The sequence below is a fragment of the Podarcis raffonei genome, chromosome 7, assembly GCF_027172205.1.
Source record: "Podarcis raffonei isolate rPodRaf1 chromosome 7, rPodRaf1.pri, whole genome shotgun sequence".
Taxonomy (NCBI): Eukaryota; Metazoa; Chordata; class Lepidosauria; order Squamata; family Lacertidae; genus Podarcis; species Podarcis raffonei.
In genome coordinates this window covers 36,694,994-36,767,082 of record NC_070608.1, presented here as the reverse complement: position 1 = coordinate 36,767,082, position 72,089 = coordinate 36,694,994, and the positions used below count along the sequence as shown (strand labels likewise).

The 72,089-nt window shown below is 41.5% G+C and overlaps 1 protein-coding gene and 1 long non-coding RNA gene across 4 annotated transcripts; one reads left to right on the top strand and one right to left on the bottom strand.

Annotated features, from left to right (window-relative positions):
• Nucleotides 1-14,678: 14,678 nt before the first annotated feature.
• On the bottom strand, nucleotides 14,679-57,348 carry CA8 (carbonic anhydrase 8). 3 transcript variants are annotated; one of them, XM_053396069.1, is made up of 9 exons: nucleotides 57,101-57,338; nucleotides 54,467-54,658; nucleotides 50,913-51,037; nucleotides 29,697-29,792; nucleotides 25,056-25,118; nucleotides 24,728-24,776; nucleotides 23,960-24,072; nucleotides 19,338-19,505; nucleotides 14,679-15,829 (listed from the first exon to the last, which is right to left on the bottom strand). In XM_053396069.1, the coding sequence occupies exons 1-8, from the start codon at nucleotides 57,174-57,176 to the stop codon at nucleotides 19,371-19,373; spliced, it is 849 nt and encodes a 282-aa protein (XP_053252044.1). In that variant the 5' UTR covers nucleotides 57,177-57,338; the 3' UTR covers nucleotides 14,679-15,829; nucleotides 19,338-19,370. The 3 variants fall into 3 exon arrangements, with proteins under 3 accessions (XP_053252044.1, XP_053252043.1, XP_053252045.1); XM_053396068.1 differs by lacking the exon at nucleotides 14,679-15,829 and adding an exon at nucleotides 17,308-17,406 and having other exon boundaries at nucleotides 57,101-57,335; XM_053396070.1 differs by lacking the exons at nucleotides 14,679-15,829; nucleotides 23,960-24,072; nucleotides 24,728-24,776 and adding an exon at nucleotides 17,308-17,406 and having other exon boundaries at nucleotides 57,101-57,348.
• On the top strand, nucleotides 31,190-56,576 carry LOC128417428 (uncharacterized). The gene is made up of 3 exons (XR_008331465.1): nucleotides 31,190-31,266; nucleotides 32,958-33,098; nucleotides 56,462-56,576. It is a non-coding gene; the product is annotated as an uncharacterized LOC128417428 (long non-coding RNA).
• Nucleotides 57,349-72,089: the final 14,741 nt, after the last annotated feature.

Here is a 72,089-nt window from a genome sequence, read left to right as displayed (position 1 = left end):
CTTGAGTTCTTACACTCTCTAGGTGTCATCCTGCTTCTGCAGCCCTTCGCTGTACAACTAACATCTACTGTGAAGGGTGGAAGGTGGAGTGTAGGGATTGGGGAGGAATTTGGTCCAGTTTGCATTTAAAGGGAAAGCTACCTAAGAACAAAGCACAGCCATCCTTTGAAATTTTCACTTCTCCAAATTCTGCAACACAGTTCTCTGGTCAAATAGTGTCCAAAAATGCATGTACTAGGTTGAGTTGTGTATAAAACATGTATTTATTATTTTGATAATGTACAGTCATACCTCGGGTTACAGATGCTTCGGGTTGCACAGTTTCGGGTTGCGCACCTTGCCGAACCCGGAAGTACTGGAATGGGTTACTTCTGGGTTTTGGTGCTTGCGCATGTGCAGAAGCGCTGAATCACAACCTGCGCGTGCAGGTTGCGAACATGCTTCCCGCATGGATCACGTTCGCAACCCGAGTGTCCACTGTAATATGTTAGGGCAAGTTTCCTGGCAAACTTGGGTATGAATGGGGAAATTGCATAAAAATATGTGTAGAAGACCCTGGAAAAGACCCTGATGTTGGGAAAGATTGAGGGCACAAGGAGAAGGGGATGGATGGACAGTGTTATCAAAGCTACCAACATGAGTCTGACCAAACTGTGGAAGGCAGTGGAAGACAGAAGTGCCTGGCATGCTCTGGTCCATGGGGTCACAAAGAGTTGGACACAACTAAATGACTAAACAACAACAAACGTGTGAAAAAGGTTAACAGCTTCAGTTCCCAGAGTTCTTTGGGAAGAGAAATTGGTTGTTAAACCAATTTGAGAATTGTATCTCTGGGAGTGGAATAGGAGTACCCTAACAACTCTCAGAGCCCTTAAGGAAGTAAAGTTCTCAGGGTTCTTGTGGGGAGGGGAGCCATGGCTGCTTAAAATGACATGGCCCTGGTTGAAGTACTGGTTGAAGTGAAGAAGGGACCTGAAATGCTAACACATTTTGTGAGAAGGTTTTCTTAAAAACAATTATAAAAGAATGTGGACATTTAGAGAACTAAAGAATGGAAAAATGAGGACCTGAGAGAAGCCAGAATTGACAGATTCATCCACCCCTAGCTGAGGAACCCTTTTAGAGCAGGTTTTAGGTGCACACAGGCAGCTGCAGGGGCAAGAAGGGGGAAATCCTGCCCCATTTGCTGGCACAATGTTAGGTATCACCCTAAGTTTCCACACTGGTGTTTCCACAACAAAGGAGCCAATGGAAGGGAGAAAGAAGAGTAACAACCAACAAAAGGAGAAGGAAAGGAATGGAAGAGGAAAATAAATACGTTATCCTGTACATATCTCTTTATTCACATGTCTTCTTAATTTGCTACAGCTTTTTCATCTGTCTTCTGTATTAGAACAATATGACTGCTCTGTTTACCAGGAATATAGTTAAAGGTGGACTGCTTCTGATCTCCATTAGCAGTGTATCTCATCAAAACAGCTTAACTAATACTTATTTACTCTTTGGCTAACAGAAACTGTGGGATAAATGCATTAGTAAATTAACTTAGTAAATATCTCTCCCCAGCATGTTCTTTTTTATGGACTATTTTAGACATTTTTCATCCCTTTAGAAATATAGTACCTCTGGGAGATCAGGCTTAATTTTTGTTTAGATGTTGGTCCAGCAATGTGTGTGCTTTGTGCATCCTCTGGTGGCAACATATGGAAATGCCTGTCTTTCTGTTTGCTGACCTAATGCTCTAAATGCATTTGTGTTACCTTTTCTTTAACATTGGCTTTGCTGTGTGCATGGGAAACAGAGATTTCACAAGCAACCCAAAGCACCAGAATACAGCTGCCCTACAACACATAGGATTGCAGATATGCAAGTGTTTGTTTGCTATGTAGTTTCAGGACAGCTGATGGCACTATCACTCCACAGGTCTGATATTGCATGCTGCTGTTTCATAGAGAGAAACAACATTGGAAAGTTCTTGGGTCAACCTCTATTAGCAACTGAGTAACCAAGAAATCTGCATTCTAAATTGGAAAAGAGTCTCAGATATTTTCTTATATGTAATATTGTCATTGCCAGGTGCAGGTCAGCAGTGAGACTGCTCATGTCAGTAAAAGTATATATATTTGTATATATATTTATATGTTTTAAAGATAATGGGGGGGGCAAAAGTGGCAAGTATATCCTCTTTAAAACATAAGACTTTTATGGGCTTGAATTGTATATATACTTTTACTGACATGAGCAGTCTTATGTCATATGTGAACATAATTTTGAAACGAGTTACATCATCTAAGTAGGTAATTTCTTCAGAGGATGAAGGTGGCACCGTCTTAGGGCCAAATCACATGTTTAGTTAGCTATGTGTCTTTAAATGCACAGGTTGTTTTTCTTTCACAAACAAATGGCAAACGCAAAGGGCCTGATCCAGAGTGAGAAATCAGTGTAGGGAGCTTGTTTCGTAATTTAATTTTTATCGAAGCCAGCTTGGCAAAGTAGTTACAAAATATTTTTAAAGCATTTACCACATCCCTGCAGTGGTTATGATCCAGCTCAACACCCCAATCCAGTCAGTGCATGAGAAAACATCATCATCATCTTGTTTACTTCAGTGGGAGGTATTTTCTCCGTGCAAATTACAGGTGCAGGGTCCCCAATCTGGGTAGGAACCATGGGGAGCAAGATTTTGTGTCCCAATCTGGATCAAGGGGCCTTGCACAAGCAATTTGCATTTTTGAAAAATGCACGCAATTACATTGAATAAATAAATGAAATAATTCATTAATTAATTGGCAGCATCCTTGGTAGCTATAGTCCCCAAACCAGGTGGAAGTGGACCAGAGAAAGTAAGAAATCTGGCCTTCAAGGAAGTAGCCGGTGGTTTCCAGGAATGTTGAGCACCTCCAGGATTGACCACACCATTAGGCAGAGAGAGGCAATCTCCTCAGGTAGCAGGTGCAGGGGGGAAGCAGCAACCACCACTCCAGCCATTTCCTTGAGCTCCCTGGTCATTCCCTCTACTGAAGTATGTCATCTGTCAAGTCTGGCTGACTGCTGTACATGAAACTGAAGGGTGGGAAGTAGGAAACTTGTATTTTGCATCAGGCAGAGAAAGAGTTTGGGGCAGCCTTGCCAGCCTCTATAGCTGGAGTCAGTTGGCAATGGGCCAGACAAAGAGCAGGGTACGAGGGGTGACTGGAAATTCAGAGCTAGGAGAAATAATCCAAAACGATACCAGCAGTACACACTGCAATGAAATAGAACAGATCTCTCTTTTGTATCTAACAGATGGCATTTGGGAGAGTCACGGACATTCTTTTCTAAAATATACGCCTCACACCTGGAACAGTCAAATGCCAAGATAGCAGGCTTGATTCTCCATGCGCCTCTGAGTATCTGTGTACACATTACACGCATTGCCCACCAGCCCCCTGACCCATGGGACACGTCAACAGTCAGTAGTATTATTGTGTTAAGATGAGTTATGGATATGATCTACTAATCAGTTTTGGCACCAACCTTTCAGTTATGCCTGCTCTCTTCTACTGAAGACAACAGACACTATCCAGAGCAAGATAGGCATACTTATATCTCACTGAAACCAACACACGATATAAATGCACAGTTAAGCTTAATGGAGTTGTCCTTGGCAAGAAGAGTCTTTGTGTGTCCTCTCCAACACATTTCATTTTACAGTGCTGTTACAGTAAATGTGGTTTATTCTCTGTGTTTGTAATAGACCCATACTTGTCAAAAATGAGAATAGGTCTTTGGAGTTTGTTTGGTTGACTGTTCATTTGCTACATTTCTATACATCCAGCCAGACAACTTTTTTTGAGTAATTTGCATAAGAAAAGACAATTTGCAACAAACACCAATTTATTCCACCCAAAAATAAGTTGCAAAGCAGAAAGCCCAGTGAAAATGCAACTAATGATTTGCTAAGGAAAGTGTGGGCTCCCTTCCCTCAGGCCAGTTTCATGTATTTTAAGCCGACCAGAAGGTGGACGTTAGTGAAGAGCTCCTTAAGAACAATTTATACATGACCCATTGAATGAGCAAATGGTTCTATTCTGCTACATGTCTTGAGCATAAAAGAAAGCAGCAGGCGGATATTTTTCAGAGGCTGGTTGAGGCTGCCATGGAAGGTCCTTCCCTGCACTCACCTACTCCCATGCCAAGGGCTAAAGCAAGTTCTGGGACAAAGAAGGAGGCTGATGGCTTACTTCTAATGACCAGGACAAGGTGGTGTAAGGTGTACCCATGGCACTTTTACTTCAGACCATGGGGGAAGGTAAACGTTGGGATGGATCTCCAGCAGGTGCCATGGTCAAGCACTGACTAAATAAGCAAGGACTAGCTAGTTCACAAGGCTGCTGCAGGCACATGATGTGGCTGGTCTGCACAGACGACCGGAAGCCTCTTTGCAGGTGCCATATCACATCACCTGCAATGTATGAATTAAACTCTCCCCCTCCCATTTTACATGCATAGCTATGAGATCTAAAATCCCATTTAAGGCTTCAGTTAATCACATTGTGCCTCTAACAATCTTCCACTTTCTCCACACCACTCTCAGGAACAACTTTAATGCTTCCCTGGACATCAGACCAATAAATGGGTAAAGGCTCTATTGTCTGCTGTCTGCAGGTTTAGAAGGAGAATTTAACTCTCACAAGTACAGAAATCTAACTTTAGGTCCTGGTTGTTTTTATTCATCCAAGTGCAGGATCACTCTAATACAAGCTGAGAAAGGTATAACCTTGCTGCTGTCCCTATTTTTAGAGTTCAGAACTCACATTATGCTCACTCTCTTTTCTTGTAGATTAGAGTATTTCATTTAAATAAATGGTGAGTGTGTTAGGCACTCATGATTTCCATGTATTTCTACATGCTGTTCCACATTGGTTGCCACTCCTTTAATAAATGCTTGCTTTCTTGTAATGAAAAATATCACTTTTTAAATAAGCCTTGTATGATTATATGTTTGGGGGACTAAATAAGGGTTAGGTAGGCCCACTTTAGAATAGCACTTGATTGCTTCTCCTGCATATGTTTCCACCTCTTATGAGTGTGTGTCTAAGGTCATGTTTGAAGTCTGTACACCTGCATGCTCCTGCATGCATAGCAAATGTTGATGACAGAAAGTAGAAGCTTGTTTCCAATTCCTCAAATAATCTCAGGAACATATCTCAAGCACTACTGAGCTGAACAGAAGCAGCACATGTTTTTCTGCACATCTATACCCTTTGGTTGCTGTAACCAGGTTTGTGTAGAAAGCTTCCCATTGGATCCTGCTCCCACTGACTTCCATTAATGTCAACAGGAATCGAATGCATTAGCTGTCTGGGTTGTTTGTTCTCAAATAATTGAGTATCACCTTTAAACAGAAGAGGAATCAGTATGTCTTTTCAGCTTCCATTTCTGTGAATCTTAAATCCACTGCTGTGAGTCAAGTATTAGGAAACTTTCTATGTTCTTTTAAAGTCACTCATCCACTCACAGTAATTACAGGGTGTGTGGGTGGGTGGGTGTGGGTATGTGGGTGTAAAGATATCACAGCAAAGGAATGCACTGAAGAAGGCAGGGTTTATGAAACTCTCATAAAATATATTCTCTGCTGGTGATTGGCTTATATATATACCCCGTTTACTGGATATTTAGCTGAAGAAGTGGCTTAATCCAACACAAGCATCCTTTCGGATGCCTTCTTCCATGTGTATGAAAGGCTTAAAAGAACCACAGGATCCAGGAGACATGAAACAGGAATCTGATTTCTTTAACTGTGGAAATAAGTAACATGTTTTTTATTTTCCAGCAGTCATGTTGTGCTCCAAAATTTAAATCTTCCATCATTATAAAAACTGAATCTGCTTGAGAGTGTGCCCTAAATTTGGTTGTAAGAAAGTAAACATGCACCTTGATACATTTGAAGCTATAGAGGGGGTTTTTCCTTTGATGCAGTCCCTTCAGAACCCAGGTATAGAGGGTTTTAATACAGAGGTCTTGTGCAAGCTAAATATAACTGTTGTACAATACCTCTGTAGCTATTTTTTTTAAAGCACCACACCCAACAAAGCACAAGCTTCCATTGTGCCCAATTTGAAACATGATAACTAAGGGCTGTTAATGTTTGCTCTTGCATACTTCCTGTGAAAAAGAAATAGCTTAAATGTCCATGGCTCAGACTCAGAAATATCGGCATGCAGACTCTGAACAGGAAAAGGTAGTGGAGGGTGAAAGAGGAATTATTGAGGTGAGGGGCAAGAACGCTTAGTGGCATGGACAGGACAACAGTAGTATGTTGTTGTTGTTTAGTCGTGTCCAACTCTTCGTGACCCCATGGACCAGAGCACACCAGGCACTCCTGTCTTCCACTGCCTCCCGCAGTTTGGTCAAACTCATGCTGGTAGCTTCGAGAACACTGTCCAACCATCTCATCCTCTGTTGTCCCCTTCTCCTTGTGCCCTCAATGTTTTCCAAAACAGTAGTATAGCTATGTGAAAAACAAATAAATTAAAATTGCACATGTGGGATTCTCACATGCCAGGTTCCTGTTAAAAGACCTACTTATTTACCAACACACTTGCTGTTTATGAATAAAAAGCTCTTAGTCTTTTGTTTTAGATCCTGCCAATATTGTGGTTTTCGTGTATTGATCTTATGGAGATTGGATTACATTGCCTGTAAACTACCCTGGAACTCATTTATTTATTTTAATGGAGGGTAGTATAGAATTGTGTTAAATAATTTAAACAGATATTTATTCCCCAAATAAAACATGCTTCTTATCTAAGACTGCGCTAGAGTATCTTGGCTATGAGATGGAGAATATGTTGCAGAATAAATGACGTAATGTCTCCCCTTTAAAGAAACCATTATTTTCCTTTCCTGTGCTCCTTTCCTGTGTTTATTGTAGTTTCAGTTATTACCTTAACACTGTAATTTCCAATGCTAAAAGTTGCACAGTGAGAAAAGGTAGATGATCAACATGTGTATTTAAAAAACAACAACCCACAATCACTACCCAAGCATTAATTTTGAGCACATTGGCCCAGGTCCAGTGCTAGTCATGCATGATAATGAGAAGCTCCTGGGACAAGGATGCACATCCACATCAAATCAAGTGATATTAACAGGGCCCTGACAGATTGTTTATTTCCAGCCCTTCAGGTAAAAAATATCCTCATAAAAAACAAAAACAAAACCTACCAGTTAAAAGAATTCTTCAAATGTTCCTCCACATGAAAAAACCAAATTCATTTCTAGAATAAAGGCCATGTTTTGCTTACTAAAAATGTGAAGTTAGCATAAAAATGGCTAGTTAAATGTCACCACAGTTCAGCTGGTAAATGGAAGTTCAGCTGGTAAAGAAGCATGCTTGGTCTGTAACTTGGGTTGCCATATTTCAAGTACTGAAAATCCAGAGCTTTTTAAAGAAAATTCCCAAAGCTGAGATTTTTTGGTTATGTTGACGAAAATGTGGACATATGACAACCCTGCAGTGGGTGTGGTTCCCTCCATAGTTAAGAGGGAACTGGTTAGAACCTTAGTCTTCCCTGTAAGTCCAGGCTCCTATGCTGAATATTACTCTGTACTAATAAATATAGTTTTTGATGTTATCTTGATTCATGCTGCTTCCTAGTATTTGGGCAGACTCATTGCAAGGTTTCCTCACACGGTGAGTACCCTTCCCCAACCCCCAGGATGCTACACACATGGTCTGCTATCTGAGATAACTCTTCTCAATGTTTCCTTAAAAAATGCCCCCTTTTAAAGAAAAAAGCCTTGTTCCCTGCCATCTGTCCTGAATCAAGTTACATTTTCCTGAGTCAACAAATGCTGGACCCTTATGAATCTTGTGCTACCCAGATACATATCCAGATAGACATTTGCCTCTGCATCACTTGTAACCCTGGCAGCCTAGCCCTGTCTATGGATCTTCCTTCCTGAATTGAAATGACCAGATTTATATTAAAAGAATAATGTCCTAGCCTATTTAAAAGAATATCCTGAAGGTTTTAGGAGTACAAATTGTCTCTTTTTAAAAAATGAGAAAATAATAATGGGGCATTTGGATGCTTAAAGAGGCCCCTACAGGAGAGGAGCCTGCGAAGAATTAACATGCAGCTGCCTAGGCAGCCATGTCTGAGCTTGATTTATTTGGCTGAGGCCAAAAATCCTGCAACAGAATGGCAGACAGGACATCTAAGGACTGAGATGGGAACTTCTAACATCTTTGCTGCCCCAGAACCCCCTGCATCTGCCCCCAGGTTCAGAGGCTATGGGAGACATCAGCAGCAGCCAGGGAGGGAAACTTTGGCCTATGGAGAGCTATCACCAGGCTGCTTCAACACTCTGTTCCAGGTCCTGAGATTCAGGTGCAGAGTGGCAGCTGGAACATCTAAAGCCTAAGGTGGAACTTATAGAGACCTTTGCCCAACTCCAGTGACTATTGTATCATTGCTGGTTATATTGCGTTTAAACTACATTATAAGCTACCTCAAGAACTTCAGTTAGTAGGCAGCATAAATACTCCAAAAACAACAACAGCTCATTGGTCCTGGGTTCAATGCCTGGCAAACCCAGTTGAAAGTATGATGGAGCAAATGATGGTGTTGGCCTAAGATGCCAAAGAGCCTGAGCCTACAATCTTAGGCTTAGCTCAACCCTGGTACAAGGCAAGCTTTCTACGTTTGTGGAAAATGCAACAGAATTTTCTTACATTTGCATGACTTTGTCACTGTGGCCACCTTATTCTGTCTTGATTTATTGCCACAATAAACTTCCTAAACACCTTTTATTGGAATTAACTGAAAAGTCAGAACTCTTTGTCAGGCTTCATGTTAAATGGAAACAAACCAAAGGGATAGGGTCAGGGACAGAGAAAGATGTTGCTGGATAAAAGCCCCAGTCTTCAATTTTTGTAATAGGTTTTAAGATTAAATGGAAGTGGTGTCACGAAAACTTGATTAGGTAAGATTACTCCAAATGTAAAAAACCTCTGGTTGCCCAAAGCATAGCTGGGGGGTGGGGTGCTTTGGATCTTTCTTCAGAACTACATTTCAAAGAACACAGCAGAAATAAAGAAAAATGCTGCCATCCTTATACTGTTACATGTTTCTACATAAATATAAATGTAAAAGTGTATACAGCAGATGGAAGAGTCCTTATTTTCATGTAAATTTTCCTTCCATTCATAGAATGGGTTCTATCCAGTATAGACTACCATGAGTGGAAGAGGAGGGGCTGTTTTAGTTTATTCCCCTATCATCCTGTAAAAGCACACCCACACATACACATCACCTAACATGCTTTTCTCCAATAGGGCATGTGCAAATTTTCAAACAGTGCAAGGGAATCAGCAGAAATTATTTTCCTCCTTCCATTTGCGGGAGCTGAGAGCACCCATTCCGGAAGAGGAACTGTTCACAGATCTCTGGACCTGACCCCATGTGTGTGTGTTTACTGGTCAGTGCTAGAATCCAAATAACTGCTAGATATATAGTTGCATTTGCTGCAACTCTGTTTCATCTGGACTCTGATGTTTACATTTACACTATTATACCAAGCAGCTCTGCTGCATTAAATAAATAGGACTGTTTGCACAGGAAGAGAGCTTGATGTGTGTTACTGAATGCACATGTCATACTTGCAGGTCATATGATGTTTAGCATCAATGACTATTGCAAAGGTGGGAGATATATAACAATTACAGATGTCTTAATGAATGGTGAGCCTCAGGATATTTTTATTATTTTTGCGTTTCATTATAACTTGGTCTTACCAGCTTTCCCTTTGTTTCGCAATCACAAAAATATGATTTATATGGTTTCCAATCTCAATAATATAATCTTAATATTCCCTGTGATGAAGGGGATATCTCTGGCCAACTCCTATAATGTTTTTGGCTACAATCTTATATGCTCTTGCCTGGGAGTTAAGTCCCATTGAACCCATTGAACTCAGTACAGTTGTATCTTGCTTCTTGAATGGAATCCAACTTCCGAAAACGTTCAAAAACCAAGACACAGTTTCTGATTATCTGCAGGAGCTTCCTGCAATCAATCGGAAGCTGCAGAAGCACATCAGATGCTTGACTTCCAAAAATAGTTCACAAACCAGAACAGTCACTTCTGGGTTTGTGATGTTCAGAAGCCAAAACATTCAAGAACTAAGCTGTTCGAAAACCAAGGTACGACTGTAGTCTTGTGTCTGTGTAAATATGTAGAGGATTGCATTGTTGTTGCTGAAACAGCTTTGGCCACTATATCCAGGCCTTTGACTTCATCCCCTACCCAATAGCCTAGCTGCTTCAAAAGAGGAGGTGTAAGTTCTGCACTAATATTTTGCAGTTGTACAGTCAAATCTGTGCAGTGTGGTAAAGAATAGCAGTGAACTGAACTATGTACCCAGATATATAAGTCAAGATCTAAACTGTAAATAAATTTTGTTCTCATTTGAGAAAGGACCCTAGTTCAGTGATTCAGCTGCAGAAGTTTCCAGGTTCAATTCCTGGTATCTCTGGTTAAAAGGAATAGGCTACAGATGCTGGGAAAGATTTTAGTCTGAGACTCAGGAAAGCCACTGCCAGGCAGAGTAGACTAATGATAGCCACTATGGTGCTCACCAGATACTGTTGAACTACAACTCCCATCAGTCCCAGCTATGGTCTGGGATGTTGAAAGTTGAAGACCAGCTTCTAAAAGGCACACCATTGGCGCTCTCTGCGGGGGACAAATCTGGGCAAAAGTATGGCCTGCTATAAGCTTTGCCTAGCCAGCATTTTCAATCTCTTTGTGGTGGTTAGAGCTTCCTTTTTTGCAGCATCACTTTTCACTGGATATAAAAGCAGTCAGTGGTTTGGATCTGTCACTTTTGCTCTGTTTGCAGAAGGGACTTCCATTTAGATCACGTCAATGAGTACAAGTTGCTTTCCATTAATGGGGGTCCTGTCAGGAGAAAAGGTGGGCTGATGATGATGATGATGATGATGATGATGATGATGGAGCATCTGCGCCTTTTATACTAGAATGATGCAAGAGAGGAGAGTACTAAAAAAAGATGTTGAGAGCTGCCATTATTTATACAATCCCTTTGAGGTGTGTTGTGTACACTCATCATTTTCCCACCAAACATGCTGGGAGTTGCAGACTACTATAGAGTAGTGCAGTGCAAAACCTGGATGTCATGAGCAATAAAAAGTTAAGACTAGCTAGTTGGGAGTTTTAATGTGTTTTCTCCTTGTAATATAAAGCTCATTCCCAGAATCTCACTGGACCGTGTGGACAGGGCAACTGTCATAGCTGTCTATCAAGGCTGAATTAGATGAAGGCAGACAAAGCAGGCTTTGTGGCGAGACTGAAGCTGAAGCCTCAAACGTTTCCATTTCTCATCCAAAGGCACTGTGGGGGCATTGTCTTCCCCCTCTCTGAAAAGAGAATGGAACAATTATGTTACTGAAATTCCACAGTGAGCCTGAAAGACTGTTTATGTCCAGCCAGGGAGACAGTGAAAACTGAAAGGAGTTTCATGACAGCAGGGGTGGAGGTTTCTCGATATATTCTTCAGTAGTATGGTGGGCCTGACTCTTCTCTCTCTCAGCAGTGTAAATCAGGAGAAAATCCACTAATGCTAATGGAGTGGAACTAGTTAGAACAAGTCTCACTTATCCCTGACATTTTCATCGAGTTGCCCCACTCTGTGCACAGTGGATTTTATTACTTTCAATCAGTTACGTACCTTCTTTCCAAATGTAACCTAAAAGCCTTATGTTTTGTACAGAAACAGAAAACAGCAATGTCTTGAATGGTGCACAGAACTTTGGAAATTCCCAGTTTTTGCTTTGAACAAATCCTCTGTATACAACTATAATACCAAGTTTCCCTTTCTGAACTAAAAAGGAAAAAGCTAATAGGAGTCCAGTTGTTTAAAGTTCCCATTGAATATGATACATTTAGTTCATTTTGATGTGCACATAGAGGGCAATGAGATCCCCACAGCTCCGAAAGCAAATGATCTATCACTCCTGGGGTGAGTCAGGAATAGCCACCCATAATTCCTTGGCAACTTCCCAGCTGCAACTATAGATTATATCAGTCTGTTTAATAGTGTTCTTTACTGATATTAATTTTGCGCCAAGAATACTATAAGCATGTAAGAGCAAATGCACAGAGATTATCTTAAGCAGCATGCTCTCCTTCCACAAGAAGTTACACTTGGGAGTAAGTCCCAAAATGAAGTGGGACTTCGCTGCCTCCAACACTGCTGTTCCACACATGAAGCAGACTTCCATTTACACAGTAGAACTTCCCCTTCCCCTCCTCTCCTTTGCAGGGCTCCATGCTTCTTGAATCTCTCTGCTCCAGCAGCACCCTCAAAACAGCAGTGGGGTAGAGGTGGGGTGGACTGAATAGCTGGGGGGGGGGGAGTCAGCCTTTCATGGCACACATAGTCTACATAGTCGAACTGGTATAAGGCTTTGATTTGACATGTTAACTTTACTTTTGAATTATTTGGAAGCCGAAGCTATTGTTGCAGATTTTCTTACTTGCTGCACACACACACAAAACCATCCTAGCTTATAATTGGAAAGCTGCACCAAACTCTAATGATTATGGAATGGTTAATTAGCATTATGGAGAAAGCAGCCTTGCATTTTGCGCATGTAGTCAGATTTCCACAGATGTCTTGTCAACTGATGTCTTTTATTTTCAGTCTTGCACAGAGTTTTTGCTAATTGCTATTTTTTATCATCAGAACTGTGAAGATGTTTGTTGTTCACTGACTTTTACTGCAGCTCTCGCTTTTACTGAATAGATGTTTCACACTTGCTTGCACTGCCTTCAAGGTCACCTGTGAGCTCGCTGATTGCCTAAACTCTTTTTCCTGAGCATCTCACAAGTATTAATTTGAGTATGTCTGATGGTTGTTGCCCCACCTTTGGAGTGTGAGCTGTCCCCAGTTCTTCTCTATACCTTACAGGATCTCTTCAGTAGCTCACATTCTAGAAGTTCGTGATTGCTTCCATGATGAGAAGTCTGGTTTTGCTTTTTTCTGCTAGCCTCTAATTATAACCTCCAGTGTCCTGTGTTATATCCAAACCTACAGAATGATCCATCACTAACCAATTACTTCCCACTCGTGCTTGTAGCTTTTCCATGTGCGATATTCCCCTACTGTTGATTTCTTCCTCCCTACACCTGTAGGACATGGACTGGATCAAGCTCTTAGGTTTATAAATTATTCTTCTATATCAAACTTACATTGTATTTTCCATATTACTATCGCAGTCTTTTCCATGCTCTGAATAATCAGCTGTTAGTACTTTTGCCAGGCCCTGAGCTAGAATATTGAGAATATATCCGTTTTGGCATAGTTTACATACTGGCTTCAGACTTTCCTAGCAGCCCTTCAGCTATAATAATAATAATAATAATAATAATAATAATAATAATAATAATTATTTTATTATTTATACCCCGCCCATCTGGCTGGGTTTCCCCAGCTAAGTGACTCATGTATCAGTTTTCCATTACAATGTCTAAAACAAGTATATACTATAATATTTTGACAAGGTACAACTGGGTGCAACTGCACCTATGTAGCCACTCAACAGATGATTGGCAAAATTTGCTTTGAAAGTGCAAACCACCTTTCAGTGTGAGCAATTTTTTCCCTCTACCCATGTAGCCAAATAGGTGATTGCATCACAGGCCATTGCTAGGCACTTGACTAAGTCAAGCAGAATCACACCTGCGGTCCTCGAAGAATTACCAGTCAAACAATGAGATAAAGAACCATTTAACCACTTCCCAGGCCTTTGAGGGACTAAGCTGGTATTGTTCTGCTGTTAGCTTCCAAAGCTTCGTGTGACTGTTATAGGGGGTAGATATGTGGTGTTTGTGAATGAATTGTTGGTGTTGCATGAAAATGTTGATATTATATATTATTCCCCCTCGCCATGGTATATTACAAGTTGCTTTGAAACCTTTTAGATAACAGGCAGCTAATAAGTCTAATAAATAATAAGAATGTACTGTATTAAGGGTCATATTAATAGAAGTTAAAATTCTGAGCTGTGTTGGATCTCAGTTGCATAAATCACAAGTCACCTTCAGTGAATCAGGCTCATCTCTTGTAAATAATAGAATGATACAATTACAGGAATCTTTGGCTCATTGTTTGGCTATTGACTAAATGAGAAAATTAGTACAGTACTGATTTAAGTGAGCACAGTTTACACACACACACACACACACACACACACACACCAAGCAAGCACTCCTCAGAGAAGATGAAAACACATAGTTTAATTTGGGCTGTGGCTTACTGTGAAAGTTCCATGTTACAATATGCAGAAATAAACTGAAGCACTGTTGTTATGACAGCTTTTGCTAAAATCTATCTCATGGCAGTCACATACTTTCTCAGCTTCAATTAGCACTAAACTAATTAACACACTGCTCTCCCATATACTTGTGAACAGTGGCTTTTTTCTTTCTTAGCCAGTCCCAAGTGTGATGTAAGAGTGATTGAGTAGCTAATTACTCTTTAATTGAATTTACACATTATACCCTTTTCACTTGTTCAAGCAGAATATTCGTTCAGAAATGAAATTAAGCTGTACCAGCATGTGAAATATACCCACTGTATTAAAGAAATGAAACATAACTATAAGGAACCACGTGAAAGCGTGTTTTATTGCATTTATTATAGCTGTGTTGAACAGGAGGCGACACCAACAGCTTTTCGTGTTAATTATAAATTAGGTTAATTGAAAAGAAATGTGTGACCTATAGTTTTCCTTAAAGGTAAAAGTCTCGATATAAAAACAAATCTTAATATGAAAATTAGAAATGCTTTAGGAAAAAGTTTTATTGGAAATTATCAAATGAACACATCCCGACAATAGGTGTTGATTTTGGATATGGATTTATATCCCTTTTTCATATATTCATGTTATTTATTTTTGTTGGTTTGTTTATTTATGTTCCACCTATATTATAGCACATGTTATATTTGATGAGAACCAGTGTGGTGCAATGATTAGAGTGTTGGACTAGGACAGAGAAGACCCGGGTTCAAATTCCCACTCCTGGGTGATATTAGGCCTGCTCTGTTCTTTCTTTGTAAATACCTCAAAAGGTTGTTGTGAGAATATAACAGAAGGGGAAGAAAACTGTGTATGTATGCACCTTTAGAGAAAAGGTAACATATACATACAATAAATAAATATTAAAGGCCTGTGTGATGTCCTGACTTGAATGACATTCATTGAATTAGACATTAGCATAACCCTATCAGAAAAAGCTTACAGAATATTGGAAGCTCAGGTTTCCATCAATACATTACATATATTGTCTGTTTTACTTTTAACTGGAGATTATTCTACAGCTTCCAAAAATGTAATTGTGAAACTATTGGCTGAAAACCCAGGAATTTTCTGGAAAACCAATGAAATGTATCATTTGTTATTAATAAGTTTAATCGAGGGAAAGACAGTCCTCATCATTTGCAATGCTGTTTAAATGTAATTATGATTTGGTTGACATAGAGATGCATACTCTTCTTGCTATAGTGCATGCTGATCAGTAAACAATATTTCAAATAATTAGTACTAATACATATTGTGGACAGATTACACTGAAGCAAGTTCAAAGGGGCTCATGTTTTTTCAATATTCTGAGAGTGAGATTTGTTACTTCCTAAGTCCCATTTTTCTCTTCTTCGTGTTAGAGAATCCTTTATTCTCTGTCTCTTATCTTTCCCGTCAGACCTCTTCATATTGGCAGGAGCACATCTGATCCCTTTGGTAGAGACTGTCTGATCTCTAGATTCCAAAAATAAAGAAATACTGACTTTCCCTCATTGTTATTTCTTCATTACTTTCAATAAATTAATATTCATATTTTCAAATAGGCTTATGTTTACATTATTAAATAAAAAACAGGAAAGAGAGAAGAATGACTTATGGAAGACCATTCCAGCTACTGAGTTTACATACTGGAAAAGGACAGAATTCTAAAACGTTATATTTCTCTCCCTCAGGCCACTCCTTAGTATGGCTCAGAAATCCACAAAGGCTTTCTAGTAATCAGGATAGAATAAATACATAACGACTCGAAACATCAAGGACTCTTAGAAAACATCAAGCCAGCAGAAATCAACTTATTTAATTCAATCTTATTTCACAGGGATATACTGTATCATGTATAATTGTTTATCAAAGCATATGAATCGTAAATCACTTCAAAATGTGTAGGATACAGAGGGAGTCATATATTTACCAGCATTACACAGGTTTTACTATGCACTTTTCAACTCTTATTTTCAAGAGGATGTTAGGGTCCCATATGCAAAATACTTTAAAAGATGTATTATACCACCTAAACAGTCATGGCTGTAGTTTATTACGGATGGTGAGAGTTGTTGGAGATTCCCATTCCCCACAAAGAGCTGAAATTTCAGAGTGGTTTACTGTATTTTTCCATGTATAAGACAACCTTTTTTCTTAAAATTTTTAGTAATAGATTGGGGTTCATCTTATATTCAATAACTTCCTTAATTTTTAATTTTTTAAATTTTGGGCTCCCAAAAATAGTCTTATACATGGGGTTGTGTTATACATGGAAAAATACAGTAACAATGAACCCCTCTTCCCCAGGGACTTCTGGGGATTGTTGCTCTCTGAGGGGAATAGGGGTTTCCTAGCAACTCTTAGAACCCTTAGCAACCTTACAGTTTCGAGGAGTCTTTGGGGAAAGCCATAAAGTGGTACAGTACTGCTTTAAATGTATAGTGCAGATGGGCCCTAGAATGGGTTAGCTATGTGTGACAAAAAAATGGCAAATGTTTTTCTGGGGTGTAGTGACGCCTTGTAGATGCCTCAAATTACCTTCAGGTCTATTCTTCCATTCTTTGATTGCAGACGTAAAACAGACAGTAACATAAATGAAACAACACTTGAGAAGGATACAATAACTACTTGGACTTTTCCTATATGGAACAGATTCCAAGATACATTTTCCTTCAGCTCTCCTCCAGTAATAATCATGTATTCAACCAGGCACAAGATGTCCTATTCCAGATGCAGTGGACAACTTCTAGATCCTGCGCTAGGCCATGGACGACTGACTCAGGTGCTTGAGATTACCAGCAGCTGGTGGAAATTTGTAATTGGAACTGAGCAGGTAGTGTAGAAGGGTACCAAAGGTCTGCCAAACTTAGAACAGCTTCACAAGTAACAGATGTTACTCCGATAAAGGATAAAATTCATCAGAGTTCAGTGCAATCTGAAGGCTGTCTAAGCTGAGGTTGAAAGGAACAGTGTGTTCCAGATTGCATCCTAGCTCTGTGACATTGATGAATGGCCTAATGTTCCACATCCAGTCATCTTTACTGGAGAGCCTACAGGGGAACAAACAGTAATAGGTGAGTCGGTGTGTTGATTCAGAATCCTTGTTGGAAAGATCTGGTTGACTGCTCTTGAGAACAGAGTGCAGCAGCATGTCCTCCTCGAAAGTGCTGCCTTTGGGGTGTACTGCCCACTGATCTGTTTAGGTAAGTCTAGGGGACACAGGATCCCCAGGGCAGGATCCCCTAACTCAAGATCACTATGAAGAGCTCAGCCATGACACAACATGAATACTTTAATATTGTATTGATTACTATTGGTGCACACTTTTTACCAGTTTCTCAGCATTGTGACACAGCCATGGCCAGGGGAAGGACCAATACTCCCTGGGATCTTGTGGGGCTTCCTCCTCTTGCATGGCCCAGCGAGATCTTGGGGCCATTCTAGTCCTCTCTCACCTTGTGGCTGGAGGTGGGTTTTCCTAGCCCCCCCCACACACACACTGGCCTTCGGTTTTAAGTCTTCCATTGAGGCATTGAGTGGCTGGTACTTTGCAGAGCTGAAAAGTAATCTTACTCTTCAACCATAATTAGCCTTCAGTTAAGAGGTTTTCCCCTTTCTTTCAGTGGATAGCAGATGACTGTTAGGCATCGTCTACATAGCTGTTAGTCATAATTTGGGCTTAAATGGCATTGAGTAGGATCTCAAGGCCCTCTTAAGTGGTCTTGAGTTGAGCACACCAGCTCCCCACCTGAGCTCTGTGTAGGCTAAAGCCAGTGCCATTCATCTCAGGTTACCAGCAGGATTCCAGTCACTTGATGTGCACCACATTGGGCCCCTGTATGCTAGTCAACTCGCACAGCATTCCCCAGCTTCAGATCTTAGGGGGTTAATGAATCCGGACCCAGTGCCATGCCAACCCCCATTTACCTCACTTTGGTCAATAAATATTGTGGCCTGTTTTCACCCACACCTGTGTCCTGTATTATTTAATCTCTACCTGGTTTGGGAAGCTGGTTTAGGAAGCCACAATGCGCCTGTCAATGTGGTGCTTATTGTGGTCAGTCTGGGATGAAGGGAACCAAGGATTAACAGGATCTGAAGGATACTAAATTGCTGCGTGGGATAAAATAATGTGTGGCAAAACATATTCTTTTGATTCTAAATTCCTAAATTATTTAATTGGCTCAACCTTCCAGTGAATACCCACTTATATTGTTTTGGATCTAAGTATTACCTTATAAGTTAGGGGCAGGTTGACAAAGCTGTTCCCAAGAATTATTTTTAGATGTTGTTAAGTGTATTGAAAGAGCTTTGACATTTCAGATCAATATTTTTTTAGAAGTAACTCTTGCATGCTTAAAATTCAAAGTCATCTTCTCAAATAACTTTGGTGCTACTGATATTTGAATTACCGGCAGTGGCCTTAGGACATTATTCATTCTCTCACAAATAAAATTTACATGAGTATGTCTGTGACTTCCCCCTCAAGTAATCTCTGTGCAGGAATCCAGATGCATTTGAAATCACTCCTTCCAAAAACAAAGTAATTATATTGTGGAACTGCAGAAGAGTACTATATAATTGAAATTCCAATATGGTGAAGGGCAGGCACACAACGGGAGAACAAGCAAAAATTCAGGAAGAGAGGGCAGTGGTTCCTTGGCTTATGCAGTCATCTGCAAAGTTTTCAGATGTGGGACTCACATTTAACTGAGTGCCAATGCAAGAAACACTGCTATTTCTATGACATGCATGACTCTTATCATCTCTGCTCATGATAAGGGAGACAGCACTCCTCTATCTGTAGGCCTTCAACAGTTGTGTGGAAGAGTGAATTTTGACAGGTGCAGCTTGTCCTGTAAGGATGGAAGCAAACTACACCTGCCCAAAATCTAAGTTGGACACAAACCTTAAAGAGTTCTGCCCCCTTTGCATTTGGTCTCCACTCCCACATGTCCCTTTCTATTTTGTTTTTACTTACCTACATTATGATTATTTTCATTATTTGTCTTTGCTACTGGAAGGCAGCCCTTATGACTCTGTCACTTAGTGGCTGTGTGGGTCTAAAGTTATCTCCTAGTGTTCCATCGCTGCCTTCTAGCAGTTCTGCCCCTTTAACATGTGTCCTCAGTCGTCGAAACTCTTCTATCTAATAAAAACAAGAAAACAGTTGTTGTTTTATACATCTGCTCCATTGTAAGGAAATGTTAATACTGTTTATTTTTCTCTCTCTCTAAACTATATCCCACCATTCTACTATTTGTGCTATGGCCTTTTTTTTTTTTTTAGAAAACCTTATAAAATCAGGAATTTTATTATAATCCCTACACATTCCTACTCCAAATCCCACAGAAAACAGGGTTTTGTTTACAAGTGAGTTTTAATATGGAAGGACTGTGACACCAGTTCAGTGCTGGTACAAATTCCTAGGCCCAGAATTCTTTAAGTGCCTTGTGTCTTTTGCACCAGACTGTGGTTGGCAGATCTCAGGGTTCTAAAAAAACACCAAAGTAGATCCCACAAGTTGCCTTTCCGCATTTTGACAGGGCATTCTTTGTGATAATGCCCAGCTTGTGGAACTCCCTCCCTGGGAAGGTACGTCTGTCTCCATACAGACTTTTAAACACAAATGAAAAGCATATCAGTTCTCCTGGGCCTTTGAGACATGAGTGTTGACTGCAATTTCAGCTGGTGGTATTCTTTTAGCATATGGGTTGTTGTTGTTTTTTTGTGGTATTGTAACACATTTTCATGGATTGTTTTTATGATGTTCACTGCCCTGGGTTCCTATGGGAAGCCAGGTTGTATAGAAGCAACAACAACAACAACTTCTTTACATTGATGAGCAGCAGCTTGCCAGGGCTTCAGAAGTGCTTCCCTTCCACACTTTGCTTGGAAAGCCAGGAAATGAACCTGGCACTTTTGGCATACAAAGCATGTGATTTGCTACTAAGCTCTTCCTTAAGCTTCTTTCTCCCAAAGCTCCCACTACATAATGAGCCATTTGCTTTGGGATCCACACAATAGCTGAGATGTTAAATATATATTGCTTAGACAAACCTCTGCAATATGAATTTTCTCTTTTTAACCACTTGGTTCTTATTAATGTTTTCAATTATATTTTAATGTAGTTTTTTCTGATTTTATTCTTATTAGGTTTACACCTTCTTGATATATTTTTATGAAAATGTGGGTTATATGCTAAGCAAGTACAGGCGTACCTTGGATCTCGAACGCCTTGCAACTCGAACATTTTGGCTCCTGAACGCTGCAAACCCGGAAGCGAGTGTTCCAGTCTGTGAACGTTCTTTGGAACCCGAATGTCTAATGCAGCTTCTGCAGCTTCTGATTGAATACATGAAGCTCCTGCCCCAATCGGAAACTGCGCCTTGGTTGTCAAACGTTTTCGGAAGTCGAATGGACTTCCGGAATGGATTCTGTTTGATAACCAAGGTACGACTGTACCGTATTTTTCCATGTATAAGAAGTCCCCACATATAAGACAACCCCTATTTTTCTGAACCCAAAGTTAAGGGGGGAAATCACCCCTAAAATAGATAGCATTTGCATTAGGTGTATCATATATTCCACAGGAGGTACGTTCACACCCCCATGCTTTAAAAACAACAACAACAACAACAATCTATTCTTGCCCTTACCCAGATGACAAATTTTACTCCTCATAGAAAATATTGCCAAGGTTTAAGAATGGGGACAGGAGGCTTCTCTGTGTGCAAGTCAGTGTAGGATCAGATTCAACTCAAGATTTATCTTCACATCGGTACAGTGCAAGGACAATGACATTTCAGAAGATAACTATAATTATGGTTGCCATCTACTTCAAAACTGACTTCTTTCAATACGCTTGTTTATTTGATGAACAGCTTGGGTTGCTAAGATTATTGTTCCTCAGACTAGTGCTTTTGAAATCCATATTGTTTCTTTTTAGCTTTGAAAGGCAGAATGGAGCAGCTTTCATAGAAGAGATGAAAGGAAGGAAGATGATGGAGGTTCTTGGGAGATACTTAAAAGGAAAAGTTCAGATTGTGAAGATGTTCATTGATTTTATGTCTATTTAAGTGGATTAAGAAAAAAAATAAGTTTCCCTGAAAACGTAAGTATCTTATAGAAGAACTGTAAGATCTTGAGTATCTTACAGAGAGGTAACATGCTTCAAATGAAACCTGAACTGAAACTTCACTAAGATAGTTTGATGTCATTGCAGTTTAGGAAAAAGTGATTTCTCCAACACACTTCAAAAGTTTCAATCTTTGGAGTCTTGGGGAGGTAAAGCAAACAAAAATGAGATGAGAAAAAAGCCCCATCACAGTTGCAGTACTTCTGAGTAGTACTAGGAGACCTTCAAATAAATGTATGTTGAATAGAGTGCCTCACACTTGTAACAAAAGCTTTATTTTAATGATGTTTTTGATAAGGGAGAGAGTCAACATCATTCAGTGGGAAGCACTTCTCAGTCCTTACTTCAGTCAGAGAAGTGAATAACAGATATACTTAACAACTGTTTACTCTGGACAACCATAACAGAACATAAATGGGCAGAGAAATCCTAAGGTGGTTAGCAGGGAGAGGATCTGGCAGAGGTGCCCCTTCACTGGGTTCTTCTGATGAGGTGACTCCACCACCAGTGGCATGCGGTGAAATTTTTCATAGGGGAACAGTTAGGACCAGAGGTGCCAGCTTGCAAGGGGCATGGGGGGTCAGTGTCATGTGTGGGATGTTGTGACGTCCTGACGTCGTGCACGTGAGCATCGTGCCTCCCTCCCTAAGCCAGGCAGAAGCTTCCCAGGCTTTGTGAAGGAGCTGCCAGGGCTCTGACAGGATGACTGAACCCCCCTGCCTCCTTCCAAAAGCCAGATGGGCTTTGGGAAGATGGCAGGACAGCTCTTGGACCTATCAGAGACTTGTGCCTGCCTCCCTAAGCCGGGCAGAAGCTTCCCGGGCTTTGGGAAGGAGACACCAGAGGAACATTTGTGGATCGAGGGCCCGACCCCCGCTATGTGAAATAAACACACAAGGACACGTGATATAAGGTTAATGGGCAAGAAAAGGCCACAACTTTATTGATTACAGCAGTGAAAAGGTATTGGCTTAGGCATTGGATGACTATAGGAGGTGGGTTTATTCAACAGTAGGTGGAGCCTGTTGATGCTAATCCAACTATAGGCTCACCCCTGATGTCACCGAGGGTCGTGCCATGGCCTCCTGCCAAGCAGGCATCAGACGGAATACACGACCGCCAGATTCCTTTAACGGAATAACCCACGGTAGATAGCATAGGCGATGGCCACACCTACCCCTTGACACACATGAATCCAATGCCTAACCTACCCACCAATACCACAAAAGTTGTGACGATTGCTACGAGGTAGGCGAAAAAACCAAAAGCCTAATGCCAAATGGAAAAATTCCTACCAGGCCCCCCAGACAACCGGGGCGACCAACCTAAGGTCCATAGCAAGGCCAAAAACCTAGACCCTGAGCTAAATGGGAGTGGAGGGTGGGTGACTCGCTGCGGGACGACGACGACTGAGGAGGAGGCGGAGCTGGCCCCGCAGCATTAGCTGCTAAACACGCCCCCCGGAGACACCTGGATGGCTGCCTCCGGTGGGCGTGGGCGCCAGCCAGGTGAGGAGGGGCGGGGGCTAAGGCCCCCGGCCAGGGGCGGAGCTCGGGCTCCCGCCCACAACCACTCCCCTCTCTTCCAGGGAGGAGAGTCTTTAGGGGACTAGCCTAGTCCCCTTAGTCCAGTGACCACACTGGCCACCCCGTGGGGGCCTCTGCTGCATCCACCCAAAGTGCAGCAGGTTGCAGGATACCCTTGGAAGTTAAATGCTTAATGTAGAAGCACTCTCACACACACACACATGCCAGCAAAGATTTTGGGGTGGTTACATTGCTTTGTTTCACATTAGCACATCTCTTGTAGCACCCTGCTGAAATCCCATAGCTTTTTATACCACAAATATCCTGGTTTAATTTTGGTTTTGTTGCGCTACAGCCCCTCTGGATACCATTAACGTGGTAGCATTGCGGAAGTGTTGAAGAACAAAGTAAAGCTGAAGGAATCTACCACTAATGCACTGTTATTTTGTCAATACTATGTTGCATAATGCATCCCCAATAGAACAGGAGCCCTGTGTCTGCGGGGGGGCGGTCAGACATAAGCAGGCGGGCATGTTCAGTACCCACAGGAACCCTCACTGCACAAACAGAGCTATTGTGTGCCTTTGTTCAAACAACTAGCAGTAATTATTTAAAGGCAGACAATAACAAGGGACTACATTTCTTTTTTACTCTGTGATCTTTTTTTGTCTTTTCCATATATATATATATATATATATATATATATATATATATATATGGCGCATAGGATAAAAGTCAACAGAGTTCTTTTTTCCATTTCTGACCTTTCTATTGCTTTCAGTGACACAAAAGATTTAACCTTTATTTTAAAAGCCATGCTCCAACTGATCTAATGAGATCTTCAAGATGAAGCAGGTATCCTGCCCTGCAATATATTTTGCACGCTATAACCTTTCGCTGGGAATTACATTCTAAGGTCATTATAAGCACAGCCATTACCTGAAGTTGGGATACAGTTAAAGGATATCTAAATAAGATCCATGTAACACCTTCGCTGCAGGGGGGAACCGTGAGAGAGCCTTCGTACACCCAGTAATCTCGTAGCAGGGGGTCTGAAATTAAATGGAGGAGATTGGTTTGAAAACCTGCCATTATGCTCCATCTTTCTTTTTAAGATCGAGGGCACGATCCTATCTTCAGTCTAGAGCTGTGCCAGGTGCAGCCGGCGGGGAGCATGTTGGAAAACAAGTCTTAGCTGCAGGCACTTCATCCCCAAACTACATCCCTGCAAAGAGATGTTGAATGGAACGTCAGACTGCAGCAAACTGCATCTGAATGCTTTTCCCAAGAAGGGTCTAAGATGGGCTGCAATCCCCTCTGGCATGGGATACTCTCCTCTCGTCATGGGCTACCAGCAAGGGCTTTCACTAGCATGCCCCTTCTCAGTTTATGTGTCTCTCTGCACAACACCATAATGAGGGCTTTCCTCAGTAAAGCCCAGATTTCCCCAAATCCAGGCAGACTGAGCAGGTCAAATATGAGGGTCAGCCTGTGCTCCTCACTTGCTGCCATCATTGTGCAAGGTGCATTCCATGGCCAGGTAACTACCTTCTAAAGAGGAAACATGACTAGAGCAGCCATGGTACAGCCATGGGTTTGCCTCTATCAAAGCTTTCAGGGTCCGGCTGCAGGCACTGGCAGCACCACTCTTGGCCTCTATAGTCTTTTGTGCATGCATGGTTTTGTGGCATACAAATAAGCACTTACCTGGTAATAATGTGTTGGGATTAAAACACGGTATTGTCTTGGACTTTCCCTGAAAATTTAACAGAAATCAGTCTTGTCTCTCTAGTTTTTAAGAGAGAGCAGATTTTGAAACAATTGACTATCTAATAAAAATACCAAATTATAAGATAAATTATTTATCAAACCCTCTCTCTCTCTCTTTTAAAGTGTTTATATTTTTACAAAATGATGCCACCTATGTTGGATATAGCTAAGCTACTTAATAAATCAGAGAACTCAAAGGGAGCCTGCAGCTATCATACTTAGTTCATTTCAAAACATTTTTAGAAAGCAGAATTAACAGCTTTACCTTATATTGGATGTCTTGCAGAATTTCAGTAACAGCCTTCAGACCTGAATGCTCTTTTCCTATCTGAAACATAATGTACAATAAATAAAGATAAACACACAGTATTCCCTCCTCTGATGAAACACAGGTTTCAAAGTTCTCAACAAGTGAAGTCAGTTCCTTATTCATTTCTACCAAATTGGATGACCTTTTGCATGAAGTTCAAGCAAAGATGCAGAATGAAGTAATTGACAGAAAGGTAAATAGAGCAGACAAGATAAAAACAAAAATACCAAGGTATTCAAACTTCAGGATAAGCCAACTTGCCTATTTTTGCCGTAATCTTTCAGTAATTATCATATGTCATGTCATAATCAAGCATCATTGTGTGACATAGAGAGCAAGGTTATCGTTTGCTCAGCTCTGAAAAGTGCACAGATAAAGTTCAGATCTTTGGCTCCTCTTGTTCTGAGTGGATCTGCACATTACAAAGAGGGCAAGAGTAAATTATTTTACTCCTGGCACTGTATCCTGCCCTTCCTGAGAAGTTCAAAGTGGCATATATATATATATATATATATATATATATATACTCTCCCCACCCCCCATCTTATCCTCACAACCACCTTAGGTGACTAGCCCAAGGTCACCTTAGGGAGCCTCATTGCAGAATTTGAGCCCCAATTCAAATCTGATATAACCTACTACACAACTAGCGTAACTAACTACTACAGAGGTAGCTGAAGACCATATGCTATGAACCGTGAGGATAATGTGCATGCCAACACCATACACCTCACTCGGGTTTTTGAGAGCTAGAAGTCTATACAGAGAGCTGGTTCATTGTGACTGAAGAAGTCAACATGCTTTCACTGAAAGCTGCCTTATACCATATATCCAGAGAAGGCCAGGAAGCCAGCCCTTCAGTCACCTCAATCATGGGGGGGGGTCCTGTATACATATGGGGCTTCCATAACTCATGAGTAGGGTTGGAGGAGAACTTCAATCAGTTCACATTTAAAACTGAATTTGTCCAATTTGCACTTTCCAAAAAATAAATAAATACGAGAACCATATCAAAGACATTCGTCAGCAGTTGCACTTATCAGAATTTTGCAGTGTAATTCTCCAACCCAACAACACTTATGAACATGTGTAAATCAAGGAGAAATGTAAATAAAAATGAATGCATTGGTGAAAATAACTTACAGAAATGCATTATGTTAGGGAAAATTGCTTGCAAAAATGTGTATGTTGGTCAAAACTGCATCCAGAACTGTGGTTATTAGGAGAAATCCTTCAGGATTTTTAAAAAAGAAAAAATCACAACTTGCTGGACAAATGTGGAGAACTGAATTTAAGATTGATAAAAATTAGAAACTAAGAAAACTCAAATGTACCAAGCCATCCCTCACCCCTCATGAGGATGAAGGGATCCATTCACATGGAAAGTAAATGGAGGACACTCCCATCTCAACATTGCAGGGTACACGGGACTCTTGTCAGGCCAAGAGAAGATTTCTGTTACTTTAGATAAATTTGTTTCAGATGCCAAATTCAAACAACATGTTTAGAAGCATTTCAAGTGTCAAAACATCCACCCCAACCCAGCAAGAGGGATCCGTGTGGTTAAACAACCTTATACATGTGTTGCCAGTGCAGACGTACCAATGCAGATTGCCATCTGTTCAGCTTAGCATCAGATTTGTTTTAAGCCATAGGCCATAACAAGAAAAATGTCAGACGAAAGTAACCACTTAAGCAATAAATAAATCTCAGCTATCAGGGAACAGAGACACAAACAGCAACTTTGAAACGTACACAGAAAGTTCTTTAAAAGCTTGCTTCTTGATTACAATCCATTTACGAGAATTGTAATGGATCTGTCATTGTTTTGTGGCTGTCAAGGCAAAAGTAGCCGTGGTGCCAGGAATGCCTTTGTTTTCATTGGCCAGAAGAAATTCTAATTTTGTGCAGTGTTGACCAATATTCCTCATTTTTCAACTGCTTGATAAGAAAGCTATTCCTTGAATATTTCAATGTAATGTAGGAAACTGTCTCATACTGAGTGACACCACTGCTTCATCTTGCTCAGTTCTGTCTAGCACTGACTGACAGCAGCAGCTCCCCAGGATTTCAGGCAAAGATGTCTCCTAGCCCTGCCTGGAGATGCTGGGGACTGAAACAGGACAACTACAGCTGGATGAAATCCACTGAGTGAAGTTGGCTTTCTTCTAGTAGGCCATTAAGCAAAGGGCACCCAACTCCCCATCAAGTTTAAGGATGCAGTGCAGAAACATTTTCAATTAAAATAAAAATACTGAGCAACGCAAAAAAGAAAAAAGGGGTGGGTGGGAGCCCCTTGATTAAATTGAATTGAAAAAGTGGAGAGAGATTATTAAGCTAAAGAGTTTTATTTAACAATTTTACATAACTTTCTGAGTAACTCCAAGGTTAGTCCTGCTGAAATTGGAAGGCTGCTTCAGAAGCAATTATGGAAGAGTCCTCTAGGATACAAAACCGAGTGAACTGAGAGCTGCTTCCATTATTTTTAACGGCCCTATTTCTGCATCAAGACCATAATCAATACACTTTTACATTCAAACAGTCTTGGAGGCATTTATAATCATATTATAAAACATGACAAATTAATAGAAGCAAAAAAAAAAAACCCTAACCCAGAATCAATTTGAAACATAAAGGACAACTTTCCCCACCCCATTCATACAATATTGAAACGGCACAACTAGTTATGAAAAGGCAGCCTTCACCAACCTGGTGCCCCCTGGATATTTGAGACTACAACTCCCATCAACCAGCATCAACGTGTTCTTGCTGGCTTGGGCTGATGGGAATTGAAGCTCAAAATATGTGAAGGGCAGATGGGTAGCCCAACCACCTGTTTGGGCTGCATAGAAGTCTTAGAACAAGATTTGTGCAGTCTTCTTTGGCAACTCTGCTTCCACAGCGTACAAGGTAATTTGTTCTGGCTAAAACTGCAATCCTCAGCATACTTACTTGGAAGTAAATTGAAATCAGTAGGGCTTACTTCCACATAAACATAGTTAGGGTCATGGTGCACAAATATGGTTCATAAAGGAGCATTTGCCTAGTACTTAAAGCAATAAACACTCGTGAATTCTTCTGGAATGAAGTTGTTTTTCACAGAAACCTCAGACAACCACTACACTCATATCCAGTGCTTTTTTCTAGGGGGACACAGGGGACGCATACCCCTAAACATTTTCTGAATCTAAGTTTGGCCTCATTGAGGGGCATTATTTCAATATGAGTAGGAAAATGAGAGTACCCCTAAACATTTTTTTAGGGGGGAAAGCACTGCCCACATCCCTTTCACTTTGACATAATCAAACCATTCTTTCTCTGTATATATTCCAAGCATTTAAATAGATAAGCAGCATGTTTTGTGTAAAGTTGGATTTAGATTGGCAATTTATATCTTAATATAAAACGCCATTCTCACTTAGGAATGTTGGAGAATTCTGGGGGGGAATGGAAAGAGGAAGGGAAATTGGCATCAGTTTGCATGTTTGTCTGTGGTCAGGAACAGAAGTCTCTTCAGCGATTGGTAGTAGTTCACATCATCCTTGTTAGTACACATACAATACGTAATTAATGACTTAAAAAACATTTTGGCATTTCCTTTACGTGGAAATGAAAGGAAGTTACATGAATAGTTACACAAATCATCCAACTTACATTAAATAGCAGACAGCAAGATGATTAACACAGTATTTGGCAGAAACCAAAGTGCAGTGGAATGGAAACAGTGCTGATGGAGATGAAAACAGATCAGAATGGGAATTGCTGCCTTCATTCATTCATTCATTCATTCATTCATTGCATTATTCCTGTTCTGATTGCTGTATGTCATCTACAAACTCAAATAAGCCACAAAGCTGAACTTTGAAAACCATATTCATGCTCTTCTGCAAAGAGATAAGCTCTGCCATATCATAAAAAATAAGTCCATTTGCAGCTGTCCTTATTTGAAATATTATCACTGCAAATCCTAAGTTTCTTTAACCAAGTTATTAAATCTGATCCATTTTGATCTTTCTAAAGTGTAGAATTGTTCTAATGCCCACTACAAAATAAAAAATAATGTTATTTTCTCACCAGCCCACTAATAACCCCCACACAATCATTTTCATTTCCAGGGACAATTTATAACCTAAGTTTGACTATGTTCAGAATGCCCTTCTCTTTCTTCTCTTAAACCTAGTATTTCATAATATTCTACTGCACACATTATGACATTTTTTTGAACACACCGTTTAAAAGAAATAGTCATGATAAATGGTCATGAGCTGCCTGTGGCAAAAAAGCAACTAATAGATTTAATGATGATTATGATTATGATTATTGTTATGTACTGAAGTTCTCACCCTGGGCCAGCAGGGGGATACTGTAGATAGTTTTCACTCAGGTCCACGTCAGTTATTTTAGGCGGGAAACCCTGGGTTGTTGTTGCTACAATGTTAACAGCTGGCTGCCTATAAAAGCAGGCCGGCTGAGCTGTTTGCTGTTCAGCTTTCTGTTCCAGCTTACAAAATAAAGAGCTGCTTTGGAGAAATCGTTGTGTTGTCTGCCATGTCTACCCACTATTCAACAATTATGACAAAGACAGCAGAAAGTTACCTGCACAAATAAAGCAATAATGGCTATGCCGTTCTTCTTCCCCAGTGCTTCATCAATGTTGTGGTACATTGTGGAGTTCCAGTGAACTAGATGGAGCTAGAAAGAGAAACAGAGAGGGAGTTGCAATATTTTTGTCCTATCTTAGCAGAGGAATTTCCAAAATGATTCACAAAACAAATTTTAAAACTATTACACAGGAACAGTAATATAGCACCATCAAATATACTAAAAAAAAACCAAGCAAACACTGTAAAACCCATAATAAATCAGCACGCTCCTTACGGGAAAATATTTTTTCCCCGCTCCACCTGAAAAAACCGAGATTGCGCCTGATTACTCTTTTGGAATTTGGGATGCTGCATCAGAAAAGTCCTTGTCTAGTAGCCACCCACCTAAGCACAAAAGGGAACGGGAAGCTATAGCAGGCCTTCTAATAATATCAGTAAATTTGGCCAACTTTACATAGAAAAAGGCCACCCTTCAGATACCCTAGCCCTGGGACTCCTCTACACTCGCGGTTTTTAACGCTAAAACTGAGTTTTGAAGGGTTATGATATAGCCCGTGGGTAGGCAAACTAAGGCCCCAGGGCTGGATCCGGCCCAAGCACCTTCTAAATCCAGCCCACGGATGGTCTGGGAATCAGCGTGTTTTTACATGAGTAGAATGTGTCCTTTTATTTAAAATGCATCTCTGGGTTATTTGTGGGGCCTGCCTGGTATTTTTACATGAGTAGAATGTGTGCTTTTATTTAAAATGCATCTCTGGGTTATTTGTGGGGCATAGGAATTCATTCATATATTTTTTTCAAAATATATTCCAGCCCCCCACAAGGTCTGAGGGACAGTGGACCGGCCCCCTGCTGAAAAAGTTTGCTGGCCCCTGATATAGCCATATACAGTGGTACCTCAGGTTAAGTACTTAACTCGTTCTGGAAGTCCGTTCTTAACCTGAAACTGTTCTTAACCTGAAGCACCACTTTAGCTAATGGGGCCTCCCGCTGCCGCCACGACGCCACCGTGCGATTTCTGTTCTTATCCTGAAGCAAAGTTCTTAACCCGAGGTACTATTTCTGGGTTAGTGGAGTCTGTAACCTGAAGTGTATGTAACCTGAAGTGTATGTAACCTGAGGTACCACTGTAATGTTCTTTAAAATGTTAATGATGTGTTATCAGAATGTGACACCAGAGGGTACTGCAGAGCTTGCCCCGTCAAATAAGTGGGTAGACCTTATGTTTTAAAGTGATATAAAAAAAAAATTGTTCTAAGAACATTTAAAGAGTGAGCATAGATCCAGCCCTGGAGTATTTAGGGCTTTCTCAGTTGTAGTCCCACGAACAGTAGCTGGCAGCTAACGTGCAGATTTTATCTGCCCCATTCCTCCTTGAGCTTTGCCCAGGGTGAAGGGCAAGCGTCCATACGCAGGAATGGCTCCCTTGTGCCATTAAGCCATGCTGCTGCCACCTACCAGAGGCTGGAATTGCCCGCTAGGTGTGAAGGAAGAGTATATCACTGCATCCACTCTCAGAATTTGCAATAATCTTTTGCAAGTCTTGTTAACATGTGATAAAGGTGTGTAAGTGTCTTAATCAAGTATATGTTACAAGATGAAAAATGAATAGTGAAACCCAAGCTTCCAAAATTTAAGTGCCTAATTCTAAAGTACTCGCCACCAGGGCCAATAAAGGCAAGGTGAGGCAACTGCCTCAGGCAACCACCTTAGGCAGCAGGGGCCACAGATCCCAATACAGTGGTACCTCGGGTTAAGAACTTAATTCGTTCTGGAGGTCTGTTCTTAACCTGAAACTGTTCTTAACCTGAAACTGTTCTTAACCTGAAGCACCACTTTAGCTAATGGGGCCTCCCGCTGCCACCGCGCCGCCGGAGCACGATTTCTGTTCTCATCCTGAGGTAAAGTTCTTAACCCGAGGTACTATTTCTGGGTCAGCGGAGTCTGAATCGTATGTAACCTGAGGTACCACTGTATAGATCATTATTCCCCCCCTCCCCCCCCATTCCTGATGTATTTCTTCACTTGCCCCTACTTTCCTGGCAGAGAGAGGGACGCCATTTTGTGGTTCACCTCAGGCACCAAAATGTCTTGGGCTGGCCCTACTCGCCACCAGCTAGTTAAGTGCTGGACATTGACAAATCTTCACCTGTAATCATAGTATGCTTTCCTTTTGTTATATATATATATCTTCAGATTAAACAATATACAATTAAACATCAGGTACTTATTACCCAGCTTGGTATTCAGAAAGTGTGGCATGTTGAATGAATATGAAGAAGCAAATTATGCTGTTATACTTTCTCTTTTCAATTGTTTGTCCATTTTACAAGCATGCTTAATTCTACCTTTGACTAATGTTAAATTATCCATTTAAATACCAGATCCTATGTTGACATTTCAGCCCCAGTCTCTTCTACAGGAAAAGCAATAGAAATGAAACCACATTATTCAGACGGGATATTGAAGTCTATGTGTAATGGGTGCCCCAAGACAAAATGGCAAATTTAGGTTGCACAATTACGGTTGATTTGGTCTCTTGCAGAACAAACCCAGTTTCTCCTCTGCTCCCAAATCAGACAAGGAAAGTAATGGGGAAATGAACTTGAAAGTGTAGGATATGCAGTGTCAGTCACATCTGCACTACACATTTAAAGAACGATTATCCTGCTTTCAGTGTCATAGGGAATCCTACAAACTGCAGTTTAAAGGTGCTGATCACACAAAGCTACAATTCCCATCCCAGAGCAATGTGCAGAGCAATTTAACTCTCTTCACAGAGAATTCCCAGTATAATTTGGTGGAAGCCATGACTCTTTAAAGTGGTATCATAGTGCTTTAATTGTATGATGTGCATGTGCCCTAAGAGGTGGGAGTGACCGTCATCTGACCTCTCTGCAAATGATTCGGAAGGAATGCTTATTAAATAGTCAAAAAGAAATCAGGATGCATGCTTAATAAGCAGGTCCATCTGGAAGCAACCTGCATCTAATCTCCTGGAAAACTTTGTGCAAAGAAATCAAGATTAATGCTGAATGAATGGATTGTCTAGGATTGTGCCTTTTATCGATTGCTTTTGCTCTTGATCGCCACAAGAGGGCACTCATGCCGCCTGATGAGCATAATATATACAGCGCGAAAAAGAAACTCCGTGTATGGAAAGAAACTCATTGAATTAAAGAGTTAACGTTTTAGCTACTGACCCTATTGGGAAAACAATGCTCAGTTCCACTCCTATTGTTATCTTGTTAAGGTCAACATATACCTTGCCACCAGCGGCTGTAACAATGCTCCAATGGACAATAACCAAGTTTAGAGTGACCACTTTCCTGAGTCTCATTGCCACCTATTGGATGGAGCTACCACGACTTTCTTGACGGGTCACATTTGAGAGGTAAGGATCTGAAACAGACTCCCTCCCCACTCCCGAACCGAAGTCCCCAAAACTAAGTTATTTTAGGATTCTTAAAAGAAAAGTATGTTTGTTTGTGTGCTCCATAAATGAGAGAAAATATTGTACTCCCCATTTAAAAAGAGCCTAACTATTTTGTGCAGGGCAATCACATTTTATCTTTTAACCTGAAACACAATACTCCCCAAAAACTTGAGAGTAAGGCTCTGTATACACTGTCCTGTTTAATCTGCATCCGGGGCACTCCTGCTGCTGGTTTGGGAAGCGCTAGTCACCATATCGATCCTGTTGTTTCTTAGCTTTGCTTTAAGCAGGTAACGTTCTACTGAGATGGGCACTGGTTGTCGCTTTGATTTTAATTTACAGTTTTAACTGTTTTGCTTTGCTTTGGGACACACCCAGAGAATTCCTGTTTAGGGAAGTGATATAAATGTAGTTAATACATGAACAGACCCAATGTAACTGGCTTGTCCATGTTGCTACCCTCCCATGGCCAGAAATTCAACATTGAACCAACTAAAAACAAGCAAGTCTGGTTTCCTTTCATGCACATAAAGTTCTGTTGGGTGGGTGTGTGCATACCCAATCATACTTAGAACATTTGGTCCTCTTCCTACTGATATTAATTCTGCTACATCTTTCTTGTCATCTGTGGCCTTGAGAGGTCTTCTGCTACCTCCAGCAGAGCACTTGGCCCCTTCCTAATTCCTCATTTTGCCAGTAAGGCAATGTTTTTTGAGGACATATGTTCTCCAATTAAACTATTTCATTTCTGTCCTACAAGGAACTTACGTTGCATTCATGACTCTCCTCTTCCACATTTTACTCTTGCAACCCTGAGACCTAGGCTGACAGGGAATAGCCCAAGGTCACCCAGGGAGATTTCATAAATGAGTGGTGATTTTAACCCTGTCCTCCTGCACTCTAATCCATTTACTATTACCCCACATTCTGGAAAGAAGGCATAGAAGTGAGTAAGTTGGTGGCAGGAGGAATAAAAGTTTAGAGGGGACTTTGTTAATAGTTCTGTGTGGCAGCTTTAAGACTAACCAGTTCAGGCTCTAGTCCTATCTGGGAGCTATCCCCATGGAATTTAATGGGGCTTACTTCTGAGTAATATATGGTTATTGCAACATTATCCCATTATCCCATACTAGACATTGTGACAGCAGAGACCACTTCTAACCCAAGGTTGGACACACACAAACACACACACACACACAGAGAGAGAGAGAGAGAGAGAGAGAGAGAGAGAGAGATCATTTTATATATCTTCCATTCCTGCATATTTTACTATAACTATTCAAGTCAGTTTTGCATTTTTACACCATTCAAACATTAATTACACTGTTGAATTTATCTTAATGCAACCAGCATTTTCAATTGTGTACAATTATTTTCCATATATTCAATAAGTGTTTTCCACTCTTCTTTAAATATAAGTTCTTATTGTTCTCTTATTCTATGTGTTAAACCTGCAAGTTGTGCATATTCTAACATCTTAAGTTGCCAATCCTCTTTGTCTGGGACCTCACTTATTTTACATTTGGGGGCTAACAAAACACAGACCACTGTTATTACATACATAAATAAGCTTTTCTGACACCTAGGAATTTCTGTCTGGGTTATTCCTAATAAAAAGGACTCTGGTTTTTTTGGGAAGGTAATTGTAAACATTTTTTCCAACTCATTATAAATCATTTCCCAATATTCTTTAACTTTTTTACATGTCCACCACATATGAAAAAAGGCCCCCTCCTTTTCTTTACATGTCCAACACATATCTGGTTGTACTTTATATATCATAGCCAACCTACTTGGAGTTAGGTACCATCTATGAATCATTTTCAAATAGTTAAGGTTGGACATTTTTCAGGTGAGTTAGGCACTAAGGGCTGTTTTGTCTACACCTTTGCATAGAATGAGAATGGGAAGAAAACCAGAACTTTGGCCTGCCCATGTGACCACATTGGCCCTGCCTACATGGCCACTTTGAGCACATGCCACCCTACCAGCTCTAGGGGTTGTCAGACACTACAGCTTAGCCTAACACCTCTTTTTAGATAGTGGATCTGTTAGATAATTAAGCTGTACAACCCTTCTGAAATTCACAGCAATATTTAACCTGTTGCAGCTGTTCATGAAATCATCCAATTCATCTTTGAATAGATGCGGGGAGCAACATGGATGCATGGAGATATAATACACATATATTATACACATATAATACACACATATACATATTGCACTGATTTGACTATATGGCTAGTAAACATCAATAACTGATGTGAATATGAACATGCATCTTTTCAAATAGCAGACTCAGATTCCAGGAATTTGCCATTATGTTGCACTGGGTCATCCATCATTCACAGTACAAACAAGCCAGAGATACCAGGAAAACAAGTGAAGGTTATGTACAAGTTGCTCAATCGAAGACTTTGATTTACAGTAGCTCCAAAGTTACTAGGGAACAAAAACATACACAAAAAGCCACACAGCTATTGTGCTACTGAATTATTTCAAGTAGAAGTGGATTGGGTTCTGAAAAAAATATTTGGCTGAATCAGCAAACATTTACAGAAAATGGTTACAATATTTGAGAGAGGGTCTTCTATGCCATACAGTGGTTTGTGTTTAAAATACAGGGAAATAAGAAATTTTAAGCGACTAAATATACAAGTTGTGGCTGGTACAAAAGTGGAAATGTAGGGGGGGGAATGTTTCTTCTTTAGAAAAATTACATGCAAATAGCATAGTTCCCTGGGAAGATTATGGACTCTCCCTCCTTGAAGATTTTTAATCCTTCCTTTTAAGGTTGGACGGCCATTTGTCATGGATGCTTTAGTTGCAGGGGGTTGGACTAGATGACCCTTGGGGGCTCTTCCAGCTCTACAGTTCTATGACTTCAGACTTTTATGGGTGCTTCCACATGAGGATTTATTGTAGGATCAGTGCTGCTCATGCATGAAAGGGTTTTTTGTGTGTGTGTATTTTGGCAGAATTTCTGTGGGTGCATTGGCATCAAAATGCCAGCCTGCATTCCCCCCCCCCTCCATTTAATCTGGATTTACCCTCTGAAAAGATGGCAAGTTTAAAAATGCTGCTCCCACTTACCTGCTTGCAATATCCAATGAGCCATTTAGAAGTGCTCTTTATTTTGGAATACCAGAACAATTACCATATTTTCAATATCAAAAGAAAATGGCCTGGGGAAAAGCAGTTCTTTAAATGGACTCTCAGTACTACTGATGAAGTTTCAGGGGAAGTTTTTCTCATTTAAAACAAAGCTTACGGTATTTAGACAGTATTTGCTTTTGAAAAATAAGTTTCATTTTTTTAATGCGGGGCTTGCAAAGGTTGTGAATTCAGAGAACAGAAATATTATATTAAGATCTAAGAGCATGAACTTTAACCCTGTTACCAGAATACACACCAAGAAGCCCAGCCAGGAAATACTATCTCAGGTGCCTGAACTCAGACATCCAGGAATACAAACTGAAGATTGAAATGTAGCTCTCTTGTTCCTCCAAACTGTTCCTAGCTGACCATATCCTCCAAAGAGCAATGAGGTCAATATGAACCCCGCCTCTCTCATTTCCTTCCGTCATTCTTGAAAAGTACATCATTTGTGACAAGCTTCTATGTAGCAATGCCCTATGAAAAAGCCACAGCTTGTTTCCTCTTACTACATCACCCCAAACAAATGTAAGCATATTGCAATTTGCACACTAAGGCAAGAACGTTGATACTTAGCTCTACAATTAGGGATTGTACCCAGGGAAAGATGAGCAACTCATCTCTCACACTGCATTGGACTGGAAGCAAGTGGAAGCATTTCTTCCCTGAATGCAGGAAAAAGCTTGCTTCCTTTCCAGACCAATCTGAATTTGATCTACCACCTCAAAGGACAGCTTCACCAAGCAGGAGATCAAAGTCTCCTAGCAGTGCAAAACAGGCCTGTGCAGAGTGGGACACAACCAGGTACACTTGTCCTGGGCCTCAGAGGGCTAAGCCCACGGGGGTCCTGCCAGGAAACGGCTGCTTTTCTGTTTGAGTTTATAACTGCATTCAAACAAGACTCCTTCCTTGGGCCTCAGACAAGCTTTGCACGGGCCCGGTGCAGAGTAATATGCAGGCAGCCAGAGATCATGGGAGCTTTGGACAAGTTAGTACAGCCGAATAAGGTCTCTCTTTCAAAAGCTTTGACACTGGATTGCTCAGAGTAGTGCACAGAAAGGGACTACCGCAAAGAAAACCACACAGTGTGGGACAAAGGCTCACGATCCCTTTCGCTAGGTGTGGGCATTTGTCCCTGACAATGGTTTTAAGGGGTGCAGATTTTGTTCCATTGATGCAATTCAAATGGAGACAGTTGAATCAAATTTTTCTGCTGGCTGTTGTGTATTGAGTCAAAGGATTTTATATCTGTATTATTATTGTCTGTATTTGCATTAGGGTAAAGTAACTGCCTTTTGGTTCCAGAGGGTACAGCTACTATTGGTTCATTTAAGCTGCTGTATTTGGATCCTCTGTCTTATTGGTTTCCTCCAAAAGGCAGGACTGTGATTGCCTGATATTGTTCCCTCCAAAATGTATCCTTTCTAGCTAGTTCCCTGTCCCTATAAATGTAGCTCTCCCCTCCTCAGTTCTCAGTCTTGTTTGCTTTAATAAAGAAGTGTTACTACAGAACTGTCTCCAGCATATTATGTCAAGAGAGCTGAAATCACAAACCCCACGTCACAACACTGGCAAAAACACAAAAGGAAAGAAAAACCACAGGTAGAAGACACAAAGCCCACCACCACCACCAAGGAGCCCCTGGCCAAAAAAAGAGAGACCTGGGTAGACATTTGCTTCTCATTAGTTTGCTTCTTCCTTTTCCTTTCCTGGAATTTGAAGGGAATGGAGGAAAGAGACACTGCGTGGAAGCAATGAGTATTGGAGGAAAGGCAAGTAGGAGACAAGAAGCTGGGGGTGCTTCTCCAGGGGGTCCTGGTGCCTACCTCTTCTTTAAGAATCCCAGAGGTATACATATTCAGGCCCAAGCTCAAGGAGTTTTCATCACATTTTTGGTATATGAGCAGGACATGAAACAGAAACTATGGTAGGAAGCTGACTCAATAAGTTCAGCTGTTTCTCTCCCACCCCCTTTGAAAGGTTGGTTCACATCATTTGCTAGAAGTATAAGAAACTGGTAGGGACACACTGACCCTGGATCTGGGCACCAGACGCCAGCACATCACAGGAAGTCTGTGGCAATTCCACGCCATTAGTCCAGATGGACTGAAGAGGCTTAGTGCAGCGGTTTCAGCACCCATTGCACTAAACCAAGACTAGTAGAGGGATTCAGATCATAGGTCCTTCCTCTTCCTAGAAGCACATTTCCTTCAGCATTCATTTTAAAGCACATGACTCCCCCCCCCCCAAGTCCTGGAAGCAGTAGTTTGTTAAGGGTGTTTGGAACTATGGTTCCCAGGGTTCTTTGGGGGAAGTGATGTGCTTTAAACGTATGGTGTATACACTTAAACCAGGCATAGGCAAACTCGACCCTCCAGATGTTTTGAGACTACAATTCCCATCATCCCTGACCACTGCTCCTGTTAGCTAGGGATGATGGGAGTTGTAGTCCCAAGACATCTGGAGGGCCGAGTTTGCGTATGCCTACTTACACCTATAGCCTTGGTGCTATAGGTGTAGGAAGAAGAAGCTATTGAGAAATACACCATTGTGAAGTAGGATGACAAAATTCTGGATGCTCCAAAACATTTTTCTGCCTTTTGCATCATATGGTTAAATGATGGGTAGATCCACAACAAAAATTCAAAGATCATCCAATGCACTTTTAAAACACATGACATTCCTCAAAGAATCCTGGGAACTGTAGTTTTGTCCTTATAGAAATACATTTGCCAGCACCCTTAACGAACTTAAAGAACTACAGTCCCCAGGATTCTTGGATGTGCTTTAATGTATAGGGAGGATCTGAAACACACCTGGACAAATATGTTTGTAAATTTATTCTGTGGTAGATATCATTACACCAGGGATAGACACACTGTGGCTCTTCAGATGTTGTTCTGACAACTCCCATCAGCCCCAGCCAGCTTTGTTTATTAGAATCGGAGTCCAACAACAGCTGGAGGGCCACAGGTTCACCATTCCTGCCTTACACTCTGTTTTCTAACTTCTTTATTTAAAATTCTGTGCTGTCAACATTAAGGGGGGGGGGAATTGTGGCAGTGAACAGCATAAAATCAATTGCATTCATAAAACAAATACAAGACATGTAAACACTAGATCAGATTAATACAGCAACATAACTAGATCACCCCTCAGGGAAAGCTTATGTGAACAGATAAATTTTAAGTAGATGCATAAATGCTAATACTATAGGCATTATTATTTGAGCTAATAAGGCTGGGTTTCTTGCAAGTTAAGGTGTTGAATTGGGAATACATTGCAAACAAGTGACTTTAATGGTGTGCTAATATGAACCTACCTAAACCCTTAGATTGTCATCGGAGGTCCCACCTCAGCTGTAGCTCCCTGTCTGTGGAATGCTCTCCCCAGTGAGATTTGCAGGGCACTAACAGCATGTATGGGTGGCTCCATAGCTCAGTGGTTAGAGCACCGGTCTTGTAAACGAGGGGTTGTGAGTTCGATCCTCACAGGGGATGCGGGTGGCGCCATGGTCTAAACCACAGAGCCTAGGGCTTGCCGATCAGAAGGTCGGCAGTTTGAATCCCCATGATGGGGTGAGCTCCTGTTGCTCAGTCCCTGCTCCTGCCAACCTAGCAGTTCGAAAGCACGTCAAAGTGCAAGTAGATAAATAGGTACCACTCCGGCGGGAAGGTAAACGGCATTTCTGTGTGCTGCTCTGGTTCACCAGAAGCGGCTTAGTCATGCTAGCCACATGACCCGGAAAAACTGTCTGCGGACAAGTGCCGGCTGCCTCAGCCTATAAAGCGAGATGAGCGCCGCAACCCCAGAGTCGTCTGCAACTGGACTTAGCTGTCAGGGGTCCTTTACCTTAAACAGTTTTTTGGTGCCAAATAAAATCTTACCTTTTCCCCAGGACTTTGAAATGCTGTCGTTTTTGTTTTATTGTTAGTGTGCTGTCAGAGCTTCTCATTGCTTGTGGGGGGGGGTTGTATTGTTTGTTGTATGAACTGTTAGTGTTTTCTATTACAGTATTTTTTCTATGGTATGTTTTTAATTGTAAGTAAATCTCTTGGAGACCTTTGGGGCTTATTGAGCTAAATATAGGAGTTGACTTCAGCATAGTAGTAATACCTAGATGACCTCTTGAACCTACAAGTGCTACAGTCATTTTAAAAGCCTTTGCTATTTAGCCTAATAGAAGCAATGGTGGGAAGCTATATCTGTTGATCAATAGCTATTATAAACTACTTAACATTTTAGCAAAATGTAAAGTTGGAAAACCAGCTTCTATAAATAAAAATAACATCTAGTAATTTACAAGAATCTACATCAGTACCAAGTTGAAAACTTATCTAGATCAATTGAGAAAGCCACTAAGGATCCTGATATGATAACTGAGCTCCATATCTTCACGGGAGTTCATTCTGACTTGGTGATACTAGAGCATTCAATTTCAATAAAGGTGATTTAAAACAATATATGTTAGCCATTAACCGCCTGGAGGACGAAAGGAACAGAATTAAAATTCATAGAATCAGTATGTGGGCTGCTTAAGAAAACAGCGTAGTGGTATATTGGCATTGCCCAAAACAAAACAAAAGCATTTTGCATCAAAGAGCGAATGGAGAGTGGCAAGGGGCAAGAGTTCAGCAGAACTAAAGATGCATGTTTTAAAAGTGAAATTTAGCCAAAGAGAAATAAAACTGAACAAATGCAAATCTGGGGAAATGTAGGCTGTTTTTCCTGTTCTCCTTTCTCTATGGCAGCAGATATTTTACAGGCTGTGGGAGCAACACTGATTCTGTTGCATTAGAGGGGGCTGTGACTGAAGCCCACATGGCCTATGAATTGCGGAAAGAATAACCATTGGGCAACCTGACCCTTTGTTTTGGTGAACTACAGAATCCAGTATTATCAGCAAAGCTCCTAAGCTGTGGTGGACTCATAGCTTAATTGTAGACCATGTGCTTTGTATTCATAAGTTCAGTCCATTATCTCCCCAGCTGAAATGCAGCAAAATTGGGAAAATTCTCTGTGGGACACTAGGTAGATAATAGTAGGTCTTATAGCTGGCATCTGTCTGTCTCGGAAGAAAATGGAGGAGTGCACCTTTGGGGATGAAGTCAAATCGTTGGAGAGTTCCAGTGCCCACTTTGGGTAGAGACCAATACAGAAGAGACATGTTTTGTTGAAGCTGGGGCAGATGCTTGTTTTCTCTGCACTCCTCCCAGTGGTCATTTCTCCTCTGGTCACTGCTGTGGATACACAATCTGACGGTCTGTCTCCAAGCACTGTACAGTGGTACCTCGGGTTAAGAACTTAATTCGTTATGGAGGTCCGTTCTTAACCTGAAACTGCTCTTAACCTGAGGTACCACTTTAGCTAAGGGGGCCTCCCGCTGTGTGATTTCTGTTCTCATCCTGAAGTGCAGAGTGTTTGAGGACCGGAACATTTGCAGGGAAACAAAAATGCTTGTTTACAAAGTTATTGTACTACCAACCTAACTGCATGCTTGTGAAACATGGACCACTTATAAATGTCATCTCCAACTTCTCGAAATATTCCATCAATGGTGTTTCTGAAAAATTTTGCACATCACCTGGGAAGACAGGCGAACTAATGCCAGTGTACTGAAAGAAGCAAAGATCACCAGTGCTGAAGCAATGATTCTTCAACATCAACTTCGTTGGACTGGCCATGTTGTGTGGATGCCTGATTATCAACTTCCAAAGCAACTACTCTACTCCCAACTTAAAATTGGTAAGCGTAATGCTGGTAGTCAACATAAGAGGTTCAAAGACTCTCTCAAGGCAAATCTTTAAAAATGTAGTATAAACACCAACAACTGGGAAACACTGGCCTGCGAGCGCTCCAGTTGGAGAACAGCCTTTATTAAAGATGTCATGGGATTTGAAGATGCTCAAACTCAGGACAAAAGGGAGAAGGCATGCTTGGCAAACCCTCACCATGATCAACTCCCACCTGGAAACCTATGCCTCCACAGTGGAAGGACGTGTGGATCCAGAATTGGCCTCCACAGTCACTTACGGACTCACTGTTAAAACTGTGTTTATGGAAGACAATCTTACTTGACTATGAGTGATCGCCAAAGAAGAAGACTGGTGTAGCTGTAGCCACAAGCATTACTATAGCAGCAGTCCATCTAAGTAACTACATGGCACAGATGAGCATGGAAATGGGACAAGGAAGGAAACTGCAGTGCCAACAACAGTTCCTTACAGCTTTCCAAAAGCCACCGGAGCACCCCTGCCTCCATGCATGATGCATCTGATTATAGACTCTACAAAAGTTCAAGCTGCAATAAATTAGTTAGTTTTCCCAGCTGGCCACGGGAATCTTTGTTCTGTTAGCTGCAATAGATAATTACATGGCAACTTTCCCAGAACTTGCCTGCACTGTGCCAGTGAAAAGGCATCGCAGCAAAGCATTTTCAACAAGCAAGTGGAGAAAAACTGTAGGGTTCTGCCCGCTGTATGTAACTTGCAACTGGGCAAAGTTCCTCCCTGAAGTGTTGCAGCTGAACTGGGAGCATAACATCACACTGCCAGTCTGTAAAACCATTGGAAATTTCTTACATATTATATGGATCTTAGTGAATCATGGTTCAACACCTGATTAAGTATTCTTATATAGTCATCTCAAAGTAGCAGAATTTGAATTGTTTTTGCTTGATTGGACAATGGAGATTCCAGCCCTTGTCATCCTAAGGAATTAAGTGGAACTAAATCATCTTATTTAAACTCTGGACAATTTGTTCCATTCTGAACCTCAAGGCACTTTATGAAAACAAAATCCTATGCAATCCAAATCTTCGATCTGACCATTTCAGTGTTCTGGGTAGTAGGCTGACTGACTCCATCCCACCTTACAGCTGGATTCCTGGCAAAGTGTCTCTTTGATTCCATATAATTGCCATTTATTGAGTCTATGGGAAATTTTTCAAAAGATATTATGGCACCATGTCTTCCATTTATTTCAAGCTTCTGCTCAAATTCTGAATGAGTACAGGTGCTCATTGTCATGGCCATTGACCAGGACTCCTTGGAGGCAATGTCCTTCAACAGCTGCAGCTCTGAGGAGAAAATGGATCCACCCCCTGGTTTGTACAATGTGGGTCTGCAGGCACCAGAGCCTGCCTCCATTCCTCTGAGCCATGAGGAGACATTGGTGCCACCAGACTCTGATGGGCTGGTCCACAGACTCCTTAGGGGCTCCAGAGAGCCCAGAGATGGGAACTGCACAGCTCCCCACCTCAAAGGAATGACAAAAGAAGGTTCCAGCCCTTTAAATGTCAAGCGGTGAGGCCTCCAGTCAAAGACTATGTATTCCTGCCAATAAATTCAACCAGTTGCTCCCAGACCTCACTAAAACAACTTGAATGTTTGACCCCAGCTTCAGGGGCACAGCTGGTAGTCCTGAACCAACACCTTGACTCCATCTCCAAAGCTTTGCCTTGCCAGTCAGGAACTAATGACCTACTCTGTTGCACCATCACTTCTCTCCGAAGTGGTGAGCATCCCTGTGGATTCTAGGCAATCCTATTTTCAATACTTTTTCTGGCTCACAGAAGTTTCAGGGTAGACATGCTGCTTTGTTCCCAATTGTTGCTGAAACTCTGCGACTTTTCATACCACAAATATTTTTGGGGTGTGCTTTTGTCCCACTTTCATTGTGCTGTAGCACAATGGTGCTCCTCCTCCAGGCAGCAATAATGCTGTCTCATTGGGGAAGCATTGCAGAACAATTTAACGGAACGATTTGTAGACAGTCCAGTATAATCTCACATTTATGCACATCAAAGCACATGTACATCAATGACATGTTGCCAAATTCACACACACACACCCAAAAAAGCCCACCAGCATGGAAGAGCCCTTTGAAGAGTTGTTATGTATGAACAAAAAATTGTTCACACCTTAAAAAAATAGATTTTTTTAAAAAAGGATATACAAATCTTCTCCCAAACTGTCATGAGGAATACACATGAACAAAGCCTTCCCAAAAGAACAGACTATTATAAACAGTTAAAAATATTGATGCAGAAGAAAGGCGGTCTGCTTCACTTTCTCCCCCTATCCTTAGAGATGGATCAAGTAACTCTGATAAAACTCTACTGCTCATGTAGATGGCTAGCTTACTGTGCAATCAGTCCTGCCAGCCTACAGCACTTTGGGGCTCATCCTCAGAACTATGCATTTTATTCAGTTTATTTATACTTTGTCTCCCAGGACAGCTCACAAAAAGTTAAACATTACAATAAAGCAGATGCATACAGTGTCTCGCCAGCTTGGAGCTGACTGAGCAGCCTGCTTCACAGCCAGTTGCTCTCTGGCATGGCAGCATCGAGCTTCAGTGCCAACTATGCAGTAAGGAGAGGGGGTGGCCCCTAGGTTGCCGCCATCCCCTCTCACAAAAACTCTTTCCAATAATTGCCTTAAAGAACCACAAGTTCTCAGCCTCCTGACTCACTGAAAGCTTTGCAGGAAAAGGATCCCCATTGAATATAAAAGCTATCCGTTTTCAAAGGACTTATAACGAAATCCTGCTAAAGATCACTCTGTTTAGGCTGCAATTCTATTGTTGTTGTTGTTGTTGTTGTTGTTGTTGTTGTTTAGTCGTTTAGTCATGTCCGACTCTTCATGACCCCATGGACCAGAGCACACCAGGCACTCCTGTCTTCTGCAATTCTATACACCCAGGTAAAGGTAAAGGTACCCCTGACCATTAGGTCCAGTCGCGGATGACTCTGGCGTTGCACACTCATCTTACTCTATAGGTCAAGGGAGCCAGCGTTTGTCCACAGACAGCTTCCGGGTCATGTGGCCAGCATGACTAAGCCACTTCTGGCGAACCAGAGCAGTGCACGGAAACGCCGTTTACCTTCCCACAGGAACAGTACCTATTTATCTACTTACACTTTGATGTGCTTTCGAACTGCTAGTTTGGCAGGAGCAGGGACCGAAGAACGGGAGCTCACTCCACTGCGGGGATTTGAACCGCCGACCTTCTGATCGGCAAGCCCTAGGCTCTGTGGTTTAGACCACAGCGCCACCTGCGTCCCACTTACCTGGGAGTAAATTCCCTTGAAAAGTGAGCCCAGCCGTGTATAATGATCTAAGCCCATGACATGCCAAATTATGAAAGATAGCAGCGCACACCCAGAAATGCCAGGCATGAGTGAGCTTACAACTTGAAATGAGAGATAGCAAGCAAATACAATAGACAAGCCTCAAACTAACAGTGAAATGTTATTGCAGTAAACATAGCAGCAACTAGGTGAGATGAAGCTGATTATATGTCTGGAATGATAAAGTGGGCAAAAGCAGGAAAGCTCTGAATAGGAAAAATGGCCAGTTTGAGAGAATGGATTTGTTGATGGGATAGTGCCAAATCAGTGTTTGTTCAGAACATTGGTTTTGGGGAAACGATGAATAGTTAATGATATGGAAATCTCAGAGACCACTGGAATTATTTTGTGCTTAATTGAATGGGGCATTAAGCACCACACAGAGCACAGAATTTACACCATTCCTATCCACAGAGCAGCTGCAACAGTTTTACAGGCAATGAAGTTAAGATTTGTTGTAGATTTGGAGCAAATGGTCAGACAGAATGCTTGCCTGAAATTCAAAAGATTTCAAGAAATAAACTGACCTCATCCATTCGCTCTTCTTAACACTTCAGGAAAAGTTCTATGTACAATGTTAACAACTGCAACAGCAACAACAAAAGTTCTAGTGCAGGGAAACAATTGTGGAAGATAAAGTAGACGTGGGATATCTTTACTTTAATCAAAGAGTGTACATGTTAGTAACCTCATCTCAAACCAAACAGAATAAATATATTTTTTTAAGTAGTATGGCATTATCAGAAGAACTTCCCACAAGGGCAGAGATTTAATATGGTAAGCTGTTTTATGCTAGTCCAGGCTAGTCCAGGCTAGACACCTTGTCAGGGAACAGGTTTCCACAGTCTCGGTTCTTTGGCACTACCTAAGATCTGTTTCCTTTCCTCAGCTCCCATTTCCTGAGGGTGGATCGGCTTAATTTGTACAGCACACACCTAATGGGACTGCCATGTAATGCTGGAAAGAAGTTTTCAGCCTAGCATACTATGTGGCAGGAGGAAATTTTATTTTTCATGAATATGAGATTAGAGACTATGCTTTTGACTTAGGCAACATGGTCTAATGAATAAAGCACCCTGGGGTAGATCTGTTCCGGCTACTTTTGTAGCACACTGTTAATTTTCAGCAAAGCATGAAACGTCTCATGTCACCTTATCCACTTCTGGAAGGCAATCAGAAGCCGTGTGGCTTCTTATGAGAAGCTACACACCACTGCTTTCTTTATCTTCAGACCCATTGCTGCCTCGGCTAATGTAAGAGGAATAACACTGAGCATGGCGATAGGATACGAAGCCTACTCCTAACAATCAGTCCCTCTGGAAGGGCAGCCAACCACCGAAGGCTTCCTCTTTGAATGTGCAGCACAGAGAGGTTATGCTTTCATGCCAGTCTGCACACTTCACTAGCTGCATTCACATATCCCCGTTGCCCTGCTGCCCTGACTTGGAGGAAGGAAGGATAGATGACTCATTCATCCACAAACCCCTTTTAATCCCTCCACACAAACCCTTTTATTCTGGTTTTGCTTAGAAACCCGAGGTGCCACAAAAAGTTGAGAAGAGGGGAAAGAGGGGCAGTGAGGGTACCACCATAAATCTCTGCTCTGCAATTCCCTGCAATATTTCAGCAGCGTAGCTGTGGCAATATTGCTGTGTTAGATTTAAATTGCATCATTCTCACTCTCTCGTCTTAAATTTTATGTGCAGAACAGATCGAAAGAAAAACACACCACTTCTGATCAAAATTCTAATGTTATTGTTTCAAAAGTAGCCGTAGAGCAGTTAGAAGGATCTGTTGTTTGTTCTGTGTGCCTCTGTAGGTTTGCAGCATCTGTCTTTATCTATGCAAAGAAATAGCTCTGGAAAATATGGAGAACATGGAGCCTTAAAATGATACGTATTTTCACTTTCAACTCTTCTGTGATCTGCTTACTTCCATAGGATTTCTGTACTGCTTTGAGTGGTATGATGCTGCTTTAAATGTATAGTGCAGATGGGTCCCTAATTCATGGCCTTTTTCACTATGCTACTGTATTGCTATTTAAAATATTATTTGAAGTATTTTAAATTAGCATTGATGCATATATATATATATATATATATATATATATATATATATATATACCCATGTTGTACATATCTGTGTACTCCTTGTCCTCTTCTTTGGATGATGACTTAGCTTTTGAGGCCACCCTAGCTTTTCCTGCAACATTTCCCAGGAAAGGAGACCAGTTTTTGAACATGCCCCAGGTCAGCCCCTGACAGCAGTGCAGTGCCAAGTTGTTAAGTGTTCTATCTGCAAGTAATATGTGTCGTTAATATGTCTTAGTTAATTAGCAGCTGCAGTATTCAGTACCCTCATTACTCAATTACCTGAAACCAAAGTCCATCTCAGGCCCTGCGAATGTACCACTTGCATCAAATAAAACCTGATCAAACAAACCCAATATTCTGAAGACCTTATCAACAGATAATAAAATAACTGCTACGCTCTCATGCCTCTTCTTTGTATTTAAAGGTGGTATCAACTGCTTCCCACACACACGCACACACTTTTCATTCTGTGACAGAAGGTTAAGGATAAGACTTCAATTTTATAAAGCATACAAATTTACCATTCTCTACAATCTGCTACTAGGAAAACATTGAATGCATTTAACAACTGTGAACGTAAGACTGTGAAACATCTGCTGTTGCGCTGTTCTCTATGCCTGCTCTAAGGGTCAAATAAGATGGGGTATTAAGTGTGTCATGAGCCCTTACATTAGTGACTTTAAAAATGCCTTTCAACAGGGGTGGAGGGTGGGATGGGAAAGGGACAATGGCCTGGGGAGGAGGGGAGCTTTAACCCTTTGTCCCCCACCCAGTTCTACCGGTAATCTGAATTTGGACACCAAGCTTTTGCTATTTTTCCAGGGGGAGGGGAGCTTTCCCTGAATGGAAGCTTTCATCCTGGAGCAACTGGCAGGTACTGGGGGTCCTAGTTTTGATTGGGACCATGGTGGGGCAAAGGAGTAAAGCATTCTTTGTCAACATGCTAATTTTTGTGGGAGAGGGCTGAGCTTTTTTAGTTGTGGCTATGAGTAAGCAACTGGGAAGCAGATACCCTTGACTATCTACTGCAAGTCACCCAGAGGTCTACCAGGAGATTCCAATCTACCTTCAGCCTACCCCTGGTCTACCATGCCTGGCTGCAGCTGTCCAGAGCATTTTTGTGAAGATTTTACTGAAGGTTAACAAATACAACCAAGAACAACTTCTGAATTTCATAAGGAGAGTTGGTCAATAGACAACGCAATAATTAATTTTGAGCATGTCAGTTTCCAGAGGTCATACTGGAAACCTCTAGTTAGCTAATCTGTTAAGCCATGAACCAAAAAGTCCTAACCTTGAGTACCAGTTTCCCAGATATGCAGGAAGAATGAAATTACATTGTTTCACTTAAAGTTACAGGATGTTGTTTTATTCTCATTTAAAAAATGAAAAATAACATGGAACTTGGCAGTATTGAGCTTCTCCAAGTTTTGGAAAAAATAATAATAACATTCTTCTCAATGTTTCTATATGGATATATTTTTGGTGTTCTGCAGCTTTCTGACAGAAACTAAAATGAAAAAGCAAGTGAATATGCAAAGCTAGAATCTTTTGTCATTTGCTCCATTGGCTTCAGTAGATTTAGATATCTAACATCATTCAGTAGCTAAAGCCTGTGGTTCCCGTCTTAAAGCTGTTCACAGATTTAGCTAAATCTCTTTTTGTACCACATGATTAGCTTTCTCCTTAAAACTTTATCCAGATTATTCATTGTCAATCTTTAAAATATATTCCAGGTTTCAAAGGCCCCCCAAAAAAGTATTTTAGAAATGTATTTTAACATTATGCTATATTAGCTAGGAATTTTAGGGCCTATAATTCTGTAAATTAAGCTAATGTTCTTTTTAATTTTTGTACAACTAGAGGAGACAGAGATACATGAAGACCTGAGGTTCACAAGTTCTGAAATTAGTGAGTACACACCTACATGTATATTATGAGTACAGTCATACCTCAGGATAAATGTGCTTCAAGTTAAGTATTTTCGGGTTGCGCTCCACGGTGACCCAGAAGTAACGAAGCGCGTTACTTCTGGGTTTCACCGTGCACGCATGCGCAGACAGTCAAAATGACGTCACACGCATGCACGGAAGCGGCGAAACACGACCCGTGCATGCACAGACACAGGTTGCGTTCGCTTCAGGATGCGAACAGGGCTCCGGAATGGATCCCGTTCGCATCCCTAGGTACCTAGGTATACACCCAGAGGTGGGGAATGATAACATGCAATTTCATCTGTGTATATAGGTTGCAGAGATCCAAAGCCAATTGTGCTACTCCACCTTCATACATCATACATCAAGGATGTGATCTTAACACCACATACTTGGAAGTAAGCACCACTGAATTCAATAGGACTTACTTCTGAGTAGGCACACTTACCTAGATCTCAATGGGATTTACACCTGAGTAGACCTCTGCACTGTGATTTATGCTCATTTTCAGAACAAATGACGATGAAATTCCTGACGTTCTAAAGGAACAGAACTGGCCCTTCCCACTTTTAATTTGCTCAATTAACTGCCCAAGGTTTTGTGCAGATTTTCAACTGTTTTAATGTTTCCCTTTTAGTGACAGAGCAGAGCTAATGTCTGAAGTGGGCCCAAAATCCTTTTGGCATAGTACTTAAAAACAAGCCTTTATCGCAGCAGCTCAGTGCTTCATAGCAAATCCCACAAAGAATTAAAATGGCAAGGAAATTTGTTTTCAAGCTTCTAAGGGGATTAAGATAAATAGCATGAAAATATTTAAAGCCAAACAAATATGCACTGAAAGAGCTTTTATAATATAAAAAGATTAACTGCATAGCATGAGGAAACACTTGAATATCACCAACTAGCACCGTAAATGCACGCATGGAGTTGGACTACCGTGCATAGCTCACATTGCGGACTGCAGTAACCCTATACCTGTTTTTAAAAGTTGCATTTCACTAAAAACTGGAAACCCACTGTGGATCAGTACCATTCAAGACCTTCCTTTTAAGTAGTGAAAACTGTTTACGAACAAATCCATTGATGATTTTGGCTTGGTTTACGTTTATTTGTCCATAAAAAAACAGGAAGCCAGGTGTGCCTCTGCCCATGTTCCAGCTAGTAGTCAAAGAAATGCTAAGTTTAGCAGAGGTTGTTAGAATATTATTAATGCAGAAGTTAATAGTGCTGAAGGTTAACTTTATGACCGATTAATCATGCAGTAGAATTTGCACCAGAGGCACAATGCTATACATGTTAATTATAAGTTCCCAATGCATACTTAAGATGATAGCCTTTAAAAGTGACTATAAATCAATAAGCTGCAGGGTTAAAATCAAACCAACAGGTTTTTAAGACATTGGTTTCAAATTCAAAGGAAAAGTGTAAGGCTAGATAAGGGCAAGACCACTCTTACCTCCATGGGGAAAGCTTTGAAATTAACGGTGTGTTCAGAGCCACGCTGATTTTCTCTCCCCCAATGAAACCGGACATCGTGCAGTTCAAATTCATGCCCTCGAGGCAAGGGTCCTCCTGCTAACGCTGCAAAAGAACACAAATAATAGCAGGTGACATTCATAGCCTGCCATTTTCTGAAGATTTTCTCAGCCAACAGAACAATAGTTCTTCCATTTAGTGAGAATGAGAGAGAGGTCACATGTGACAAACAGTGCTCCATGGCTGCACACTTCTTGTTGCGCTCTTAATTTGATGAGGCAGAGCAGTTTTCATGAAGAAAAATTTTCTGGTCTGTATTTATCTCTTCTAGGCGTGAATGTGTACATATCCATACATCAGGCCTGCAGCTTTACTAGCTGATGGAGTTCTGTGCATACTCTGTAACTTACGTTTGTTGTGAGGAAGCTGAACATGAAAAAACAAAACAGATTCTCAACCATTTTAGTCATATATGGGCCAAGTCTAGTCAAGTGCTGGCACATCACCTGTATCTATTAAAGAGATTAATGGAGCCCTGTTTTCCCCATCCAGCATGTCAGGAGAAAACGTGTCTGTTGAGCCTGGCAGGGTCCCTCTGAACATGGGTGCTGCATCCATGCTCATCTGAATTGGGCCCATAACGGCCAACAAACTAACAGCTTGTCCTAACTGACAGACATAGATAGATAAGATAAACTTGAATCCTCAGCAATATCATCTTATGCATGAAATAAACTGTCTATTATTCTATGGCCTCGCTTTTAAAAAAGTATAAACTTGCTAATCTTTCACAAACCCAGCATATCCAAATGTCAGAGCCCAGAAGAAGAAAATCAAAATATATATCTGCATATAATTTCTACAAGAACTAGAACACTGAGTGAATGATCTACAGTGATATGGCCTGGATCTACAAGTCACAGCATTATATATTTGGAATATTGCCAAGAACACTGGGTTTTTTTACATGTCTACATAAAAGCACCAAAGTGACCCAGGTTTGACTGACACAGATTGTAATGAGATATGCAGAAGGAAGGGATACGAATGGATGATAATAGAAAAGTAACCATGACGTTCTTCAGAGAGTTGATTCAGTCCTTTCAGAGCAGAGAAAGTAAGGAAGATCTCCCAAGGCTGACTTTTCAAAAGGCATTATTTTGCCACATGCCTGTAGACTCAGTAGGCACAGGGCTTTGAAGAACTACTTTCAATTCTAATGGGTATTTTATGAGTCCCATGCTAGAAGCATTTCTTCCAGGATGGCTTCCGGTAGATTCAGGGCTGAGACTCAGAGGATGGTCTATAGAAAAGCCATTACATGAGCAATTAGTGATCCTGTGTTCCCCTGGTTACGGAAACTGGCAGAGTCTGTGGCAAAACACAAGGCTGTCTTGGATCCTGTATATAAAACTGCTACCTTTAAGGCTGACAGTCAGCTTCCTCTTCATAGTTTTTCTCCCTTTGAAAACTGAATGCAAATTTCCAAACTGGTAAAGGAAGTTCTATAGCACCTCAAAGACTAACTCGTTTATTGCAGCAGGAACTGCTGAATACTGGCTTTCATTGTCAAATACTTACGTTGCAGCAAATCAGATAGTCTTTTAGGTGCTATAAGACTCTTCATCTGCTTCACTGTAATAAGGCTGCTCCTCCAGAACATGAATAGAATATCTAGACAGAATATGCACATTTCCACCTTTAACCATATAACACATCTCTTTTGCTATTAAAAGTTAACTCTACCCATATTATCTATTCATGGTTTGCTCTCTGCTGAAAAAGTAGATATATACTGTACATGAATGATCAGTTCTAGAGGTGCAGTAAGGACATTTTCAGTGGGGAATGTCTGAAATGTTAGGTTTTTTCCCATGAGATACTACAGCAGTGAAAAAGTTAGGGATTTTTATAGCCCTCTTCCTGATATTGAAATACCGTGGACCATTTCAGGCATTTTCCACATAAGGTAAGAGAAGGAGGATCTGCTATGCTTCCAGATAATATTGCTGGGGGGAAATCTATGCACATCCCTGAGGATGTGCATTCTGCCCTGAATTTGAAGATATTTTCCCATACAAGTTAGATGCTTTTCTCCAATTTGGACATGGCCTGCAAGTGCAGGCAGATGAAGCACAAGTCAATTGTACTTCCTTTCCTGTCACTTCTGCAGAATATTTTAAGTGGCTCTAAGAAGAGCAGCAGAAAGGGAGCCTCCCTCAAATACCCCCACCAGCAACTGTGGGATAAAGGGCTCTTGTAACATCAGCACCCTCTGCCTCTCAGGAAGAAAATTGGCAAGGGGAAGAGAGACTGAACTGGCTTTATCCATTGGCCACTGAAGGAGCAGCTGCGCCAAAGGTTTTCCTCCTCCCTCCCATTCCTTTTCTCCTTGGAATCATGTCTATTCAATTGTGAGCCTGCAGGTAGGGACTCAGTAGGTAGAGCTATGCAGAAGGTATTGGGTTCAGTCCTTGAATGCCCCCTGCCTGAAAATCTGGATAACTGCTTCTGGTAAGTGCAGACAATACTGAGCTGGATAGACCAAAGGATTGAGCTGCCTTCCTGTGTTCTTCCCAACCTAAGAGTTGCAAGCATCCGGTCCAGGTCCATTGACAAATATTTCCTGCTGACCAGCCAGCTAGAGACACAGTGAGAACTTTCCTTGTGGTCTCCCAGCTGCTTTGTAGCATTTAGAGACTGCCAAGAATATGATAAATAAAAGGCTTTCTTCCTATTGCTAACTCTTGATGCTGGTGTCGTATGTCAGCATATAGTGGCAAGTTGGAGAATTCTCTTTTTAATAGAAGTAAAAAAAAAAAAAACCATAGAGACAGTTTTAAATTTGGGGATGGGACAGGCACACAAAGACCCATGATTATGGAGAGGGCATCTTAAGTGTTGCCCATTTTTGCCAAGCCAGTTTCCATCACTGTTACAGATTATTACAATTCTGTTGCTTAGAAGCCAATTCTAGCATTATTTCTCCCTATTTTATGTGTCTAAACCAGAGGAAGGCAGCCAGAAAGTGGCTGAAAGCACATATGCTTGAAGTATTGCACTCCTTGCCTGAACGCTTCTGGGACCTTCTTTGCGGTCTTATGACTTGTACCTGACTATTTTTATGTTACAAACAACCATCCACAGAGTTTTCTCTGAGAGTTTTTCAATAAAGAAAAAAGAAGGGTATGTCGGGTGTTTATGACTTGCACAATGAAGGGGGGAAATGAAATGGGAGCCTGTGTCTGAAGTAGCTAAGAGTGTGAAGCATGTCAGTCAGTCCCTTGTTCAATGCTCACCTCAGCCGTAGACTTGCTAGGTGGCCTTAGGCAAGCCATTCTCAGCCTCAGTCTTCACACCTGTAATATGGGGATAATAACACCGACCTTACAGGGTGCTTGTGAGAATATTGAGCTAATGTGTATGAAACTGTCTGCTTTTTGTTGTTGATAAGGATAGGATAATTTAAAAATGTGACAGCAATGATGGTTTGGACATATCCCCAAGCAAACAATAAAGAATAGGAAAGCATACCTGATTTGGACTTTAAGAGGATCTGAACCGAGTGTCCATCATTGATGACCTCACAGTCACGGCACACAACATAGTTTGGTGATAAACATACTTCCAACAGCAAGGGGTCAAATTTTGCTTCTCTTGAATTCAGGTTAATAGGAGACTGGTATTCTCCATTAGCATCAGGAAAGACTAATCCCCACTCAACTCCTAGGACAAAAGAAAACATACTTGTTTGAAATTAAATATTAAAGTATTTCTATATGCTCTTCGAATCATGAGCCCTAAAATATATTCCATCTACATCCTTATGCTGATGCAAGTTTCTCAAAACTCTTAAAAGGATTTGCCCAAATCATCCTGTTCATTCTGGATGTCCAAAGTACAAAACAGGCCAAACTATATGTGATATCAGGAGACGCGGGTGGCACTGTGGTCTAAACCACAGAGCCTAGGGCTTGCTGATCGGAAGGTCAGCGGTTCGAATCCCTGCGATGGGGTGAGCTCCCATTGCTCAGTCCCTGTTCCTGCCAACCTAGCAGTTCGAAAGCATGTAAAAGTGCAAGTAGATAAATAGGTGCTGCTCCGGCGGGAAGGTAAACGGTGTTTCCGTGTGCTGCTCTGGTTTCGCCAGAAGCAACTTAGTCATGCTGGCCACATGACCCGGAAAAACTGTCTGTGGACAAACGTCAGCTCCCTCAGCCAGTAAAGCGAGATGAGCGCCGCAACCCCAGAGTCATTCACGACTGGACTTAACTGTCAGGAGTCCTTTACACACACACACACACACACACACACACACATATATATATATGAATGATATTAAATGCAGAATCGGTCCTCATAGTGGGGAGTGTTGTTGGCCTCCTGACCCTAGTGTCACTGGTGGGGCAGGGCAGTGGTGATGTTCGGAGCTGTGTAGGCACATTTGCAGGAGTGCAGGATTGGCTCCATCAGTGCCAACACAGCCCTGACATGACCAGTGACACCTTGTCCCCTGCCTCCCTGCACCATCCAAATAAATGGTAGTAATGACAATGTTAGGAGGGTGGTTCTGCAACACCACCCTAGCCACTACTAGTTAAGTGAATCTTTACACTTACTGTGCCTATATTTTAAAACTGTTAGGGTGCTAAAAGTAATAAGATCCACAGCAGATAGGGAAGTGGATTTTAACCCTCTCCTCCCCTGCTGCAGTCCTGATGGGAAAACACTCATTGAAAGCTGCTGTTTGCATTAGGAGGAAATTTACATTTGCCATGAAAACAGAAACTTCAAAGAGCAATTTTCATCAGGTTATTCTTTCCTACCTATCAACTGCAGTCCTGATAATTATCATCCCCCAGCCCAGCCCAGCTCCTGCCGTTCATATTTTTTAAAACATGCATGTTAAATGAAAGGGCACATTTAATTTGGTCCAGGTGGCTGTGAAACATGCCAAAGAAGCTTCATTAGGGGACAAAATATATTTGATAAAAGAAATTAACATTTCTATATTCCAAGAAGCAAATGTAAAATGCTTGCCATGATCAGTGACCCATCTGAACTGGACAGCAATGCCTTTTTAACCAGCATCTGATTCAGTTAAGCCCAAATCATGGAAACCCAGTTCTGGTTTTGAAGAGAAACTTTGCTGGGACAAAATCAGTTTCAAATAAAACATCATGAAGCAAATAAGCAAGTATCTGTGTTCACCAGAATGCTTCTTGGGATTGAAGAAAATGTCAGACTATGCTTGCACCCAAGATCTTGATTTTACTAATCTCATTAAGTTTTCATAACATCTTCACTTCATCATAGAAACTGTAGACTTGGATCTTTTCACCATATCCAAGCAACATTGCAGGTAATACCCATACCCACCCACCCCCACACTCCGTAAGCTTGAAAGTTCACCCTCTACTTCATGAAGGTTTAGTTGGCTTCAATAAAGAGGTATTACCCAGCTGCTAACTTTTAGGATCCCCCACTAGTGGGCTAACACATCTAACCAGCAATTTTTGTTTTTCTTAGCCTTCTGTCACAAGACCATCATTTCCACAACTCATATACAACTGTGACTGTGTGCTTCATTTACACATAGCTGCCATTTGTGAGTCCTAGCCACAAACATTTCTCTACCCATGTTATTAAATTCAGCTTGGATTATCAAATGTGTGTGGAGATTAGAAATCCCTTTTGATTTCCCTCAGTCTGTGCTCACTGGACAGTAAAAAGCAACAAAAGCAATCCAGCTTTTTGTGTGTACAGCCAGTGGCGCTGTCAGAGCTACAGTGTTTGACTTTCAAACACAGCGAGGGAATGTGCAACTTATTTGTGGAAATGCTGCATCTTTGCCTTCAGAAAGAGAAGGGCTTACTGCTGAAGCAGTTCTAGAGTTTCTGTGTTTTGTGTTGGTTGGGTTTTTTTTAACCTAAAATTAAATAACATGCTTTTCTTAACCCGATAGTTTGCGCACACACCCTTTTTCAATGTGCTAAAATGACACCTGATCTTCAAACAGTATTTCCAAGGCGTATTGGTGACAAGAGTAAATGTGAACTTTATATTTAAGTTTTCTCTCACACACACGCACACTCAGGCACACAGTGAAAATGCTTCACTCGCTCAGCCCACCTAACAGCTCACAGTTTCAAGCCCCAGCCTCCTTACCTTCTTCATAACCCCACTCCAAAGTCTCCTCTTTCTCAGGAAAGAGATCCGATTCCTCAATGTAGCTGTCAGCCATTCCCAGGCGCTCTCCAGCAGCTCCGTCTCTCTGAGCACTCTGGCTGTCTCTGGAAGGCTGCCTTGCGGAAGTCTGTTCTCCGCAGGCAGCCAGGCTCTGTGTGTGTGTGTGTGTGTGTGTGTGTGTGCAAAGCAGGAGCTGGAGACTTGCACTGGAGAACAGCTCGTCTATGACTGCGTGTGACAAACACATACGAGAGTCAGGAAGCTTGGTTGATGTTTGTTTGGTCCCTGTCACTTTTATATACGTTTCTAGAGAATCCTGAAATGTGATGGTATTATTAGTCAGTGTATGATATGGGTTAATGAGATATAATACAGTACAGGGATGGGTGGGTAGGTGGAGCAATCAAATCCAGGCATTTAAGGCAAACAATTAGGCTGTGAAGAAAGATAGATGCTCTACAAGGTGAAGGGATTTGTTTGCCTCCAGGAGCCTCTAAAACAGGGGTGAGGACCCAAATGTTGTTGGAGTTCAACTCAAATCAGCCCCTGCCTGCATGGCCAATGGAGAGGGAGGATGGGAGTTGTAGCCAACAACATCTGAAGGGCCACAACTTCCCTGTTTGAAACCAACTCACTGGAGAACTGTGACGTGTGTGTCCAGCTGTGTCTAGACTTGTAGCTAAGCCGACAACATTTGAGCAGGAACTGTCCCATGTTAGAACAAAGTGCAGTGGTACCTCGGGTTAAGTACTTAATTCGTTCCAGAGGTCCATTCTTAACCTGAAACTGTTTTTAACCTGAAGCACCACTTTAGCTAATGGGGCCTCCTGCTGCCGCCGCACTGCCGGAGCCCGATTTCTGTTCTTATCCTGAAGCAAAGTTTTTAACCTGAAGCACTATTTCTGGGTTAGCGGAGTGTGTAACCTGAAGCGTATGTAACCCGAGGTACCACTGTATTGCTATGTGGAAAGGCTGGTGAAAGATATGTTGCAAAATCCCGGGGCACAATGACCAAAGCACTGACTACATGACTCCAGAGTAGCAAGTTTAGTCTGCATGCTGGAGAGCCTCTAGTGATCTGTCTTGATTTAGACTCACTTGCATTTTGAGAAAGGAAGACTACTTCTTTTTCATGCCCTAGAATGCTATTACTAAGCATTCCAGACTCTCATTGTTTTGAGGGAGGGGTTCAAGTACATATCTGAAGTTTATGTTTGTGTAATAAAAACGGATTAAAACCCTGCTGCAACAAATTCATTTTTTAAAAAACATGACTTTTGCCATTTGGAAAGTGATGGTGAAAATGCACTAAAAAGTGTGGGGTGAATGAACGACTAGAGGGAAGACATGTGTAAAGGCCCTACAAGCATATCAGGATGAATGAACAAGACAAATGCTCATTGTCTTATAACTCAATTGCCACACTCATAGGTTAAGGTAAAGGTACCCCTGCCCGTACGGGCCAGTCGTGCCAGACTCTAGGGTTGTGTGCTCATCTCACTCTATAGGCCGGGAGCCAGCTCTGTCCACAGACACTTCCGGGTCACGTGGCCAGTGTGACAAAGCTGCATCTGGCGAGCCAGTGCAGCACACGGAACGCCGTTTACCTTCCCGCTGGTAAGCGGTCCCTATTTATCTACTTGCACCCGAAGGTGCTTTCGAACTGCTAGGTTGGTAGGTGCTGGGAGCGCACCCCGCCGCGGGGATTCGAACCACCGACCATGCGATCGGCAAGTCCTAGGCTCTGAAGTTTTACCCACAGCGCCACCCGCGTCCCCTGCCACACTCATATGCATGTCCAATTAGACAGGACTTTACTTAGGTATCAATTATCCTAAACCTCCAGCCTATAATGATCACTGTGGAGAGCAGGATGACTTCCCGGGTTAATTTTATAAGAAAACACCTTAATAACCATATATTAGGCTGTGCATGCCTTGGAACCAAACTGGAAATTTAGGAGAAGTTCCTAGTAGCAACGAAAAATAAAATATAGTGCTGCAGGGCCTCTTCACATCAGGCTATGCAGGTAGTGGGCCTATCCTGAAGCCACTGATTCGTCATCCTATTGTGGAACAGATCAACATTGCTTTCCATACACAATCTGATGTACTGAACAAGCCCAGCTGAACCCTTCAAAAAGCCCTGCCTGTAGTTCTTTACACATGCCACAAACATCATTTAAAAATGGACTTCAACATGGCTGTTTCGTAGCAATGATGCATAGTGTCCTGAGTGACTTCCAAAGTTTCCCTTAGCGTGCATCTTGGCAGTGAAAATTGTAGACACATTATACACAGCTGCAGAAGGTGCTCAGAAACATGAGAACAAATTATGAACTACATTTTGTGCTTGTACATTTTTATTAGAGGAAGGTGCAAAGAGGAAGAAGACAAAGAACACCAAACCCTGAAACAGAAATGTCAACACAAGCTTCTTTTTGCAGGACCTTTGTTGTTTGTTCTTTGATCAACGAGCAAGACTCTGAAGAGAGTCAATGTGCTGAATCTAATTTGACCCTTTGGGGACCAGAAGGTTATTCCTCTTTCTACATTTGCTTTAAACAAGGATGTGCCCAACTATAAGTCTACATGGCCACAAGGGCAGTGAGGCTGTGTAAACAAAGCTTGGGGAAAAGATTAACTTTTCAGAAAAACAAAAACAGAAATGCATACCTTATATAATAGGGGTTTTCCATAATAAAGAAGGTAACATTGCTTATTCAGGGTTGTCTCTGGGCCAGAACTCAGGGGAAATTTTATTGTACTGCCCACCAGCATGGATTACACAATGTGTACACTTACGTATAGTAGATAACCGTCATTTCTACTTGTTTTTAAGAAAAGCAGCTCTGGGAGGAGATGGTTGGGAGTGGAGGAATTATGTGAGGGAAACAGTGTTTAATCATCTCAACACCCCTCTCCAAATTGCCCTTTTTTGCTCTCCCAAGAGGTTTCAGAAGTGTTACTGCCTGCACAAAGCACTCATTTTGAACATTAAGGGTAGGGAGTCACATGGGGAAGTTTTGGAATAGACATATGGTTGTGAGTCTTCCCTGCTTGACCCACATGATCCCAGTCGATCAAAGCTACTTTTCTAAAGGGGAAAAGGGGGCATCTGTTACACACCCCTAGGCTATCTTTATAGTATGTGACTGCTGGTTAGTAGACTCAGGCTAGTAACCCTGGTGGCTATCAAATATGAAGGATACATCCATTGCTTTATAGTGTGTGTGATGACCTACCAATATGCATATATACAAGCAGTGATTCAGTTCCATGTTTAACAAGGCAATGCTAAATCTGAAGAACACTATGGGAGGGGGAAAGCTACAGCTACAACAAAATTCAGTTTGGCAAGATAGTTGAAAGACTTTCTAAAATGTTTAGCCAAAGAGGAAAACAAAAGTGGAAACAAGAACTTTGTAATGCAGAGCAAGGGAAGGGGATGACACACAACAAGGGGTATGAAATAGCAATATGGAGCAAGATTAACCAAACAGTAGACTAGTGCAGAGACTTCCACTTAATTGGCTCAGGGGGTCAGTAGAAACCACAGAACAACACACAGGGGGAGGAGAGCGAGGATCATTCTGTTTGGAAAACTGAAATGCTGATGCAGATGGAATGTCTGTCATAGCATGATGCTGAATTTCATCCATGATGTCTTTGTAGGAAAGATGCAGGATACAAAATGCACAGCAACATAGGATGCAGAAAGTTGCCTTGTACCAGATCAGACCTTTGGTCCACGTAGCATGTCTATGCTGTCTGGAGGTAGCACCTGCCCTGGGTTTCAGACAGGAGTCACCAGTCCTACCTGGAGATCTTTTTGCAATAAAAGTATGTGCTTTATCACTAAGCTATGGCCTTTACCATAACTCAAACTCAATAAAAGGAATAGAATGAGATTTTCTAAACAAAAACTGCCGTCATGAGGTCCTGAAAGATCATTTGCCTAATCTTAATCAGGTTGAAAGCCAGAAGGGATTCCTGAAAGAATTAGGGAGACTAATCAGGTCATTTGGGACACTCTTGGCTTCAGTTGGTCTTTTTATTTATTGTGGTGGTGTCAGAAATTAAATATTACCTAAAATAACTGAGTGAGCTGGGAGAAGCTAAAAATTCATGTGAACAAACAAGGGCTGGAGTAAAAGGTCACATAATATAAGTGCAGTTTTGAAAACCAAAGAAATAATGAATTTCAAATATTAGAATTAATTATTGCCTAGCCTGCCTCCTGTTTTGTCTGTTTACATAATACTTATTTAACAGCCATGGTCTCTGACCATTTTTAATGAAGGAAACCCACTTGTTGAACATATTAAGAGAGCAAAATACTTTGGGTATAACACAGGTAGTGAGAACAAGGGTGAGATGCCCCATCAAGTAAATATTGCTTATTAGGACATAACACAGAAGCATCAAAAAGCGACACAACTTTTCATGCTTCCAAGTAAGAACCGGTTGTGGCTTGCACTTCTCCATTGGGAGACATTTAGCTCACAGTGGTGCCTGCTTCCTCAGACGTTACTTGGGAGCATAGAGATATGATGTGCTTCACAGTAATGTATAAAGCTGATCAGGCCCACCTAGCTGAGATGAAGCAATTTTCTGCCTCATCGGGCTGTTTGCTAATGTGCAAAAGTTGCCCTTGGACATATAGTGATATGCAGTGATAAACCAGTTTAATGTTATGTACATGGCCCTCAATCTCATCTGTTTCCCCCACTACTCTTTTCCTCCTCTGCATGTAGGAGATCAGAACCATCTGCTCCCATTTTAAGCTAGCAAACGTTGTTTCATTTGAACTATGGTTTGCTAGAACAAGCCAAGACCAAACCAAGATCCTGCCTTGTTCAGATAAACCTCAATTAAAACTAACCACGGCTTTTAGTTTGAACACAACAACAAAATGGTTAGTTTAAAACAGAAGTGGGTGCTTCCTATCTCCTCTTTGCATCTACACTGAAGGAGATGGGACTGGGGAGCAGGCTCATACATATAGCATTAAACTATGGTTTAGCTCAGTGCTGGGGAACCTGTGGTTCTTCAGGTACAGCGCCAGATTTAGGGCAGTGCAGGAGGTTCCCACACACAGGATGCTGAACAAAACTGAGAAGATCCATTTGCGGGCACCAAATTTTGGCCTCACATAGGGCCCCATATTAGGGACACGGGTGGCGCTGTGGTCTAAACCACTGAGCCTTGGGCTTGCCAATCGGAAGGTCAGCAGTTCGAATCCCCGCAACAGGATGAGCTCCCGTTGCTCTGTCCCAGCTCCTGCCAACCTAGCAGTTCGAAAGCACGTCAAAGTGCAAGGAGATAAATAGGTACCACTCCAGCGGAAAGGTAAACGGCATTTTCGTGCGCTGCTCTGGTTTCGCCAGAAGCGGCTTAGTCATGCTGGCCACATGGCCTGGAAAAACTGCGGATAAACGTCAGCTCCCTCAGCCAGTAAAGCAAGATAAGCGCCGCAACCCCAGAGTTGTTCATGACTGGACTTAACTGTCAGGGGTTCTTTACCTTTTTAGGGCCCCATATTACTAAAGATTACCCAAGTCCGCCCGTCCCAAGTGTTATCAGACTCTCATTCTTGTTATTCCCAATAGTCAAGGATGATGGCAGCTGTAATAAACCAACTTCTGAAAAGCCACAGGTTTCCTATTCATGTTTTAGTGTTACTTCTGAACCTGATCATCATTATAGAGGACCATCTGCTTCATCAGTGAAACACAAATTGCTTCTGCACAACTCAAAATGCTAAGCAGAAGATTGTAGAACAGGGAGGCAGAATATCCTGCAGCTGGTCTGGCACACCATTTCTTCATACTTCAATCCTCAATTCTTGGATTCTTAACAATGTAAATTGGTATAGCAGTTAAAATTCCATTTTAGTTGGGTACCTCTGAGCACTCTAAAATACTAAAGTGCTGGATATTATTGCTAACATTTATAATTAATTGTTCATGTTCTAGCTTGTTAACTGGCTTTAAATTTAGAGCAACTGCAAGTACTGAGAGTCTTATTTGGGTTCTTTTCATTTGCCTGTGTGATGATGAGATGTTATATTCCAAAACATTAATGTACTCAGCATTTATAAGTAATATAAAAAACTCTAATGAACAGAGTTCCAAAGTGACATTAAACCACCTTGTTGACAAATTTGAAATGAAATCTTATCTTTCTGAAGGGCAATGCCGAAAATCACCCCTATAAAGGCAGAAAGAGCCATGTGCCACAAATATAACAAATGGCAATGTTCACTGAAGCTGTGTTCTTTCTGCTGCGTTCTGTCTCTCTCTCTCTCTCTCTCTCTCTCTCTCTCTCTCGCATTTTCTTTTAAAAAAACCAAACAAACTTTAATGGAGGGTGGGGTAATCATAGTGCTGATAGACTTTGCCAAGCTAGCCAAGTTTACGAATGGGTGAAATGTTAGTCTGTAAAATTTCTTTATCTGTAAAACAAAGCAAAGAAACCTACTATGGAAACATAGTTTAATTGTTGTTAGCATCTGTGTGAGCAGTGCAGAACACAATACCACAAATCTGTTACTGTATTTCTAGGAATGAATAGGCATGTGAATGACCTGCTTTATTTTTGTCGGTACTTGCCCTCCGCCACCCTGAGTTGTTCTTAGGGGACACATGACAGTGGCAGACCCATGTCTCTAAATGCAGCTTTGCCCCAGTCATAGGCAGGCAGGCGGGCAGGAGGGCTGGAATGTAAGGCAGGTGGCTTAAAATACAAATGGGGACAAGGACGAGGGCTGCTGATCTTCTTATAACCCGTCACTCCCCTGCTATACACTGTCTGTCCACTAGGGTCACATTGTTCTCAGCCAGGCTCAAGACTTTGATTACTATGGCCATCTGAAGTGAGGCTATTACCTTTTCTCTGGGCTTTCTGCAGATCTGACTGGCTAAAAGGGTCAGTTCATGGGGAACTGACAACTACAAAAGGCTTGGTTAAACAAGCAATAGTGGGTTTCTTTTAGCTTATAGCTACCAAGCACACCTTAGCTGCTTGAGTGGAAGCTGGAGAAATACAATTTGTAGTTTCTGAAAGCAAAGATGGAGGAAACAGGGTGTTTTACAACTATCCATCAAGGAGAAGCCTGAGGAGATCCAAGGGTATGTTGTTTACTAGGGATGTGTAGAGGATTCAAATAAATCTTGCACTGAGGCAGAGGGATTTGGGGCTGGCCCAAGACAAAGCAGGATCTTTATGCTTTTTCACTAGTTGAAGCAGGAAAAGTCCTGAAGCACTTTGTGGTGATTTAGGCAATCCGTTTTTGTTTTGTTTTTTGTTTTTTTTCAAAAAGCTACAGACAACTGTCTACTAAAAGGGAAACAATGTCTCTAAGTTTATAAGCTTATTGTGTGAGGAAAAGACCAGAGTGTGGATGGGGTGGAGGAGGAAGCAACTTTGCAAAACTAATACCTACAACTGGAGTTTAAGGAAAACACAAGAACCAGAAGGCAGGAGGGGGAACTCCTTTGCAACTAATAGCCCTGGCTTGTAGTCAAGGGAGGATAAATTCACCCAGACTGTGAATTTCTTTGAGTCCCGTTTAACCCCAAATAAACTGAGTTCAAATGCTTGTGGACCTATCTGCCTGCAATTTGGCAGATTTCTTTTCCAGGGGCACCTTACAGACCAATTGCTCACAAGACACATGGGGAGGTTAAGTTATTTCTTTTATTTCTCTCAATTTTTTTAGACTGCATTGACTACCCTTAAAGGAAAATCAAGTATTTAGAAGGGGAGACACTGCCTGCAAATTTTATCAGCTTCTGCCATTATAGCTATTTTTGATTTCTCAATAGCCAAAGGTGGCAGAGGTGGTATTGAGAAATGAAGTAGGCTCAGATTAGGCCCTGGGCAGAAGTCAAAACACCTCAGACCAAAGTGGAGTGCTCCATGAAGTGACAAAGTTGAGTCTAAACCCTACACTGTGGTTGGTGCACACTCTTATTGTTTGCTTTGGCAGAAACTGACACTGGTTTGAAGACTTAACAGTACTCCACTAATCCTTGTCTCCTCCCCTGAGCTCAGCTTATATATTTCCAGATAAACAGATGTTACAAACAGCACTCTTGTATTCCAGTACAGTGGTACCTCAGGTTACAGACGCTTCAGGTTACAGACTCCACTAACCCAGAAATAGTACCTTGGGTTAAGAACTTTACTTCAGGATGAGAACAGAAATCACACGGCAGCCATGTGGCGGCAGTGGGAGGCCCTATTTGCTAAAGTGGTACCTCAGGTTAAGAACAGTTTCAGGTTAAGAACGGACCTCCGGAACGAATTGAGTTCTTAACCCAAGGTACCACTGTATTCTCTTCTCATAATGAAATGGAAGTTGAAAAAATCTGCTTCTTGAACCATCCTGCTCCTTGTAAAATGGGGAGTATAAAACATTAGCTGCGAAGGACCAACAGGTGTTTCACTGTTTGGGGCTACTTTGTCTGTGCTTTTCCAATAGCCATCTGGGTGGGGACAGGCTGGTAGGAAGAGTGTGATATATGTCATTTAGGGTGCATCCTGAACAGAGGCCCTGCCTGTCTGGGTGCTTTCTACACACCTATAGCATATCCACAGTCATGTTGCCCATGAGAACTACACTACAATTCTGTACTAAATAGTGATGAAAGCTTTGAGAAATTGACATTTGCAAGCCTGCCTGTTCCGTTTCTTGTTGTTTTGAAGCACTAATTTCACACACTGCTTTTCTTGTAGTGTGCTGAGGCAAAGGAAAACAGTGTGTCTAATGTTCAGCGTGCCTTGTCAAAACATGCTGCTTGCATCTTAAGATGTGGAAATTGTAAAACTCGCAGATCTGAGCTCCTAATTTACATATTTCACAGGGCTGAATGAAATCACCACACTATAAGGTTTAATGGCACATGCACATAAACAAAAATATATAAGCAGGGTTGGTGTGAGTCCACAGTGGGTGGAATAAAATGGTGAGGAAGGCACTCAAGTGAGGGAAGGGCTCCTTCAGAAAGCTGTCTATCACTAATGTCACTACACCAGGAATTGAGAGGCAGTGGCCCTCCAGATGTTGCTGGAGTGGAACTCCCATCATCCCTGAACGTAGACCAAGCTAGCTGGTGCTAATGTGAGTTGTCGTCTAGAAGCATATGGATGGCCACAGTTTTCCTATCCTTGCCCTACAGCCTCCAATGTATTCTGTGCCCCACACCAACAAAGTTTTCAGTGGAGACTAGGAGGGCAGAAGCAAGTTTAAATCAACTTGTAGCCAGATTGTCAACCACTTCTTAATCCCTATATGCACAATTGTGCACTTGACTGGGAATTAGTTTTTTTTAGTGTGCAGTGGTGCCAGAGGTTTCTATTTTTATTTTTGGAGGATTATTCCTCCCCCATAAGCACACTCAGAACAACTCACATTCAAGCTTGTTTTTCAGAAAAAAGGCAAGTTTGCCAGTTCACATTGCAATGCTTGTTTAGCTGTTTGTGCTTCTGTTTAGTTAGAAATTGCTTCTGCGCTATTAGAGTGTGGGTGTGTGCTCAGTATTCATATATAAATCGTTTGTGTACCAACACCTAGCACACAATTGACATTCAGTACAAATTTTATAAAGCAGTTTTATAAAAGAATCACTCGCCTTTCACCCAGCAAAACTGCAGCAGGGCTGTGAAACGAACTTGGCCGAGACATGGCAAATGCTGTAGACAAACAGCCACAGATTGAGAACACAAACCACATGGCCTTGAACTGATGTCGCCATAGCCTGGATCACATTGAGGAATGTGCAGAGGCGGGATGGGGAAGTCAGACCTACTCAGGGTGCCACCAGCCCTTGGAAAGGAAGAAGAACAATAAATAGCTGGCATTGGTAGCACAAAAGTGGAAGACTGGTGCCCACTGAAGATCACATCCTATACCTGCATTTCAGGCAGATGTGGCAGTTAAGGAGCTCAAGGGTGAACTGCACCTGGAGCTCCACCTGAGGCTTCCTATCCAGCTCAGCTCAGAGGTGCCAGGAAAGCTTAGATGGGTTATCTGAAAGTTTGGGGGAAATGCATGAGGAAGGTTTGCAACCTCCATTCTGCTCTCCTCATTATTCTGCACATTCTTGAAGCCCAGGGGGAGGAGAGCTTGTCACAGCAGGAGAGGGACACACCCTGGATTCTTCAGCAGCCTCTTGACCACCTTCCTCTGCTTCAGCCTCCGAGTCTGAACTGCTCCCTGTCACCAGCTCTTCCTGCTCAGTAAACCCTGTTTCCCTTTCAGCATCCAGCCCCTCCTCCCAATCTTCCCCCTCTGAACTCTCCTCAGTGTCCCACCACCAAGTCCCTGGCTCTGAGCCTTCCCCCTCTGGGGGTTCCCTTGGGGGTTCCCTCGATGCTGCCTCCCACCACTCCTCTTCGCCCAGCCAGCCCCTGACTAAAGCCACTCACAACCCCGGATTAGGTACAACTGAGGGGCTTACATGACCAGACTTTTATATTGCCACCTTTGATTTCTGCGGCCAATTGGACAGGGCTGGGCAGATAGGAGAAATCCATCCAATTGAAGCAAACATCTCTCTGCAAGCATTTCATCTGCTGTTGCCTCTTCATCATGACAAGAAGCAAAAGGTTCCTAATTTCCCTTTGCTGAAACTGAAGAGGCAATTACTTACAGCAAGGATTGGGAAGTTGCAGCCTTCCAAACGCTGGTGGAGTCCAGAGCCAGAAGGGCCAGAGATTATGGTTTTGTAGCTCAACAACATCTGGATAACCACATGTTCCCCATTCCTGCCTTGCATGGATACTCTACACTCTATGTTGTAGATGTCAGCCATGCAAACTAGACAGGGATCACGCAGCTGGTGCCTTTCTTCTTATGCTGCAGGATTCAAGCTACAGCGCCATCTGGCTCTCCTGGAGCAGTTGTGAAGTTGTTTAAATGTCTTCCAGGATAAATTGCTATCTAGAAGTGTTCCAGGGTCAGATTCAAACTCATCTAACCATCTAATCTATTGATTCATTTAATACATTTCTATACCCCCTTGATTCAAAATTTCCAGAGTTGTTCACCATGATCACAATTGCCTCTTCACAAGTTATATATTTTCATTTGATTGCCTCCCCTCTGCACAAATGCACACAACCTTCTTTAGAAAAAAGAAAAAAAAAAGAAAAGTACACAATGATTGCCAGAACAGCTTCTGTGCATCTCTGCTTTCCCCTGATGTGTGAAGCAATTTAACCATGGCATGCACAATACGCTTTTTAATAGTTGTTATATTTAGCTTCTATTAACTATTCCTCAATGAGAGCAAGATCAGAAGACATTCAATTGAGGGTGACTTTCCACTACTGCAACCGTACTCAGCAATGAAAAGCAGTTCTATCAGGTTTACAGGCTTTGCTGCTGTAGGAAGACAAAGGAAGCATTCATGTCTGGCATGCACATGATCTATGCAGCCTAATGGCATTAGACCAGCTCACTGAAGCATTCAGCAAGTGAGAAAGATAAGAGCACACCCCACCTTTCCTGCTAGGACCCCAAGGGAAGGGGTTTTGTTTTTGTTTTTGCAAGTAATCTTCCTTGAAACCATAGGCATAATGAATGGGATTTTAAAACAGAAGATGTTTGTGTTCTGCCAAAATGTTACCAACTGGAATGCTACGTTGAGGTCACTATATATCTCAAAATACAGTATTTATTAGCTGAGTATAGTTCCGGCTCTTACTCCTTCACTTCATTATATACATGCTTATTTCAATGTCAAAATAATTTATTTTATTTCAGTTACAGAAGCAGATGAGATTTTAAACCCCTCCCTTCCCTTGTGGATTTTAAATCTGCCTTAAAGATTGGGAGTGATGGGCAGAACCTGAGGTACCACTGTACTTGAGGGAACAGCTCCTTTTTTGTGTAAGACGCACATGACCAACAAAGATTTTAGTTATTCATAACAGAGGCTATTTCACTTCTGGGCAGTCCCTGCTTTTATTCTTAGCATTATGTACGTATTGCACGGTAGCCATAGATATGCTCTGCATAGCCAAAGGTGTTGTTAGCCGTAGCATTTCTTTCATACAGCAAGTGACCACAGGTTTGACAATGCACACAGTCTCTGGGGATGTCTTGTCATCTCCACTTTTCATTGTTTATACCTGCCAGTAGGAGTTAGGCATGCAAAAGGGGGCTGCTCAGTATGAGAAAGTGCTTTTGTCATAAGAAGAGCTCCAAGCCAACACAGCCTGAGAAGCAGAAATATTAAGTGAAAATCCAGCAGGATTGATTGCTTATATTAACCTCATTTCCTCATTTAAATCATTTTAATATTAGTTAATAAATCAAAGGAATAGGCTTTGGTTGGAAGCTGCATATTTATCAACATCATAGGAACACTCTTAAAAAGACATTGCTCTTCATCACTAGATCAATCGTCATATTGCCACATTCATCATACTAGGTGGACTCCACATTAGGTTAGAAATATGTAATAAAGCCTTCATTTACTTTCCCTGCTCCAGACCTTCTCATGGCCTATTTTTCACATATATTCTCCTCATGCAATGTGGCTTGATACAGACCTGTATCAACACTGGGATACATTGTAGAATGCAAAATTGAAACTGAATGCGCACTTCCTTAATTTTTTCCTTTGAATTAAACTTTTCAAAATGCATGGAGGGAGGGGGGAGTAATTCGGATTTGCTTTTCCTCACTAGTTCCTTCAAACAATTTGTATCAAAATGCCAGAGCCTATTGCCGTGCTATATACGTGTCAGTTGGAATTCTATACGCAGGCACTCTCTGTGGATGAAGACTGGTGGTCATGTTGTATGAAGGATGATTACCCTTTGGGATCCAACCCTGAGCATGTTGAGGAAGAGGTGGTCAGCATCCTGAGCTTCTCCTGGAGACTTTGCATCACATGCTCAGCTAAACTGATGTCTCTGGCAATGCTCCTTGCTACAAAATAATCTCCACTTTCAGCAACGGTAGAAGAGATCCTTGACTTGCAGTATTACACATACAGCAGTATAGTGGAAGGGGAACTTGGGCGAGAACAGCTCCCTCTGGGACCTTTTCCTCCAAAACAGAAATGATGATGTCATCTGCTGAAGTGCCAGGGTAATTAATGGACCTTCCTTGCTCTCGAAAGCCAATGATAATGGGGCTTTCATGTTTGCTTTTGACAGATAAGCATAGAAGAAGTCAGAGCCCATGTGGCTCCTAGCACTACCCAATAATCGCTGTTCTGTTATAAGCTATAAGGACAATTGCACTTTCCACACTATCAGGAATATTGCATTTTTTCTACTAAGACACCTCACTGTGTTCTGTCCACAAAAGTGGGTGTGACATGGCTGCTGTGGGGAGCCATTTGCAGTTTATCTAAATTTGTATACCACCCTTCATCCAAAGATCACTGGGCAGTATATCATTGGTTCACTATAAGCCTTGTGCTATTTCATGACCTTGCTTGTATTTCATTTTTAATCAAATTTTTAATTATTGCTAATTATTGCTAGGGATTAATTTTTTAAAGATCACCTGATACTGCTGCAGCAAGCCACATAATTAATGCATTGTGTAGTTAAGTGTTAAGTAATTTTAAGATTGTGTGCCCCTGCTTCCTTCCTTCTTAATATGGTTTCCTTTCCCTAATGCCTCTAGATTAGGAGTAGCCAATGTGCTGCCCTTACAATGCCCATCTGCCCCAGCCAGCATGACAAATATGCAGGGATGATAGGCTGTAGATGATACTTCCTAGTTATAGATGTTCTTTAGCAAAAATGTACTTGTTAAAAATGTGCAAATACTACATAACATCCCTTAATCTATAGCTATCCTCTCAAACTTTCCCAAGAGAGTGCAACCTGAGCTTTATCTTAACACTAAGAATTGCCAGAAGCCTTCCCCCCCCCCCCCTCCACAAAAACCCCACACTATAACTGACTTTTTCATTCAAGATTCCTCAGGGGAAACACTTTCTTGTCTTCCATTATCTCATTTCCAGCTGGTTTTCACTGCAGTTTAGCTGTTCGTATCCACATGAATTCAGTGACAACACTATTAAGAGTTTACTCTTGCAATGGCTTTATTTATCCTTGCACAAAATGATGGTGCCAGCCAAAATCTTTGCAAAGTAAAGAAGTTCATTACACATATATTCTAATTTGCGACTATTTCTTTCCTTGGCAAATGTTCCGCTGTGCTTTTCAGCGCCATAATGCATATGAAAGTTCACATTGCAGTAAACACAATCATATGGATTCAGAGTCCTGTTTATGCTCAGAGAACAGGAATGGAGAACTAGATATTGTTGGATTCCAACATGCTTTATGTTGGCTGGATGGTGTCTGACATCTTCAGTAAATAAACCAAATAGTATGCTTGATAAATGAAAAATAACAACTCAAGTAATTTTTCCTAGGCACCAGCAGTTAAGCCTTCTATTCTATGCATATAATTCAGCAATTAATCAATTAATATTTCCCAGGAACTTGCAAGAACGCTTTGCTAGAAAATACAGTAGATAAAAGACTGACATACTAAGATTCACTTACTAAAAATATAATTTCATTGAATTAATATGGCTATACTTCAGTGTTAGATACATACTTGAGGCAAGTTCTCCACCTAGTGGATTGATTTCTAATCCTAGAAATGAAACATAATGGTTCCTTAACTTGTATTGTATAACAATATAAGGAAAAAAGAGACCAATAATATAATAAGTGTCACATTATTATCTTTTCAGATAAGTCCTTGACAGGCATTTGTTCTGAAAGATGCTGGGTATTGTTGTCTGCAGCAAACTTTGGACTCAGGTTATCATGTGAAATCTAGAATGTTGTTAAGATAATGGCTGCATATTCTAAAAGCAACTAATTAGAACATCAAATGAGATTTTTGGAGACCTGAAATGACATATGGAGTAAATGTGCTCACAGACAATTAGGTTAGGCTTCTCACATAAATAGCCATC

What these genes read in the sequence shown, in the direction of transcription:
- CA8 (XM_053396069.1), bottom strand. Translation starts at nt 57,176, where the DNA reads ATGGCTGACAGCTACATTGAGGAATCGGATCTCTTTCCTGAGAAAGAG. An exon ending in CCTCTTAAAGTCCAAATCAG is followed by an intron (nt 51,038 to 54,466) that starts GTATGCTTTCCT and finishes GTTCTTTTGCAG; the next exon opens with CGTTAGCAGGAGGACCCTTG. An exon ending in TAACTGTATCCCAACTTCAG is followed by an intron (nt 19,506 to 23,959) that starts GTAATGGCTGTG and finishes TGTTTTTATTAG; the next exon opens with ATAGAAGAGTTTCGACGACT.